Source organism: Microtus oregoni, unplaced genomic scaffold, assembly GCF_018167655.1.
Source record: "Microtus oregoni isolate MIOR12 unplaced genomic scaffold, Mior012 000001F_ref0000356, whole genome shotgun sequence".
NCBI lineage: Eukaryota > Metazoa > Chordata > Mammalia > Rodentia > Cricetidae > Microtus > Microtus oregoni.
In genome coordinates this window covers 18,720,219-18,787,500 of record NW_024543060.1, presented here as the reverse complement: position 1 = coordinate 18,787,500, position 67,282 = coordinate 18,720,219, and the positions used below count along the sequence as shown (strand labels likewise).

Sequence of the window (67,282 nt, the reverse complement as noted above, 5' to 3'; positions counted from 1 at the left end):
AGGCTTTCTCAGCTGCTGGAAGAGCTATGCTGCGTTCAGACAAAAGGAGCTCCGTTCGTGTGGAGCATAAGGAGACCAAGCATACAGAAGCATTCACAAGGCCGCCTGAAGGGTTGGAGACAGGCCTGCAGGGGGCTCGTGCTGGCTTCATAATGAGATTTGAAGATTCAGAAATGAAAGCAGAAGACACAGGCAGCAGAAGACATGGATCAGTTCTCCTCCCAGATGGACTAACGTTTGGATTGCTTGCCCCAGATGTGAGCACCCAGGATTAAAAACCCACATAGTTCTCCAGCAAGAGGACACTCACACAGAGGCGGGAGAGATCCCCAGGGGGTGGTATAAAGACACAGCTGTCATCGATTCACTCTGGGGACATAACTACAAAGGTGCAGTGTAACAGCCTGCTCGTTGGGGTTTATGTCCTGCCCAGTTCCCCACAGCCGGCAAGTCCCAAAGAAAATCACACAAAGGTTGCCATAAGTTATAAACTAATTGGCCCATTAGCTCAGGCTTCTTAATAGCTCTTGTAGCTTATATTAACCCATTATTCTTATCTATGTTAGCCACATGGCTCAGTACCTTTTTCAGCAGGGCAAGTCACATCCTGCTTGTTTGGTGATCGGGGCAGGACTGGGAGGAATGGGCTTCTTCCTTCTCAGAATTCTCCTGTTCTCCTCACTGGTGCCTCTACTTTCTGTCTGGTTGACCCGCCTATACTTCCTGCCTGGCCAATCAGCGTTTATTTAAAACATGATTGACAGAATACAGACAATTCTCCCACAGGAGTGCAGAAGCTGGGGACCAAGCAGTTTCAAGCATGAGATACAACTTGTCACAGGTCAGGGAGCCACCCCCAGTCCCCATGCTCACAAAACCCGTAGGGAATGCACATCAGATGGCTGAACCCAGACGCAGGGAAAAGACAGAAAACCGTTTCCGGGATCCTAAATATCATATGGTTTCCTTTCAGATAAGACTTCCCAAGAGTCCTTAGCACCCTCTCCTCTCAGCTAACCTTTGAGGAAAGCTCCTTCCCCTTCCCTGGCTGCACCTGGTTCCTGTCAGCTGTTCTCCGCAAAAGGATCTAAGGAAATGAGTCAGGCTTTGTAAGTTCTGGGTATATGTGTCTATTCCCCTAAAAAATAAGTCTCCAATGGCTACTTCCACCCGGATGACTCAATTGCTTCATATACATTCTTCTCTGCCACCACTCCACCCCCCATCCCCACACCCCTCCCATCTCCCCTCTTACTCCCCCCCCCCTCTCCCCACTCCTCACCCCCACCCCCGCCGCCTCAGGATAGGCACTAATTCTGCCCGTGCTCATGCTTCCCCTTGAAGGCCTGAAAAAAAAATCGCGTTTCCTCCAAGCTTCCCCAAAGCTGGATTCGCCCTCTTCCTCGCTCTCCCAGCTCCTCTGTTGTGTTTTACTTCCTACAACCCAAAGTCTATTTGAACTGTATTCGCTGTGTATCGAAGTTTCTCTCCTACTCTGGCTTCTCAGCCTTGGAGGGAGCTACAGTGGACTCACCCTGGTAGATTCCAGGGCCCGCCATGCTGAAGCCGCTCAGTCAGTGTTTGTGGAATTCATTAGATTAGGTGAGAAGCAGCCACACAAGGTGCACGGCTGCCGTGAGGAAAGGCAGGTGTTCTCAAAACGAGTGTGTTTATATGAGCTGCCTGGATTTCATAACCCAGTGTTATTGCGCGGGGATTTAGGGATGTCTGGTCTGGCAAGAGCCATAGTTATAAGCTTGACTATTCTCTGGCCACACCTGCCAGCAGTTCCGAGGGGCAGCTTCGTGCTTCTGCAAAGCATCCTGGCTTAGACATGGATTGGTGGAATGCTGGCATTGGCTCCTTGAAATAGCAACAAAGTGTCTGGTCCTCTGGGTTTCTCAATTTCTTCTTCCGCAAAATGCTAAGTATCGTTCCTATGCTTGCTGACTGTTAAACAAACAGTAGTATATGTGGAGTCTGGGGTACAGGTAGGCGCTTTTCAGTGTCTGGCACCAGATCAGCATGCAACCAAGTTGTTTACTAATTCATTCATGGGGGGAGCGTATTAACCAAGAAGTATACAACCTAGAGACAGAGGACCCAAGCCTTAAACAAGGCTGGATTTTGAGATGCAGGTTAGTGCTGTATATATGTATATATGCTGGAGACTCACAGACCACACCAACCAGAGGAGCAGGTAGGTTAACTACAGATCTTCACCTCTTTCTCCTTTCTGTAAAATCCAATCCTCCAGTCTCATCCCCAGATCTATAGAAGACTACCTGCTACAACCTCTCTCGCTCTCTGTCCTCATTCCCATGGGACTAATCAGATCCTGGTAGAATACCCAGATTCCTCCCTCAGGTGGACCCCTCAGCAATGCCACATCTAACCTACCCCCAGCCCTAATGTCAGCTCCCAACACCTAGAAACTCATCTAACCTGGAACCCCTAGTAGCCACCCTTGGCTGGATCCCAGAAGAATTTCCTATCAGGAAACACACAGCACCACAGCCTCCTAAAACCAAGGAACAAGAAAACCATCCAAAAAAGACAAGACCAGGTATTGGCACCTAGAATTACAATCATTCCAAACCCCAGAGGCCTTGATGCCGGCACGAAAACAATCAGCAATATTCAGGACAGTATGTTTCCACTGGTGTCCAGTAGCTCTACTATAGCAGACCCTGAGAAGTGCAACATAACTGAAGCCGAAGACAAGACCTTAAAATAGCATTTATGAATATGGTAGCGCTCCTTAAAGGGGAAATTAATAAATTAATCCCTTAAAGAAATCTATGAAAACATAAACAGTGGGAGGAAATGAAGAAAACAGTTAATACCCTAAAAGTAGAAACAGAATCAAAAAAGAAAAACAAAACTGAGAGAAACCGGGAAACCAAAAATTTAGGAACTTGTACCGAACCTCGGAGGCAAATGTTACCAATAGAATGCAAAAGATGGAAGAGAGGATCCTTGGTATTAAATATGGTGATAGAAGAAATGGATATCTTAGTCAAGGAAAATATTAAATCTAAAAAACAATTCATGGCACAAAACATCCAGGCAATCTGGAGCACTATGAAAAGACCAAATATAAGAAAAATAGGAATAGTTGAAGGAGAAAAAAATCAGGTCAAAATTACAGAAGAAAATCTCCTTAACCTAAAGAAGGAGATGCTTATCAAGGTTTAAAAAAAAGAAAAAGAAAAAAGCATACAGAAAACCAAATAGACTGGACCAGAAAAGAAAAAGAAATTTTCCTCAGCAATAATAAAACACTAAGTATACAGAAAAAGAGGAAAAAAATACTGAAAACTGCAAGGGGAAACAACCAAGTTATATATAAATGCAGAACAATGAGAGTAATACCTGATTCCTCAATGGAGACTCTAGAAACCTGAAAGGCCTGGCCAAATATTCTATAAACTCTAAGAGACCACAGATGCCAGCTCAGACTACCAGACCCAGAAAATCCTTCAGTCACCTTAGATGGAGAAGATTCCATATTAGAACCAAATTTAAGCAGTATCTATCAGCAAATACAGCCCTACAGAGGGTTCTAGAAAGAAAACTTCATTCTAAAGATATTAATCATGCCAAGAAAACACATGGAATAAATTATCCCTGACCAGTGAATCAAAAGAGAGAAAACACACAGAGAGACACACAAACAGTAGCAACAAAATAACAAGAATCAACAAACTCTGCTCGCTAATATCTCTCAACCTCAGTGCCTCAATAGAACGGCAGACTAAGAGAATGGATGTAAAAACAGGATCTATTCTTCTGCTGCACCCAACAAACACATCTTTACGTCAAGGATGGACATCACCATCACCTCAGCTTAAAAAAGATGAAAGAAGGTATTCCAAGCAAATGGGCTGAAGAAAACAAGCTGGTATAACCATTTTAATATCTGACAAGGGAGACTTGAAACCAAAACTAATCATAAGAGATAGGGAAAAACACTAGACACTCATCAAAGGAAAAATACACCAAGAGGAAAGACATTACAATTCTTAACATCTATGTAGCAAGTACAAGGGCAACAAGTTCAGAAAAGAAACACTACTACAGCTTAAATCCCATATTGACCTTCACACAGTGATAGTGGGAGGCTTCAGTATACCACTCTCAGGAACAGGTCATCTAGGCATAAATTAAACCAAGAAATGCTGGAGTTAACTAGCTTTATAAATCAAATGGACCTTACAGATACCCACAGAAATTTTCACCCAAACACAAAAGAATATACTTTCTTCTCAGCACCTCGTGAAACTTTCTCCAAAAGTGACCATATGCAAAGTAAATATCAATAGATTGAAATACAAAGAAATAACACAGTGCATCCTATCTGGGCACCATGGATTGAAGCTGGACTTCAAGAAGCTTCAGCATGGACACTAGGAAGAGTAGAGAGGGAGCAAACTGAAATTAAGGTGTCTTATATGAAAAGAATCTATTTTCTTTTTTTAAATTTATTTATTTATTTTGTTTACAGTGTTCTGTCTGCATGTATGCCTGCAGGTCAGAAGAGGGCACCAGATTTCATTACAGATGGTTGTGAGCCACCATGTGGTTGCTGGGAATTGAACTCAGGGCCTCTGGAAGAACAATCAATGCTCTTAACCTCTAAGCCATCTCTCTAGCCCCCCCCCCAAAAAAAAATCTATTTTCAATAAAAGGAAAACAAGAAATATCTATACATTAATAAAGCTAAAAAATGGGTATAGGACCTGAGTTCTAACCTAGTTTCCCTGGCACCCGAGAATGTAGAGAATAATCTGAACTTTGGCTACACAGGATCAAAGCCATGGCTCCTGCCACTATCTCCATGGGGTTGGTGAGAGAGATAAACCATATGAGGTTGTTGACCCTTAAGAAATATGGAAATCTTACATCACTCTGCCCTCAGACTCGAGTGAGCAAACCAGGAATAAGAGTTGGCTTTTGTTTTCACTCTTATGTGGGTCGAGCCTCCTAGATTCTAAGCAATAATGTCAGTTTTACTCCTAACTTTATACTCAAATTCTAAGTATAGCATCTGGCAAGTGGGAGGGGGCTCTAGTGAGTTAAAGGGGATTGAACGAACTGCCCAGTCTTTTTTGACCGAGAAACAGAAAGGCTGTGATGATCAGTAATGCTGATCTTATTCTATTGGCATGCACTGATTTCTAGTCAGATGTAGTGACCAGTGCAAGGCAGGAAGCATTCCAGCTATTGAATCTGTGACTACATTGTATCATGAATAAAAATAAATCAACATCTTTCTCTTCTTTCTCAGTCTACTTATTATCTCTGGGCAGTAATTGAGAATTGGGAGAAAATGCTATGTTCTTCTTTTCTTAAATGTTGACCAACAAGCTTATGATCTTGAATTCATAGTAATAATTAGCATTGATTAACTTGATTTGTAAACTTGGGCACAATGCTGCAGGGCTGGAATTCTGAAGATCTTCTTGACAGTGACAGAGAAAAATCAGAATCCATAACCACTGCGAGATGCCTCTGGATCAAGACCCAGACAGACTTCTGATGGCTACCCAACAATGACTCTCAGAGTAGACAGGAAAGAGAAAGTGACCACATCTCAATGCGATAGCCCTATGCAGGGACTTGGTATTTGTGTGGCAGCAATTCAAGATGTCTGCCATCTAAGCATCCCAAACTCTTTCATTTTTAGTTCCAGCCTTTATCTGAACAATGAAATGTGAGCCGCATTTTGAAGGGACTGCATTCCAGCTTGCACGCTCATCCACCCTCGGCCATGGCAATGAACCATATGGAGGGGCCCCTTCTTCAGTCTGCAGTCCAGAAAGATGATGATCTGGACCAGGGTCCTCAGCTGATACCACATGACAATGAGTCATTATGGAGAAATCCCTTCCATGGTTTAAGGGACTGAGACCTGGCAGCCAGCCATTGCTGTTCCTAACCCAAATGATGGAATGTGTTGGAGCTTTTAATGACTTGTGCTTTCCTCTATGAGGTTGGTCTTGGAAGGCAATTCTTTTTTTTTTTTTTTTTTTTTTTTTTTTGGTTTTTCGAGACAGGGTTTCTCTGTGGTTTTGGAGCCTGTCCTGGAACTAGCTCTTGTAGACCAGGCTGGTCTCGAACTCACAGAGATCCGCCTGCCTCTGCCTCCCGAGTGCTGGGATTAAAGGCGTGCGCCACCACCGCCCAGCTGGAAGGCAATTCTTAAGGGCTCTCGTGCATCCTACAAGCCTTGCAATCAAGACACCAACTACATTTGCTTCACCGTATCTTCTTAGGGACATCGATAGAGCTAACGGCCTGGAAAAATAGGATAAGTGGCTTCTTCCAGAGGAAATGCTAAACACACTTACTGACCGTTTTAAACTCAGTCTATGCTTGGGGTCCTTCTCATTTAATACAGTTCACTGTGTATGCAGGCATCCCTCTGGGCTATTTGCAAGGTAAATGTATGTAAATACGATGATGCCCATAGTCCACCTTGCCATGAGTAATAAAGTCCTTGTAGCTGCCCCCAAACGTGCCTGTACTCTGCCAGCATCTTTGAAACTACAACAGGCAAAAAAAAAAAAAAATTATATTTGGTTTTCAGTAAAAATCTTGGACCAGCCTGTTAGCACTGATGAAACTGAGCCTCACAGAGAGCACTGCTCAAGGTGACCCCGTTAATAATTAATAAATCCCATTTGCTCTATTATTCTAAATTGCTTGCCATGGATAAAAGTCCAATGCATTGTTTATTCAATCATGTATTGCTGAATTCATTCTTTTATTTAGTTGATGCTTATTAACTACTTTATCTCAAGCACTATGCTAAAGTGATGCTTTCTGGGATTCTTTACAAATGTCACCATGGAGTTCCCCCAAAATAAGCAGTTAGGATTCCTAAAGTGAGCTATTTAAGGTTATCTTAATCTTGGTAGATATTATACTTACTTTTTAATGGCCTTTACCCAACAAATAGATGACCTTGTAGTATAGCAGAGAGTCAGAGACTTCCTATAAATTAATATCCAGTGCACTCTTTGGTTATCAGTACAGTCATAGATCTGGCATCTTGGAGACTTCAGGAGCAAGCATAAAGACTGTGCAGAATCGACAGGATTTGGAGACTTAAAAACTACGTGCTTCTCACAAAGGGTGCTGAGACCCAAGCAGAGACTTCACTCAAGTTTTTTGGCTTTTCCTAAGCACTGCCACTGATAAAAGGGAAACAGAGGCTAAGTCTACCTAAATTGCAACAGAGGCATGCATTTCCCCACACTGCAAAAGCCTGGACACTTGGGGTCCCAAGAAAACCAAGCCAGACTCTACTAGTGTCCTGCCTTGAAGTCCTCATTCCCAGTGTGGTGGAGAGGGCTTGGGAATAACTGAAGTTGATTCTGCTTCTAACTGATTTTTTCCATGACCCTGGAGCAGGTTGTTTTGACCTTTCTGAGGCCTCATTTATTTTCTTCCATAAAAGTTCCCATCCTGGTTTATAAAATTCTCATAAAGATTAACAAATACGACCCTGTAGGTAAAGGACACTCCCTAGCACATAGTAGGCTCCCAATAAGTAGTTGCAACTTACATCATTACTGTCATCATGTTGCTTCAGCTGGATAAAATGAGCATCTCTTTAAACAAAAAGAAAATTAGAGATTAGGTGCAGAGCCACTGGCTGAAGGCCAACCAGGGAAGATAAAGCTTTATAATTGCCTCTCTTGGGAAAAGCAATAAATCCAAGCAGCTGTGCTGCTCCCACACTTGGGAGCCAGAGGAGAGCTGTGTCTGAGGACGCCTGTCTTGGAACAAAGCAGCATTTACCATATACAAAGTACCCTGGGACCGGGATGATAGACATAGCTGGGCAACCGCTGCTGTCCTGCCTAGGACAGGAATGTGTTCTCTATACAGACTAGACAAAGGGAGAGTTAGACAACCAAAGAGATCATTTTAATATGAAGCACGTCAGAAAGGGGGAAGAACGCGCTTCAGATGACCAGCAAAGGTGAGATTCCAGTGTGGCAAGGGGAGGAGCATTACAGGGCTTAATAGGGATATTAATGGATAGATAAACTTCAGTAGAGAGAGCCAGGGAAGCAACCAAGAAAGCAATGAGTCTGGCAAGTAGGCTCATTGAGAGAGCAGCAAGTAAAACAATTTGGCTGCAAATGGGATGATATAACCAGTGTCCACACTATGGATGGACGTTAGGGCTGCTTAACGGGCTTGCCAGGGGGGACAAAAACCTCTGAACAATATGGAAGGAAGTCTATGCTGGCAGCTACATGGACAACAGGCTGGAGGAAGAAGTTGGGACCAGGAAGGTCACAGAGGTGAGTATGCTTTACCTAGTGCATGCAGAAAGGCAGCCTAGCAAATTGTGGAGATGTTTCCCAGTTCCTAGGCGTCAGTGTGGAACTACCGGCTATCAGCAGCTGCTGGGTGAGGAAGAATCGTTCTTTTTGAAGATCTTCCCACTGGTATGTTTCCTATGCTTTGGTAGAAGGCTCCACACCCATGAACATGTGGGCAACACTAACTGAACTTAGTGGATTACCAAATATATTTTTATAAACAGACCATATATGTACATGTACATAAATATATACATATAGAGAGACACAGAGAGACACACACAGAGGGGTGAAGTAAAGATGCATACGTGTTGGGGAGATATGGAAGCAGCTGGAAGAGGGAAATGGGGATGGATATGACCATGTTTTATGTATACACATACATATTCCTCAAGAATCAAGAAAAATTATAGTTAAAAACTTATCTAGGAATATGTCATAAAAGATGAGTAAAGTCTCAGACAAGGATTCATATTCTAGGAAGTTTATAAAGGCACGAAAGGTAAAAGATCATGGAAAAGAATTGGGGGGAGGGAAGACGGGAGGGAACAAAATGAAAGGGAAGGGAAGGGAAAGGGAAAATAAGGAAAACATTAAAACTCAGCAATAGTAAAAGGTTAGATTATTCTATGTGTATGGAATACTTTTCTATATTCAAAATCCTATTCTTCAGATATTTCCTCAAGCTAAAGATGTGAAAACAGCATGTTCTTTAGCTCTGGGCACATTAAGGTTACACAACCTTGCCCCTAATCGCATTTTTAAAAACTGAGGGGAAGTTGTTCACAACAGAATGCTGAATCAAGAAGAAATGGTCTACTCAATTATATATATTTTAGAGTAGCACGCTAGCACAGTGAAAATGGCTTTACCCTCCAGTCTATGTCACTAGGGCTGTATCAGAGGGCCTCGAATTGAGGCAGATCTCATTTCCTTCTTCAGACACCTACAAACTCTCTCATTTACATCTGCAAGTTTGCATTAACGGTTCACGGAAGACTGCTTCCAGGTAAAGTACTAGAAACTCACACGTGTGTCGTCCCATTCAACCCTTGTAATAACTACAAAACAGAAACAATTATTGAACCAATTTTACAGCTGAGGAAACAGAGGCTTACAGAGGTTAATTGATCAACGTCACCTGGGTGGGAAAGGGCAGTGGTCAAAGCCAAAGTCAGATCCAGTGGCCCCAATCTCTCTAGACTCAATTATTGTATAAACTCTCCCATTTTAACTCACAATGTCCTTTTCCCTCTACCTTTTACTCTTGAGGGAGCACAGGATATTCAGTAGAGGAGAGCATGACCTTCAGGGCTAGGCTCTGATTTTCTGCAGTGCAATTTACCTTTTGATGACAAGGTCACTACAGTACCAATGATAATTTCTTTGCAGTCAAAGGCATATGCGTTACAAAAGGCCAAAGAAAACTACTTTCCATTGTTGGCAATTAGCTAATTAAGTAAATTATGTTAGATTGTCAACACTAAAGCCAGTCCTTAGAGTTTATAAATAGATTAAGAACAAGTAAGAATGTGTTTGGGGGGGGTTTCATTGTGTTGTTGTTTTTACTTTGGAATAGAATGAAATTATAGAGGTCAGCCCATTTCCCCAGGGACCCCTGACTATGTTTCTTCAGTAGGCAGAGTGACAGAGAAGCATAGCAGAGCTCACCTGGGCTTTTGATGCAGCTCCATCTCTTAAAGCTGTTGTAAGGGCCTTGGAGGAGCACTCACCCTTTATGGGTCTGTTTCCTTTTCTATAAAACAAAGGGGTCCATGTAATGTTTCTAACTCTGGTGATGTCTGTCCTATGACAGTCAATATGGAAGACAAACCTCGGTCTTACAGCATCTGACAAAGCTAGGAAGTGGGCTTCCAGGTTGAGGAATCCAACATTTTATACGACTGTTTTCCTGAGAAAGGAGGACCCCCACCACCACCATCTTTCCCAAGCCAGAAGCCCCTGCTATGCCCACAGACCACAGACAGCAGCCAAGGCAGTCCAAAATGAGTGTTTGCCTTACAAGGCCAAGTGGGATGGTGCAGGAAGGAGAACATGGCTCTCTTGGGGTGACCAGATCAATTTTTACTCATGATTCCCTTGGGGAACTGCTAAGAACACTGCGTTCTGATCTTCCTCCCACTTTCCAAAGGAGTCATAATCCTAAGGGTCACTAAACTCACATCTAAAATAAGAAGAAGTTACTTCCGGTGCACTTGGTGTGATTTTCCCCACCCACCCCACCCACCCCCCGGCAATGCACACACTGGGCTGATGGTACCTGGATCAATTTTCCTTCTCACCAGTTGATATTCTGCTTATAACACAATGCCCAGGAAAATCAAGACCAACACAGATGCTATGTGATTGGAAGGGGCTGAGATGAAGCTTTAATGGGGAAAGACCCTAGTACCTTCTTACCATTTAGGGGTAGCAGAACAAAGAAAAAGAAGCATGTTGAGAAATATGTGTTTAACTATGCAAATTCGTGTTGCATTTGTTTAACTCTGTGAAGATGTGTTGCATTTGTTTATGTTGTGGAATATCTATTGAACTCTGAAAAGATGTGTTGCGTGTATTTAATTATATATAGATGTGCTGCTGTTTTACCTTGCCTTCCTAAGGCACCTGATTGGTCTAATAGAAAGCTGAATGGCCAATAGTGAGGGAGGAGGTATAGGCAGAACTTCCATGCAGGGAGAGTAAATAAGAGGAAGAGTTTAGACTCAAGGAAGAAAGAAAAGGAGATGACAGAGAAACAGACACCAAGGACCAGAGACGAAGCAGGAAAGTAGGAAATACAAAAAGAAAGAGAGACGGGGGGCGGGGGGAGGAAGAAAGGAAAAAGAAGGAAAGAAAGGCAAATGTAGATGAATAGAAACAGATTAAATTAAGTTTAAAACGCTACTGAGACAATCCTATGCTACAGCTGAGCATTCATAATTAATAATAAGTCTCTGTGTCTTTATCTGGGAGCTGGGTGGCAGCCCAAAGGAAATGCCAGCTGTAGAACCAGGCCCTCCACAGTGTCTTTAAAGGTGAAACACCAATTACCTCCAGGATGGATCTGCAGAAACGTCAAAGAATAAAATAACCCCAAATTTCTGGCACACCCAACAGTCCTGTGCCTTAGCCAGCTTCCCTCTTCCAGGCAGCCACAGTACGACAACCACAGTGGAAGGAACTGTAGACTGACTCACGTATATGAGGCTGGAAGAGTTGGGCCGGACCTGCATGTTGCTCATAAAGAACATGAAAAGTGAGATGAAGTCAAAGATGGCTTCCTCACCAGAAGAGGGCACATTTCTCTCTCCAGCTTGCCTCCCCCTGCTCCATGCTCAGGCACCAGCTGATGACTAACCAGATAGCTCAGCCATGCTACCAAAATTTGGAACATAATTTGTCAGATTATCTTCATCTTCATAGCTACCCAACTTCAGAGCAAAGCGTTTTGGAAGCCTGATAAGGACAACATAGTTAGTAAATTGTGGGGATGAGAGACTTTGAGCTCAGGTTCTAGTGATCTGATGTACCCACCTCCCCAAGCTGATCTTTTTCTGTGGAGCTTCTCATGGTATCATACTGATGTGTTGTGTGTCTGTGTTATGGTGTGTGTCTCTGCATATGGGTATCTTCAGATCTGAGCACAAGTCCTTCAAGTAGGGCCAACTACCATCTCCTAAAGAGGAATCCAAGATGCATTGTCAGCCTTCAGTGCCTGCTGCAGTTAAGAGCAGGTGTGGCTAAGTACCTCTGCCATCAGATGCCCCCATCACTTATCCACATCTTCAGCATAATGCTTTCACAAAAGATCCACTCAAGCTCCTGGGCCATTTCCAAAGACTCCTTTCTCTCAGGGCACTGTAGCTTCGGTGCGGTGGTCCCTCCCAGCATCTAGGGCCTGGGGAGGAATCAGGCACTCCGGGGCTGGCTGTTCTACTGCATTACACCACTTTGTTTGCGGGGAGAGGGGGTGTATGCCGCCTTGTTTCTTTGAGACCAATCTTGGTCTTTTCACCAATGAAATCATGTTTCCACAAAGTAGAGGTCACGTGTCTCCCTGCTGCTTGCCCAAAGCAATAACAAAGAGAGTAAAGAGAAACAAACAAAACACAGAACAGATGACTTTTTCCTTTGAGGTTGGGACGGTTAGGGTGACTTTATAAACTAGCGTTAGTGCTAGAAAGCCCCTGAGAGTGAAAGTAGATCAGTATTTACTCCGCGAGCCGGGTGTGGAGATGCATGCATGCAAACCCGATACTCGGCAAACTAAGCTAGAAAGATGACGAGTTAGAAAGCAGCCTGGACGACATATTGAGAACTGATCTCAAACTGAAGCAGACAAATAAACAAACCACGTGGCAACACAGAAATCAGACTGCTCGCAGGAGCCGAGATGTCATGCCCCTAAAACAGGATGTAACTTAAGGAAGCAGGATCTGTATCCCTGCTTTTGACTCTAGCCTATAGCACACCAAGACAAATTGTGGTTGCTGTTATAGTTTTTAATATCTATATAATACAATAAAAAAAAACAACAACAAGAGTTTTCTTCCCCAGGGACGGAGCTGAAAGAATGGGAAATAGTACAAAATGCTTGGGGCTGTGTGTTTTTGTTTGTTTTCGTCTGCACCGTTTCCTCTGTACGCCTTGAACCGTCCTGATTTTCCTCATCTGCATTGAGCCCCCACCTCCCTCAATGGCTTTATGTGTTCCATGCTTTAAAATTTTCAAACAAGGTTTTGAAAACCAAATTATTATGAATAAATTATCTCTCCCAAAGATATTTCCAGTTTAACTGTGAATAGATCCCTAAGGCCAAGGAGTGGCTCTTGTCACCTCAATCTATACCAGGTGTGAAAACAGCCTATTCTTCCTCTCACAAGGTCCCTTCATAAGGGCAAGTACTGCCCCGTTTTTAAGTTTGCCAGAGGGTATGAGGGAATAATCTGACCCCCGTGTATACTGAATCCCTGGGATTAACTAACTCTAGGTTTTGTCAATACAAGGTTAATGAGCAGTTCATGCCAGGGATGCTTGACATGCCAGACACACCTCTGCAAACACCCCACAGCACTGGAGCCTACTCTTCGATCTCCATCTCCTGTTGACGAAATGATTTTTTTCCCCTGGAGGCAGTGACAATCATGCAGACCTGAGGTCAGCTGCTGGCCCCGTCTACAGCCGAATGACAGCAGACACCACCAGGAAGGGGTTTCTGGGATACTTCTTAATTGGGTGCACAGAATCCAGAGTCTACTAATGGCCATTCAAATACCAGCACCATTAGCCACTCCGCTGTTGAACAACCTACCAGATGTATAACAACCGTATTTACTGGTCTGTTTGCAACTGGTTGTACCTTCATTGGCCCTGTGCCCCATCTGTTCAAATAGCTGTTTTCCCATATGCTTAAATGAGAGAAATGTGGTACAGCCCATGGGCATGCTATCTCAGAGGCACACACAGAAGGGTCAGTACTCCATCAGGAAGGAAGGCAATGTCAAGGTCAGGTGACAATCCAATTTTTGTAAATAAATGAATAAATAATTGAAAAAATTAAGAAGAACAACCATGCTCTTGCTAGCAGAACCTTGTACTTTATTTTGCTATTGAGAGAGAAAAAGCTCCCCGGGTGTTTTTCATTCAACGGGACTAGACCAGTACCATTAGAAATTTTCTTCCCACACAAAGTCCCTGAGCATAGACTGCTAGAATTCCTCCTTCTCTTGGACAGTTCTGACTTCTCAGCTCTGGCTAGGAAACCTGGCGCCTGATTTCCAGTGAAGGGTTTTTTGTGGAAATAAAGTCAAAAAGGCACAGTGCACCCATGACTCACCTGGTTGGAGGTATATCCGGCGGAAAGCCTGGATGTTCCCCATTTGTGTTCTCACCTCAGGATTCTGAGAAAACTTCCACAAGCAGCTCTTGCCAGCTAAATGTTTCCATTGGCCAGGCAAGGGAAGAAATGGTAGAAAAGATGTGGGATACCCCAAATTCTGGAAGATTCTGAGTGATTTTAAATAAAGAAAATATTGTGCCAGGCGGTGGTGGCACATGCCTTTAATCCCAGCACTTGGGAGGCAGAGGCAGGAGGATCTCTGTGAGTTCAAGGCCAGCCTGGTCTACTAGAGCTAGTTCCAGGACAGGCTCTAAAGCTACAGAGAAACCTTGTCTCAAAAAAAAAAAGCAAGAAAGAAAGAAAGAAAAAAGAAAGAAAAAGAAAATATTGTTATCTGAAGGCAGAAAAGACTGGAGTATCTGGTCACCTCTAAGGATGGAGAGGGTGGCATAAGAATGTTGTGCTACATGGAAAAGCTTGTCTCTGATGAAGTCTAACAGAAGGCTATAAAGTTGTCAACACCAATTCCCCTTTCAAGGTTCACTCAGAATCATCACTATTGAAAAAGACCCTCCTCTCCTCGCTGTTGTTGGTATCAAACAAAGCAATCGCTGGAGTTCGATGATTAAATATATAAAAACATATATTTGTGTAATATAGATATTTAAATCCTTATTTATACACACATACACAGATGGCTTTGAGTTTAAATGGTTCAACTTTACGATGGTGCAAAAGCAATACAAATTCTGCAGAAATCGTACTTCGCATTTTGAATTTGGACCTTTTCCCAGGCCAGCTATATTCAGTACCATCCTCGTGAGATGTTGGGCAGGAGCAGCCAGATACAGCTTTAAGTCAGCCAGAAAATCATGAGGGGAGGCAATATTCCACAGTGTACCAAGTTGCTTGGCTGTGAGGTTGTTGAGTAAGCTGGAGCTATTCGATGCATTTTTTTATTTGATATTTTAAAATTAACAGTAAGCCTGCCTGAAACAAGCCCTGGCACAAATTGAGAAGCATCTAAAGTCAAGCATGCCCAGAAGATAAATTATAGGTGCTGAGAAGAACATTCACTCAAGGCAAAATGGGCGCATCAGGAATGACACAAGCAATGGCGACACCAACACCGATTCCAGCCTCTCCTGTCATCTTCACTGCAGCCCGGCGAGAGGACGGTTTCCAGCACAACGGGGACAAGGTTGGGCAGAGAGAAGGAGGGGAAAGAGGCAGCAACTGAAGCGAAGCATGTATGACATTGCCGTGAGTATACCTGTTAGCTTGTGTGTTCTTTGGAGATGATGTTCCGTGTGTACTTTCGACTTAGTCAACAAAATCCATCCATGTCAGATATAGAAAGGTAAAAGATTTTTCAGGGCCGAGGAGATGAGTGTCACAGAGCTGAGTGTCTGTGGCAGGCGAACTCTGGGATGCATTGTCTGGTACCAGTTCGGAGGGGTCCAAGGATGACAGCTGGGATGGCAGCAGATGCCAAGCTCTCGTGTTCTGGGCTGTAGCTGCAGCGTGACCCCAAAGTCAAATGTTAAACAGTAGTCTCTGGTTGCTTCACCTCTGCCTTCCGTATAATTTCCAAAGCAATTCTCTAAATCAAATCCATTCCTTATAATACCTACAGCGGTAAAGCAAACTGATGACTCAAAAGCCATTTCTTTTTTTTTTTTATTTTTTTTAAATTTATTTATTTATTAAGGATTTCTGCCTCCTCCCCGCAACCGCTTCCCATTTCCCTCCCCCTCCCCCGATCAAGTCCCCCTCCCTCATCTGCTCGAAGAGCAATCAGGGTTCTCTGACCTGTGGGAAGCCCAAGGACCGCCCACCTCTATCCAGGTCTAAGCATCCAAAAAAAAAAATAATAATAATAACCCACAAACCTTCAAAAGCCATTTCTTTCTGCTCTGTATGCAGTAAACTGTAGATTTCCCACCCTGCCTTGCAGATGGCTGTGGCCCTGGGCTAACAGATACAGACAGGAATGATGAACGTTGCTTTCAGATCAGAGCGAGTCAACCTTCCACGTAAGAGCCTTCATAGTCTTGTCCTATCTGACTGCGTTGTATAGACAGTCCCAGTGATCTTAGAAGCTAGCTGGAACAAGCCTGAGTCCTGGAGTCACTGCTTAGGAGAGAATCATTTTGGAAAACATGCAACTGGGACATAAAACAGAGAAGAAAGAAGTTAAAAGAAATACTAATGAGGATAAACTGGTGAAACGAACACCACAGAACTGAAGGAGAAAAAGCAGGCTGCTGTGCCAAACCATTTGTGGTGGTTTGAATGGAAAATGGTCCCTACAGGCTCATGTGTTTGAATACTTGGCCCCCAGATAATGGCACTGTATTGGAAGGTCATGAAACCTTTAGTAAGTGCTGCATAGTAGAGAAAGTGGGTCACCAGGGGGTAGGCCTTAGGGGTTCTCCTAGTTAGCTTCATCGGTCAAACTGACACAGTCTAGGGTTATCCGAGGGAATCTGGGAGATTGCTTCCATCAGATTGGCCCGTGTAGTATCTATGGGGAATTTTCCTCATTGCTAATTGATATTCGAGGGACCCTGCCCACCGTGGGCATCACCATCCCTATTTAATGAGCCCTGGGATGCATATGAGCTGGCCAAGCACTAAAGTGAAAGCATACCAGTAATCAATGTCCCTCCATGGTTTCTGCCTCAAGCTCCTGCCTTGTAGTTCTGCCTTGGCTTCCTTCGATGACTGCCTACCACTTGTAAACTGAAATAAACCCAGGTTGGTTTAGTCATGGTATTTATTGAAGCAACAGAAACCATACTGGAACAGGGATTATAGTTGGGTCCCAGTTTCTAGAGGCCTCTCCCTGCTTTTTGACCTGATGAGACACAAGCTAGTAGTGTTCAGGCACTATTGCCACCAGAGTCACTCCCAGGTCCTTGCTGTCATATTGCTGTACCTTCCCAAACCATGAACCAAAATTAACTTTTTCTCCCTTAAGCTATCTTGCCTAGGATTTGGTCATAGCTCCACTAAACTAATCAGGCTAGATTCATGAAGGTAGTGGAACTCAAGAAACTGTTTCTATCCTTATGATGAAACTTATCTGATAATAGCAACTAAGGTAAAAGTTAGAGCAAGTCACCAACAATTCTTATATAAAAACAATATTGAGGGTTGGGTGTGTAACTCAATTGTAGAGCGCCCGCTGCCTCGCATGTGTGAGGCCTCCAGATCAATCCCAGTAACTCAAGCACAGAGAAGGGATTGCTGGCTACAGTTCAAAAGCACATAGAGTTGGCTGACAAAAAGAAATTTACTCTTTATGTGGGGCAATGGGCATGCTAATTTAGCTCAAAAGCAGAGACCATTTCACAGTGCACCGCAATGGAAGAAAGGAAGGAAAAGGAATGAAGGGAGGGAGGAAGGAAGGAGAAAGGAAGGAAGAAGGAGGGAAGGAAGGAGGAAGGAAGGAAGGAAGGAAGGAAGGAAGGAAGGAAGGAAGGAAAGAAAGACATTTGGCAGCATGTGAACCCTGACCTATCCATCATTCCATCTTATCCTCAGTTACCTTTACATCCACTGAGATCCAAGGCTCCTGAAAGTCCCCAATCACACAGCTCTTCCTTTAATAATTCTCATGGGAACTGAGGTTTGCGAACTCATCCTTATAATGGGAGTCCTGCCTCTAGGAAATCATGGGGCGACGCACTACGAAAAGGATCCTCTCTTGTTGGACTGAAAGTCGTCCTTCTCCTCCATGGACCTCAGTTCCGAGAGTGGTTTCCCCTGAATGAGCTCCAGGAACAGATGCAAATTTCGGAGACAAATGGGTACATCCCATGCGGCCAATGTGGAGCCTGGCAATGAGATGACAACTTAAATAGTGTGCCTTCCCCATGAGCCAGGCCAGCTGGTCTGTTTGACTGGTTGGGACTATGCCTTAGAAATGTGCTTGCCTTTTAGTTTCTCGTATGTTGTAATTCGCCCTTTTGTTTTATGTTATAGTCAGGAACACAGGAGGCTAATCACTCTTCATGGTACGACATCTGTTTGAGAAGAGGATAGGCTCAGACCCAGATCCAAACTACGTCATCCTGAAGGTCGCCATGCACTGTCCCCTGTCCCTCTTTTGTGGGGCTTTCCCTTTGCAGCGGTTCACAGCTTAAAGAAAAGGCCCACCACCGCGGTTAGTAATTTAACAAATCCTTAAAGGGTAGCTATAATTAACTAAGGTGACATGCAAAATAATACCCACCCCTGGGCTGAAGACGGATATCCCTGTTGATGAGAGCAAGGCAAGTGGAAAACATATGCATCTATTTTAAGCTGATCCACAGAGCATGATGAAGCCAGCCTTCAGCTAAATGAAAAAGAAAATGGCAATGGGCTTGGTTGCTACTGCTCTTGTTGGTCTGTCTTTTCGAGTCAAAGCACAGGAAGTATCAAGTCTAAGGACCAATCTTGGATGCAAGGACAAAGAGAGAATGTTCTTTGTAACTTTTCCAGGGCAAAATGTACCTGCTCAAAAGGAAACTGCTTGCAACAGTTATCACAGATAGAAATGTAACCTCTAGTTGAACTTAGCTTTTTACCTTGTCAACACAATGAGTACTCCAAAGTGAGAGAAACAGAAGTAACTGTTTGTGAAGGACAGAGCACAGACCAGAGAAGAGTTTATATGCCTAGCATCATTTAATTCACCTAAAAGGACTCTGATCTGGGTGTTCATGCAGCATGGTCATATAGAAAATGACACTGAGTCTCAGGAACGTGAAAGACATCTGCCCACAGCCATAAGGCTAATAAACCAGTAGAAGAATCAAACCAGCCTTGTTTGCCTCTGCACTCAGAAACACGCCAGATGTCATGAATTAGCATCAAATCTCACTTGAGTAAGAGATGCTCAAGACATGAGAGAGGAGGAGAGTTGAGGAAAAGCCTCTGCATGCCTGGGAGCAAGGGAATTTTCATGCCTTATAGGTACAGCTAAGAACTAGAACCCTTTCTCTTGGCTGCTCCAAGGCACTAGGGTACATTTAGGGTCCCCACAGGCCCCTATGCAGCCCCAAGAAAAATGAGGGAAAAATGAAAGAAGGCTCACGAGCTCTGATAAAGCCCTAGGGTAACTCAAACCCATCAGTTCTCAACAGGAGCCGGCTCAAAAGGCTACTCTCTGTGTTCTTCCATCTCAGCGACCTTCTGCCACTGTGCCAGTGTCAGTGTACCACACCAATTAGTGGTAGGGAGGCTGAAATGTGGGACTGTAAAAGGATTTGAGACGCATTTTTAAAGTATGAGAGAAATGTTTTCTTTCCCAATTATGGTGCACATATAAACTATATGGCAGTAACGCTATTTAAGTATGTACGCATCATACAGAAAGCTCTGAAATGATGGCTTAATCAATAAGTGTTTGCCATGCAAGCCTGGAGACCTCAGTTTGATTCCTAGCACTCATGGAAAAAGGTAAGTGTGGTGGGGCACTCTCGTCACCACAGAACTGGAAAGGCAAAGACAGGAAGATCCCTGGGGCTTGCTGGCCAGCCAGCCTAGACTAATCAGCAAGTGGAAGACCCTGTCTCAAACAACAAAGTGAACAACTCCTGATGAACAATGCCCAAAGACCTCTGGCCTCCACGTATACATGCATGCCCATCTACGCGCGTGCAAGCACCTGCACACACAGGGACACCTGAAATAGAAATCCCAAGGTCATGTATACAAATACATGATTCAAACAGACAATGGCTGATAAAGCGTGGACTAAAATTTCTGTTGTGGAACTGCACTGCATAAACCCCTGAGTGCAAACCCCTCCATCATGCAGCCTTCCCCACGGAGAGATTTTCTGCAGGCAGCCCTTGCAAGCTGACACACCATGGCCAGTAGGAAAGAAAGTCTGAAGGGAATTTTCAGGCAAACACTTCTGTAGCAGTTTGAATGAGAAGCTGATTGCTAGGGTTACCTTGGCTCCCTGCCTCCTTTCCAGAATCTTCAGAGGTCATTCTGTGTACTTAATAGAAACACTCATCTGGAAAATTGCTTTAAGCCAGATTAAATATAATGTCACTGTTTTTAACCTATATTTCAGATGACATGTGTGTCTTTATCTTCATATCCTGCTGCAATTGGAAAGCCATACCTGTATCTATGATGAGCCCTGGACAGACAGGAAAAAAAAAAGTCTTGTTAAAAATACCAAAGAGTAGAGCTTCTGGTTGGTGAAAATAGCTTGGCACGTATTTAAAGTGAGAATGTAGTAAGAATAAATAGCCTAGTTTCTCTGTCTTTCCACTTGGGTCACGTGTTCTCATGCACCTCTTTGGTAAAGGTTTCTCTTTTTGATGAAGCCTCTTAGTCCTTTTGTTTTCTCTCCAATACCTACTATTGGAGAAGGATCTGGAGGTTTTCAGACCAATGTTAAGAGCACAATTGTGAAAGGAAAATAAGTCACCCAAATATAGGCTATCATGGAAAGTAACTGGTCAGCCATGCAAATTAAAATGCGCATAAGGTCACATCCCTGAAGACGATGGAATGGACTCGGATGATAAGAGCTGTCAGAAAAAAAAAAAAAACTTTTAAGGGGAAATGAACAAGGGAGACCCATCCACCTTTGGCTCTTCTAAAAGGTATTGATATTTTTTTTTATTGGCATGCATGCAGACGTTTGGGAGAAATACATTGTCCTTACTGCATAGCAGCATGTGGTCACTGCCTTAAGTTGGGTGTTTGTCTGTCTGTCTTTTTAAAATTAAAAACAGAAATTAAGACAAAGTCTTTGGTTCAATACACACTTTAATCATTTATTTTAAAAATTAGGAGTACAGCGTTTAAAAATTAGGATTTGAACATCAATTCAAAATAGCCAGGACCATATGAAGGAGCCATCTGAAGCAGCTGGAACATCTGTACCCACCGGGCTCTCAATCACTGCACTGATTAACCAGATACTTCAAGGAGTTTTTCTATAGCACTTTGTAGAAAAACAAAATTTCAGTTCCTTACAAATTCCAGACTTAAAGATAGAAGTGATCCAACTTACTCCAAGGTCTTTATCATATAACTAGAAATGCCACCCTTTTGCCACTGTCAACTGAATTTATTTTACAGTCTTCATGCTATGCAAACCAAAATTGCATAGTAAGACAAAGTAAAGTTAATTTTATCTTATATCTATCCTGTAGAAAGCTAGTCAATGGTTAAGAAAAACACATAGGCAGTAGATTAAGGCAACTGATTCTAACTTTGCTTCTAATATTATGGCTGCCTTGGGAGCTGAATTACGAGGTAAAGGGTTCTACTGTGTTATGTAGGTGAAGAGTGGGGGAAAACAAGAGCCAAATCTATCATTTGAAAACCCCTCCAGGACTGGTTAACTTCATGTACAAAAGGTTTCTTCCTTAATCCAGAAAACTCAAAATGTCTAACAGACATCATGTAAGGCGCCACATTTACCTATCCTGGAAGCACAGAGCAGGTCCCAGGAGATAATGAAAAAAATCCAAAGATAGGTATTTGGCCCCTTGTTCACCTTCCGATGTTAATCTATCTAGTTAAGGCCCAGTTTCCTTTCCCCCGTGGACAAGTCCATGGGCTACATGATAGATGATTATGCAAATTTTCCTCTAGAAAGAATCCCCAGAGTGCATACTGAGTTCCCCTTAAGTTCCTTAATTTCCAGATTTCACCTCACTGGAGACTTCACTAAACAGTTAGTACCCCTAACCTCTGACAGCTTCACCCAGAAGGACCTTATTGCAGTTGTGAAATTCATCCAAAGAGGACGATAGTTCCCAAGAGAAGTCAAATTGAGAGAAATACGCTAAGTCTCTATTGTGCTAGAACTATATCTCTACTAAACAGCACTCCAAAGAAATACACTCCAGGATTTCCTTTTGCAGATGTCTAAATATGTGGAGAAGGTGGTTTTCAACCAACTTTTATTTCTCCTTCACCCTAACACCTAGACAGGTTGCCTGGACTCTCGTGAGAAGACAAGATCATAATTCAGAAGATAACCATCATTGTAGACATAAAGTTTTTGGTCAAAGGGATGATAATTAATGCTCTGAATTCTTTCCTGCATCTTTCTCATTGGAATGGCCAGATTGCCTTCCCGCCCTGTGTTTGTGTCATAGTAGTAAAAAATCTCTTCTGTTTTGGTGTTCAAAGTGCGGGTAGCATAGAGAACTCCACAGACCATGAAGGCATTAGAAACAGATGGTTTGTACTGCTTGGTAACCCATGTGTTTAGCACCTCAAGAGAGGTATCATTGAGTTTACTGATGACTATGTTCCCAGTGCTGGCCTCGGTGGCATAGATCACCCACAGTGCTTGCTCATCCACAGCTAAGTCAATGTCTTGCCAATTCACATTAGCATACGAGAAGCGGTTATTGTAAGCAGCCATAGGGAGAGGTTGATTAACAGTAACCACGTTGGTAGTCAGGTTAATTTTGGCAATGTTCCTCCCATTATACCAATTTACATACATGTTGTTATTGTATGCAACCAGACCACCCCCTTGGCCGTAGACCATGCGATAGTTTCGAGAATATGAATAGATTAACAAATTATCCAGTGAGTCATAAAGTCTGTAATATTCTAGAACCCTCTCATCTGTTCTCAGAGGAGCCACCCAATAGAGAGTTTGCTCTGGATGCTGCGGAGAGTAATCTCGACCCCAAGCACCATATTTATAACTGAACCCTTGCCAGTTGAGCTGAACCATGGAGGGAGCACTGATGTTCACCACACCACCGTGACTGCAGCTTCCTAAAAGAGGAGGAAAAAAAAAAGAAGACTTTCTTAGAGAAAATGCACGCTTAAACAATTTAACATCCAAAGAACCAAAATCAACCCTCACCATTTTCTCCATCACGGCTCAACCTCAGTGGTAGCTCTGAAGGAGAAGAGCACCCTTTGTTTCCGCCTCACTGAGACCACTGCCAGATCTAGAGAATTGCCTCATGTTTTCATCAGTAAGCTTTCAAACTAGAAAATATGGCTTTATGTAAATATTTTAAATTTTGAGATCCCAGAGAGAAAGAGTTGATATTCCATATATTTTCTTCTCCCAGAAAGCATTTTGCAAGTATCTTCATTTTTGGAGCAAAACTGAGACAGTAATACCATTCTAGAAACATGTCCTTTCCTCATAAAGCCAAAGGTGCTACTTCGCAGGGTCAGCCCTAGGAAAATCTGGGATTAATGAACGACCCTGGGGGAGTCTCCTTGCCTTCCCTGGGACCCCAAGTATAAATCCACAGCAGGTACCAATGCTGCTCTGAGCTAATCTCAGAAAAGGAAGTAATAAAAACAGCATCTGTGAGGTCAGACAAATAGTCCTTTAATGATAGGATTCTCAAGCTTCTCAGCCTTGAGGAACTACAGTCATTTTGCGATGGACTTGCCTAATCTGTTCCCAGAACACACCCGTTCACATCAATCTTGCCTCAGAGCTTTGAGGGGAGTCCTGTTCTTCAAACTCCCTATGCTACAGCACCATAGGAGGGCAGGCAAGTGTTTCTTCCTTCCCATTCTGACACAGACATTGTCAAAATGTGTACAATCAAGTGGGACCAGATGTGTTCATCCATTGAATCTTCTTCATTGCATGTAACCCATGGCTAAACGACTCAAACTGGGCAACTGGCCCTTTGATTGCATATCCTCTGAAATGCCTGCCAAACCAAAAGGGTTTGTAAACTAGAAAAAAAAATCTAAAAAATAAAAATAAAATTTTTCTAGCATTTTATGGCATCTATCCAAAGAACTGAACACATATTCTCTGGTATTACAACAAATATCCTCCTTTAAAAAAAATAGTAAACTACTATATTGGATAACAAAGAAAAATCCAACTTCAAGCACATTTGAGATTATTTTTCCTTGTTACTCGGATTGTGGAAAAGGAAGGAAATAAGGAAGGGAGGGAGGGAGGGAAGGAGGGAGGGAGGGAGGGAGGGAGGGAGGGAGGGAGGGAAAAAGAAAGAGGCAGAATATGAACATTATCTCTGGCTCTAAGTGCCTGGACAAAATCAAGGAGCCATGGAGGGCACAAGCCTAAACTAGAGGCAAAAGTGAGCTCCACAGAACTGCCTGAGATTGATCTGGGAAGTAAGGGAAGCCAAGCGACTGGCTGGGTCCCCTCCTTGCTAAATGCTTTACCCTCTCCCTTCCTTACTCAAGGACTGTTGGGAGGTGAAACCATTACTAGAAATCCTGCTTTTATTTTTCCAATCTGCTGGGACTTTTCAGTCCCAGAATTAAATACATGCTCTTTAAATGCTCTCATAAATCCACAGTCGGTGGGAAAGTCAGCCAACCATACAACAGGTAGAGAAATAAAACCACACTACACCCAACCTCAAATAATTTTGCATATCATTAAACAGAACACAGTCACAGGTTATTTTAATAATGCATGCACCATTTCATAAATAAAAAAAGCAACGTGTGTTCAGCCAAGAGACTGCTCTCTGCTAAAGAAATAATAAATAAAATTATAAATTATTATTTCTTCCCCTAAAAGTGATCTCTCAGATGAATGCTTGTTTGCCTTTGTTTATGAAACAATGCATGAATTATTAAAATAAAGTTAGCAGTGTGTTCGGTTTAATGATAACAAAAACTGGAACGGTTTCCATATGCTAAAACTGGATTTTCCGGTTAAAATCCCTAGCAGAAAGCTAATTTATGCAGCTACATTTCACTATGAGGAAATGAAAGTCACTTCTCTTGTTTCAGGTTGGAAGACTTTAGGGCTGCCTGCTTCATTGAACCTGACTTTCCTGCAAAAAAAAAAAAAAATATCCCAAACCAATAGTAACACAATATTTCAGACAAGCTGATGGAGCACATAACTTATCCTCACATTAGCAGGGGGTTAAGGATAGACTCCTTTGTCTTCGATGCGAAATCTTTAGACAAGAAGGAACCAAAATACGCGGTTAATACTGCTAGCATTATGCCACTGGCCCCAGCATTAAAACAATAATGCTACTTCAAATGCAGTACTAACAGTGTTCCTACTGATAATAACGAAGGTTTATCTTTTCTTATGCTGACCAGAAACAGAAGTATTAAAATCAAACGACACTCTAAACTTCTTTTCCCTTTCTCTGTTATCCATCTTGTTACGTTCCTTCTATCTTCTACCTCCTTTGGATATTTCTAGTGCTCTGGACCTGGTCAAAATGAAGCAGAAATAGGGAAAACACACACACACACACACACACACACACAAAGCATTATTGTCAGCATCGCAGACTGTGGCTCCAGTACAGTGGTGACAAGTGACAAGTCAGGCAAAGGGCTGTGGTGGGGTAGTGGGTTTCTCCAATGGCTGCAACCACCCAGACTGACAGCCATCTGTGTGCCCACTGCTCAGCAGAGTGACCCCGTCCTCCCATCCCTTTTATAAGGGTCTCGCCCCCACCCATCTTTATTTCATGCCCTGCCCAGCCCCTGCCTTCATGTCAAGGTCTTAAACATATTCCATTTCTTCCCCATTTCCCATCCCAACTTCCCCAGCACCCTTGGGCAACAACCAGTTATCCAGCCCACAGTTCAAGAACTTTCAGGCACCAGTGAATCATTTCACATCTGCTGGTGGGAGAGAACAGAGCACCAAATTTTCAGGAGCCAGGGTGTCCTTATGGCAACTCCATAAGCAAGGAAGCAAAGGTAACTAGAAGTTAATCAGTTGAGTTCCTTGCTGGAACTACCTTGTCATTCCGGAAATCACAGGGACACCCCTTTTGTTAGAGCAGCTACAGACATACACCAGCCTGGCACAGAGATGGTGTTACCAGATAGGTTCCAGTCCAAATCCTGACTCTACTCTTCGGTTACTGTTTATCGTGGAGCTAGTAGCTTAGACATCCCAGACTCCGTTTCTTTATGTTAAATGAGCAATGCCTACCCCACAGGACTGTTGGAAAGAACAGAGACAGGCTTGTAAATACAACTCAATCAATAGAGACCACCATCGCAATCACAGCATACAGTTCTGGTTTACATGGTTGTTTCCTGGGTTATGGCATCAGGGTATTTCTTCACCCATTCTGGTAGTCTCTAGCAATCTAGCAGACAGAGGGATGATCTCACAAGGGAATAAAGAAATAAAGGACTAAGCAAATCATTAAATCCAGCCCTCATTGGCAAAACATCAGAGACCCAAGCGACACGTCTGATTTATTTATAGAATGCGGGGCAGGGGATTCTCTATGCAAAGATACTTTCTTCATCATGAAATCCATTAGCTCCTTCCCTGGCAGTCTCATAGTGTGGCTCTGTTCACTTTTTAAGCTAATGGAGTGGATTTTTTTAATGCCAAAATGGTATACCTTCAGAGAACACTTAATTATGGGTCTGTCAGTGCAGATTCTCACCTGGACAACTAAGCTGTCTGTGGACCAAGGCTAGAAAAAATATGATCAACTTGTAAGAATTAGGCAATTAAGCCAGGTTGTAGTGGCTCATACTTTTTAGCCCACTACTAGGAAGCCTTAGGATATGGGCTTGGTGTGCATATCAGGCCACCCTGGACTGCAAAGTGTAATCCTGTCTCCAGAACATCCAAAACAACCAAAGAATTAGGCAAGCAGAATGACTGTAGTCAAACAAATGGATTCCAAATCATTGGTTGTGTTCTCAGCACTCTGTGTATCTCTGAGCTTAGGAGTTTAGCGTGTCCCCCATGTCTTAGGAGTTTAGCGTGTCCCCTATGTCTTAGGAGTTTAGCGTGTCCCCCATGTCTTAGGAGTTTAGCGTGTCCCCCATGTCTTTCATGTCCTCTTCAATTGCCCACCCCTTTACAGAATACTTTCTATGTACCTGTCAAGTCTAACTTCCTCAATCAAAACAGTGACCCCTGGGAATTCTCATCATGTGTTTTCCAGTATGCTTCTGCCATTTAGATTCAGAGGAAAAAAAAAAAAACAGGCTGGAGTCAATTGTTTGAGGGAGGGGGAGTTAATAAACTTTAAGTTAGAAAGCCATGCAAAATGAAGCAGGAAGAGAATTTTGCAGGAATATGCATATACACGCATTCATACACATATATGCACATACATAGTACACACAAACATGCATAGCATTTTATTAAAGACAAAATATATTGCATCTAAGTTCAAGCTGACTACTAGACTAGCGAAGTGCAGCTGCAAGGGTGGAGCCCAGAGGGTGCAGGATTATTTTAGAGCTGAGACTCACATACGGTCTTTTTTTTTTTTTTGGTTCTCTGCAACTCTGCAGTGCAAAAAGGCAGACAGGCCAGATTTTAAAGTCCCATAATAGTGAGGAACTTTAATTAAAGCCTCCACAGGCTCACAACTTGGTGGTGCCTGGGAATTTTCCAGTTCTGTATTATCAAGCAATCCAAACATAAAGAGAGCAAGTGAAAGAAATTGATTTAAAAACATGACAGAAATCAGTTTAATATAAACATCATAAATATAATATGAACAAAGCTGGAGGAGGGCCAAGTGGTTTGGCGGGGCTCCAGACGCAGCCAAGGTTGTGAGAAAGTGGGTGGGAGTCTGGGTTCAGTTTGCTTAAACCACACAGCTGGGCTGAGAGAGTCCACACCAGTCTAAATGTGAAGGCCTGGGGGAAAGGTTTGCAAATACTGCAAAAGAAAATAACTCAAAAGACTCGCTCGCTTTCTTCCCTAAATACTGAGCAATGGCTTTTCCTCCCCACCATCACTGTTAGGTGACTGCCACCTGACACTCAGGTTATCAGGAGGTCCTGAGATGACCACAGATCACAGACACATGACAACGTAAACTCTGTCACTGAGGGCCGGTGTGCCCTCAATAAAAAAGCAACATGCTTCAGACTCAGGCCCATCCATTAAAATAACACAGAACTAAGTAAGACGGCCCTGAATACTCCTTCTTGCTTTAAAATGTGCTGGATTTCCAAATGGAGACTGAAGACCCGTGCCAGGAAAAATCCATTTGCTGGGGGCTCCTTGCTCATCCTGGCCAGCACTTGGGACATTGCTCTGACTCTTGCCTCAGAAGGCTGCCACGGTCCATCAGGAACAGCTCCCACTTTGAGCGTGATTATAACACCACCTATCCGGACCAATTCAGCTTGAGTCTGTCTCTGAAGACAGACCATGATCTTTGGCCTAGACACCCTCTGTCAGTCATATTAGGACAGACCTCTGACTATAACTGCAGAGACCATGTCCCCTGAACAAGACCAAGAGGCTTATAACTACAGCTCGAGCCAGACTGAAGCCTTAAAGAGATGAGGTTCCCAGTTAGTTCCTTGGGCAGCTGAGGATTGGGAACCTGAAATGACCCTATCCTAGAGCAATACTGACGAATATCTTGCATATCATCATAGAATCTTCATCTGGTGATGGATAGAGATAGAGACAGAGACCCACACAGGAGCACTGGACTGAGCTCCCAAGGTCCCAAGGAGGAGCAGAAGGATGGAGAACATGAGCAAAGAATTCGGGACCCCGAGGCGTGCATCCACCCACTGAGACAGTGGAGCTGATCTACGGGGAGCTCACCAAGGCCAGCTGGACTGTGACCGAGTAAGCATGGGATAAAACCGGACTCTCTGAACATGGCGAACAATGAGGGCTGATGAGACACCAAGGACAATGGCAGGGGGTTTTGATCCTACTTAATGTGCTGGCTTTGTGGGAGCCTAGCCAGTTTGGATGTTCACCTTCCTAGATATGGACGGAGGGGGGAGGACCTAGGACTTAACACAGGGCAGGGAACCCGGACTGCTCTGTGGACTGGAGAGGGAGGGAGAGAGGAGTGGGGGGAGGGGGAGAAGGGTGGGAGGAGGGGGAGAAGGGTGGGAGGAGGGGGAGAAGGGTGGGAGGAGGGGAAGGGAAATGGGAGGCTGGGAGGAGGTGGAAACTTGTTTTTTGTTTATGTTTTTTTTCTTCTTTTCGCAATAAAAAAAAAAATAAAAAATAAAAAAAAAGAAATCAGTTACATTGGTGAGATCCTAAAATATACAGTCCCAAGGAAAAGACTGGTGAATATTGGAATTTATTTTAAAAAAAAAATAAGAAGGCTTCCCAATTTGATGACAACCCACAGTTCCCATTCAGAGGAGATGCTCAAGACCATAAGAGAAGTTTCTTTGGTGTGGAATCTCTAAAGGTTGTGGCTGAATTCTGTGACTGAGAGGCTGGAGGGAGGTACTTCAGTGCAGCAGGATTTAGCCCTATCTCTGTTCACAGCCAGGCTTTCACTTCAATTATCATGATTACTAATAATATCCATTGCCGGTGTATGGGTGCTGATTACAGAGCCCCGAGCTTCCCAAGCACTGCCTCATTAATCCCCATAGCAACCCTATAAGGTGCGTGCAGTTATTCTCCCATTTTACAAATAAGAGGAAGGATCTTTTCTCTGCAGCCACATAGCTGGTGAAGTCAGGGATTCCCAAGCTATTCTCTCCAAGCCACCGCTCCGCTGTTTCCATTCAGGGATGAATTCAAGCACCTGCTATTCCTCCCCTAACACACACTGTTCTGTAGTTAACTTGGGGGACAGTGAGATGCCATCCTACTAGATGGGTAGGTAGCAAGACATGTCCATGGTGCATGATACCACCATCCTATAATTCTCAGTGAGTCCTAGCACTCAGATTGCAGCGGGTACCCAGTATGCACTTCAGGGAGGAATAAAGGTGAAGTGCAGTGTGAAAGAGAGGGCAGGAAAAAGGAATGGCAGGAAAACAAAGGCGAACACCCAGCCTATAACATAAATGAGCCAATCAGCCCTTCCCATCTACCGGAGGGCAATGCCACAGAAAGGCAGATCCTATGTGCTCTGCCATCCCTGGTCCCATAACTTTTCTCGCCTTCAGACGGGTTTTACCTGATAGGTAAATGCATTGGGAATGTGTGTAACTAGTGGATTTTGCTCTTAAGAACTCACTTTTCTTCTGTGAACCCCAGCATATGATAACAGAACTAGTCGAAGGTGGGAAGATCCCAAATGTGGAAGAGTGAACTCAGAACTCCTCCATCACTACAATCTCAACTCTTTCCCCCACCCAACGCAAGGCTCATTCTGGGGTCTCACTCAAGTGGTAAAAACATACATAGCAGGCTTACCAGGAGCAGGAGGAGGGGGCGTGGCAGGTACAAGCTCAGTTTTAGAGGCCTCACATTCTTTTAGTTTGTTCTTCAGAGCCAAGATTTGCCGGCGAATGCTAAGGACATTGTTTTGGTCGAGCGTCTCCAGCTTCTCTACCAGGAGAGTCATATTCCTTATCTAAGAAAATAAAGAAATTCAGAGTGACTTTATATTATTGTGCAATTTCTTTCATAAACATTCTGGGGCTGAATTTGTCATTTAGTGAAACATTGCTACAGAATACACCAGAGATTCTTCTGAATGGTTTCATTTGGAAGAATACATTTTATGGTTTAGACTGAATGCCTGTCACATCTCAGGCAATGTGTGTGACAAGAAGAAAATGGCAAAGATTTTAACAGCTTTAATAATAGAGCACAGGCTCACTCTAGGCATTCACAAGTGTCCATTAAAGTTCATTTCTAACAACCTTACCCTATAAACTCGTGTTTACTCATGTTGTATTGTAATTAAGTTTCTAATGAATGGTGAAAGCTCGAGAAAATGTAAATCCTAAAATATGGAACTAGAATTCTCAATTATAGCCCATGTCATGACTGTGCTGGTAAATTCTGGTTGATGTTAAATTACCCAACCATGACATTAATATGGCAATCTTATCCATAGATCTTTAAAGACTTTGCAGAAACATATTCACAAGCAATCTATTTTTTTTTGCTTAATTCGTGCATGTTTTTATTTTTCAATTCATCCTTTGAGAATTTTGCACAGTATATTTTTATAATATTCTTCCCCCCTCCCCACTCATTCAACTTCATGCTCTTTCTCTCTCTTTAAAGAATAAAAGAAAAAGGAAAAAGCAACTTAAAAACATGGAGTCCAATTTGTGTTGGTAATCCACTCCTGAGCATGGGACTGTTCTGGAGTATGGTTGATGTGCCTAGTGTCATTCAGTTAAAGAAAGCTTTAACTGAATATTCCTCTCTCCGCAGCTATAATTTACAAGCAGCTTCTTAGCTAGAGGTGAGACATTGTGCCCACTCCCCCTCTGTCATGCTTAGATTTTTAAACAGTTTTCGATTGCACAGGTCTTCTGCATGCTGTCAGTCTCCGTGAGCTCATATGAGCAGCTCTACCTTATTTCTGGAAACTTCTTATTTCCTTAAAACTGTCTGCCACCTCTGCCTCCTTACAATCTTTCCACCCCCTCTTTCTCCACAGATCCCTGAGCAGTGAGGGCACTGGTGTGGCAAACACATCTCATTCAGACCTGAACACCCCAAAGTCTTTCAGTTTCTGCACATTGTCCAGCTGTCAGCCTCTGTGTTGATTCCCATCTATTTCAAGAAGAAGCTTCTCTGCTGAGTGTTGAGTGATGCACTGGTCTAGGGTGTAGCAATATGTCATCAGGAGTTGTTTCATTGCTATGATGGACACACTGCCACGCCATATTTCAGAATGTACTGCAGGGCCACAGTAATAAGAAAACAGTATGGCATTGGCGTAAATACAGACTTATTGAGCAATGTAATAGAGCTGAAGACCGGATATAACGCCACACAAGAGACAACTGATTTTTGACGAGCAGAAAATGCCCACTGAAGGAAAGATAACATCTTCAACAAATTGTGATGGTCAAACTGAATAGCTGCATGTGGAAGACTAAAAGTTGATTGATATCTATCACCTTTGTACAAAACAATTTCAAACAGATCTATATAAGGCCTGATATACAAGTAATTTAAGTATGTGGAGAACAATTCTAAGAGAAATTAGTGATCATTCAAAAAAAGGAAGGTATCCACAATCAGGCAAATTATATTTCTAGTCTCATGAGAAAAAAATTCAAGACAGAGAAGGCACCTGATTTAACATGGCCAATTCTGATTTATTTCGTCACTTTCTAAAGAATGCAAAGGTCTTTCAGTTCTGGGGCAGAATTCTTAGTGTCCAGCATCTGCTTCTCAATCAACACATTCCCAATACACTCAACTCATTAACAACTATAGACATTTACCCAAAACAGAACACAGATGTGCCTTATGGTCCTGAGACAGGAGCAGAATTAGGGGTGAGGAAAGAGAGCACCCCACGTCATAGCACTCGTTCAGTCCCTGAACAAAAGACACAGATATACTAAGAAGTGAGTCATTCCTTACCTCCACTTCCAGCTGGTCAATGATTTCTGAGCTTCCCACAAAGTTCTCCTTCAGCTGTATGACCAGTTTGTGCATCTCCTTCACTTCTAGTTTGATAAGCTCGAAGTCCAGTTGTGTGTAACCAATACTGTCCTTCTCCATGACCTCTACTCGGACAGTCAGGTTCAGGAGCTTCTTCTCATACACACTGATGAGCTGGACATACTCCTTCACCTGGAGGGGAGGCGAAAATCTTACGTCAACTCACAGAGTGATGGCGAAGAGCCTTCCTCCACTACGCAATGTGTGGAGATCATTCGATCCTCGTCATCGTTGCAAAGGAGTGTATCAAAATATAGCTACCCTTTTTTATCCAAATGCCAACTAAAAGTGGAGTGTTACTGTGGCTTGGGGCCACCCTTACCTACACTGGAAATAGCATGTATGTATACTTTACTCCGCTTTTAAAGTCTGCGGATGCTAGTTCACTGGAATGAACTGCTTGGGGTCATCTATCTTCTCAGATCATTTGCTCTAAATCAGAGTCTCTCGGCCTCAGTGCTATTGACATTTTAAGCAAGTCTCTTTCTTTGGGGAGGGGTTATACAGTGAATTGTAGGGTATTTAGTTATGACAACTAAAAATATCTCAAGATATTATTAAACATTCTCTGGAGACAAATCACTGCCTCTACCATCCTTTTGTTTAGAGCCATTACTCTCCCTAAATCTCCGTTGTCCTAGAAGAAGAGAAATACATTGAATAGATTCCTCTCCTCATGAATTATGTGCCAAGAAGGATGAGGCCCTATGCCTTTTACAAAGAGGCATAAGGACCCAACTTACTATACAATGTGTGCGCGTAGGTACAACTATAAAGCACACATTTCGTTAAGTGAGTTCACATTTATTCCAAGAACTGATTATTGCAATCAGACCTTTAAATTGCACATTTGTTGCATATATTTGAATGTCTGATCATTAAGTGAAAATACTTCCAAAAATTCCCTTGGTGGTTGAGTGTATAATTGGAATCTCCGAAAGGATATTTCAATAAACAGTCGGCGACACATTTTTGTATCTGATCTCTAAAAGAAATGTCATGGCTTTTTCAAAGACCTGCTCATTAAAAAGTTGCTGCTTTCAGTTTCTCTCTTAAATGTGAGCATAAGTAATTCTTCTCCCCAAACTGCCCTAATGTCAAGAGCCTGGATGGATCTGGACAGATGTTGACCTGTGGTCTTTCTAATGACAAAGGCTGTCCTAACTCCTGTCACTGTAGCCCTTCCACTTAACCCCACTATGCAAATTAGAATAGACGCATGGGCCGCAGACCTTCAGAGCGAGGGCATCAGCAGAAGAGAATTCTAACGAACGTTGGAACCGCAGCCCTTGGCACCGCTACTGTATCTCCTCGGGCAAGCGGTGTTCGTTGCCATCAGACGCCCCATTACTTGGAGGCTGATAGGGATTGTGATATTTTAGTGGATATAGGTTTAAAAAAAAAAACGAGTACAGGAGGTGCATATAGCAAGCCCCCAACCCTCAAAAAAAATGAACACAGACATAAGGTACTCAGGTTCCATTTTCATTTTTAAAAATTGGCCATAAAGCCTTGCCTCTGGTGAAATCATAGCAATAATGCACAATCCGTTACAGAAATGGAGCTTTGAGGAATGAGTGTGCTTCTTGGCATTTGCCCTTGCCAGCTCTTGGAACAAATGAGACACCCTCCGCTTTCCTGGAACACTTCGGCGGCGCCTTATAGCTACTGTTCTGTGCAAATGAGTGATGTGACCGTCGTCCCTGCTAAACAAAATGAGGTCCCCCTCACTCTCACAGAACACCAAGGCATGGCCTGGAAGTTTGTGGCCTGTGGGAATTTGCGCTGGGTCTGCCCCAAGATCAGTTACAAAACAAAAGGTCTCTCTCTAAATCCGGCGTGAAACTTTGAAGGGTGATCCTTTCTGCTGACATTTGGAGGAAAGCTGGGTGGTTTTCAGGAAAAACTGGAATCATCCACAGTTACGGTGGGCAGGGGAAAACTGGAAGATGGGCCAGAAAGGCTTCTCATGTGAAATATACAGTTGTGCAGATTCTGTGCCCAGAGATAACACAGACAGCTCGGAGATCTTAAGGCTTGCCCTCGGTAGATTCAGCTCGGGCATGGCAGACTAGCATACCCAAGTGCAGGCCCACACCACTGGCATTTGGTACCTTCAGCACATTCTTTCTTCCTGGATGGAATACTTGTTCTAAACAGAAAGAGGAGACTCAAGCAGGGAGTTTATCTCCAGGGAATGCTCAGTAATATCTAGAGAGACTTTTGGTTGCCCCATGCTCCAGGCATTTGGAGGCCAGGGATGCTGTTCAAACATGCTGGCTAGAATTAGGGTCTAAGATGGAGCGGACACGCAGCTGCAACAGCATCTTTGTCCCAATGTCACCACTGCAACAGTGTGAGGCTGAGGCATTACCATGCTCGCCTTCACATCAGCAGGGCGGCACTTACAGCTTCCACATTATTCTCTTTGGTATGTACTTAGCCATGTCATGGATTTTAAAAAAAAAAAATAATCAAAGTTTGTTTGGAGTTTGGTTTTGGGTGACTGCTGTTATTTCTTCCAAAAAAAAAAAAAGGTGGTCTTGTCATAAATAAGGATATAATGTGTCAGGTATTCAGCTAAATAATTAGTCTGGTTCATAGTTCTGTCATTTCCTTAAAACCCAAGATTATAACTATAGCCAGATTACTTGAAATAAGTAAATAGACTTTGAAACATATGGTTATTTTCAACATACCCTTAAAAGCAAATGCAATTAGGTTAATTGACCCTGAAAATATCAAAACATGCAGTATTTGGTACAAGAACTGCCTGGGCTCAAATACAACTTCAGTACCCAGTGGGCAAATCACTTAATTTCTCTAAGCTTTACTCCACTTCCCACACCACGGGTAATGACATCAAGACTGCAAGATTATTGTAGAGACTGGAGATGAGGTACATTAAGGGCCTCGCTAATGGACGCTCTAGACATTCTAGAAATTAATAGAGAAATGGTTATTTCAGTGTTTTTCAATCTGACCCTTTCATTTTCTTTTATTCCACTGCACAAAGCCTTGCTCAGTCAATATTGTTTGTTCATGGGTTGCTCAAATAGCTCCCAGGCTTCCTAAGCCTTCTCATGCATGGCACAACTATTAGCAATGCGTCCTATTAAATAACTTTCCCTAAAGACCAAGAACCTTGGGAGAAAGAGGTGAAAAAAGCAACTTGAGCTGTCTTTTGTGGCATCTCCTTCCTAAGTATGATCACACAGGATGTCTCAGAAGCAAGGGGAAAGTCTAAAAGGCTTCCAGTGTTTCCTGCAGAGGCAGCTTCCTGACTTCCTGTGTACGGACAGATAAGGAATTAATGGAAGGCAGTCTCAGCCTTTCACCTGCTCAGAAAGGGCACTTGCCCAGGTCCCTAGATAAATGGTGATTTCTAAGACAGCCTGGGGACAGCTATAATAATTCACCCAGAAATCCAGAAGCCCTCAGCTAAAGAGATAACGTGGGATTTGGAGGCATAAGTGACCTACTCCCTATATGAGTCTTCTCATCAGAGTAGTGACAGCCTGGACAGAGGAAAAAGATCCAGCTTGATTCTGAAGACTCAAATCTCTGACCTTCCTATAGCAGCCAAGAGAAGGATGACCTCAGGAAGGTCCCTTTGTCTGTTTAAACCGTGAGTTTTCTGTCATGAAAGTGGAAGTGAGGGGAAGCAGCCTACGTCCTTTAAAGGCGTGTTTGAAAGAACAGGAATACTAAAAGCATTTGGACAAAAACAAATGAAGGCTGTCACTATTATCACTGGTGTCATCTGCCCTGACAACTCAGCCATGCAAACCTCAGCTGATGGTAAACTCCTTTGCTAGGCCTTCATTTCCTTTCTTTATTTTTTCTTTCGTTGGGGGGAGGGACAAACTACTTATACTTTCAGAACTGAAAATTTTCCCACCCACTCTGCCCCCTTCTCTCTGCAAATTATTAGCGAAGCAGAGGTCACCTCTCCCACCCCCATGAACAGCATTGGAACTAAATGCCCCACTCACAAACCTGGCAAGCCATGTGCTTTCTCTGGGGCAGCTTGAGGTTTCAAATTGCCCTTCATGCTCCTGCCAGCAAAAATGATTCGCAAATCAGTGGTTTCCACGATTTCAAAGCAAATGACTCCAACTGAAAGAGACCTTTACCTAGGATTTTCCTCTACTTGTTATGTTTTTATGCATAACTTCTTATCTCTACTTGATTATGCGGGAATAAGGCTATGAATATTAATGGCTGGAATTTATAATTTAGTGCTATGCCTTTTCTGCTGATTAATTCAAGGACATTTTATTCCTTAAGAAGCCAGGTTCCTGGAGTAATCAAACACATTTTCACTGGCCACCCATTTTAACTTAGAATATTTATCTACCAATTCAGATTGAAAGCAGGGTCTCAGGCTCACCATATATTTTTTGTCTGAAAGGATAACTATATTGGAGGTTGAGGTGGCTATGCTTAAATTGCTCAGGAAAACTTTTTTGGAAGGCTGCCGTAAAGTCAGAACTCCTTGTAAATTAATGGGGTTGTATTAAATAATGCATAATGTGATTATATTCTAGCCTGGACTTCACCTGGGCATAAAACAGGAGCCTTTCTAATTGATTTGTAGCTTGGCTAAAAAGCTGGAAGGGGTTGAAATTGGAATGGCAAGTCACATGCCGCCTCCAGCAGGCTGAGAGAAAGACAACTCCTTTAGAATGAATTCCTCTGGCTACGCAGAGCAGAGACCAGAAGGTTCAAGCCAGGGTTTTCCCCAAGCCGGAAGACCCATTAATCTTCATTCAAATTGCCAAAGAAGCCTTCAATTTTGAGTCTCATGGGAGACACATGGAATGGAATGCTCCTGCTCTAACAATCAAAAATAACACCAAGCGAGAGTGGGGAGGAATTTATACAGATTTAAATATATGTATCATTAAATTAGGGAAAGAAAGTAAAAGAGGGAAGAAAAATGGAGAAGAGGAAACAGAATATTTGAAGAAGAAAAGAAAGAGGAAGAGGAAAGAGCTATCTAAAGGTGAGAGAAAACCAATACAACAGAACAATAAAAAGAATCAAAAAGTAAGAGAAAGATTCAAAAGGATGAACAAGAGGAAGGATTATGCCAAAGTGAACAGGAAACCAATAGAAACAAGAATGAACAAGAATTGAAGAAAAGAGTGACAGGGAAAGAAAATAAAACTGAAGTGGGTGAAGGAGAGGGGAGAGGAAACTAGTCAAAGCCGGAAGGATACATGAGAGCCAACGAAAAGAAACCACAAAGCAATCCAAGAAGCAGGGCCAGAGGGTCTCCAGCTTTCCCACTGTGTGGGGACTAGTGTCCTGCACTGACTTCTTCCACAGTGTGCCAAGCCTCCATCCCACTCTTGTTGGGTTCTTACCCTCTACTAAGAGGAGCTCAGAGATTTACTACAAATCAAGGTTCTGTTTGAAAAGAAAATACTTACCTTAGAAAACTCTCTCTCAAACTTCTGAGAAAGGTTGTGAGCCGTGAACTCTAAGCGCTCCACTCTGTCAGCGGGAAAGGTGGTGTCCGGCAGGGAAACAGAACACTGGCAGGTTCCATGCTTATCCACAGAGCCCAGGAAACTGGAAAATGGCTGTAAATAATAAACAGTGAATGTCAGTGATAGGCAACAGGAATGACAGAAACTGGGTTGGCAAAACAGTGGCTGGAAGCAACAAGTATAGTCCCACACATTAATAAACAGTGTCACAGAGACAAGCCAACCCCATCTCCACCTGTTGGCTAAGCCTCTGTCAGCAGCTTACATCCAAAGCAAGATTCTCCGTGCTTGAGGAGTCTTAAAGAAATCACCGTTATCTCTGTGCAAAGAAAGGGAACTGAAAAGGGGCCAAGAGGACTAAGTTTGAGAGACTCCTAAATTTGAACATCTTTCTGTTCCTCCATTTGCTGGATGTGACACTCCCTTAAGTCTGTTTCCTCCTCTATGAAATTCAGATACTCTGACTGAAGAAGGCAAATGATGAGTGCTGAGTTTCTGCCATGTGACAGGTGATTGGGTACGGTCACTTTATCCTTCCTTCTACTAGTCTTCACAAGTGCACACACACGTGCACATACATGCACACAGGGCATGCATGCATACACACACACACACACACACACACACACACTTTTACTCCAATCCCAGCCCAGTTCGTCCCAATTAGAATAAGGAAACCGTGAAGGTTTGTGGACCGTGGTAAAGATTCCAGTGAGAATTCAAATCCTCTCTTCAGCTGGGAAATTACAAAAACTCACATTTCTCCAAATGGAAACAAGCCATCTACTTGCTCAAAAATTGAGCGGTGTATGAGTTTAGAGGTTTCTTGCAAATTTCTCAAATAGAAGTTCTCCAGCTTACTACTTGCAAGGGGAAAAAGTCATTTTAAAATATTTGAAGTTTCTGTAAGATATTCAGGCTCACACTTCGATGCCACTGCATATTTTAAAATGACAGGTTTGAAAGATTCTGTTTTTCTTTTGTCCCCTTTGAACTACCCCAAGGGGATCCTGGCACAATTAACATTTTTCATTACTACTATTGCCTTGCAGAGTGAGCCTTGTCAGCCAACTGGCTGTGCCTTTTAATGATCTCATCTGAAGGCCAGCCCAGAGCTCACCTATGGAGCAGCAGCCTGAAGGGACTCTGTGACACTGAGGAGGAGAGGGTTTTCGGAGTCTGGAGAGACTCCAGCCTCATCTCAAAGTTCACATCAGCTGGCTGCCGCTGAGTGTAGCTGCTCCACACACAAGCCCCCTCCACTGATCTCCATGACCCCTGAACAAACTTGGCCCAGATGCTCCTGTAATTACAATTTAGTCCGGCAGTGACCTCTGGGCTCTTGCAAAAGGTGGTGGTTGTGGATGTTTTTTTAAATGAATCTAAGCTTCTCTAAGATTATAAGAATGAACTGTGTGTGTGTGTGTGTGTGTGTGTGTGTGTGTGTGTGTGTGTAAGACTCAGAAGCCAGAGGACAACCCTAACTGTCATTCCTTGGGCAACGTTTGCCTTTTTTTTTTCTTTGAGACAGTCTCTCATTGGCCTGGACTCACCAAGTAGGCTAGGATGCTGGCCAGTGAGCCTCAGAGATCCTTCTCATCCTGCTCCCCAGCGCTGTGACAATGACCCCACACTACCACACTTGGCTTTTAAACTGGGAGTCCTGGGGAACTAAACTCAAGGCCTTGTGTTTGCAAGTACTTTATCCACTATGCTGCCTTCCCAGCCCTCCGTGCCAGGAGAAGTCTTGATAATGTCCTTTCTCGTCCAATCAGATCCCTCCATCTGTAGGAATTAGGGAGTGAGGGGTAGGAGCCAGCAGGTTTATGTTGCACATGCAAGCAAGAGGTTAGAGTGGAGATGCAAAGGGTCTTTGCGAAGAGTGAATAAGGACTTGACAATATACACCAGGAACCTGTCGGAGACGTGGTTAGAAAGTTGTATTCTGCTAAACTGAGATCTACTACTCCATCTAAGATAGAAAGATTCTAGTACAGGCATGCCAAGATTTTTTTACAGGCTTTTAAAGAAATACCTTATCATAATAACCATCTAGTAAAGAAAAACTCTTGCACTGCATTGAAAAGGGGAGGTTAATTAGCATCACAAGACATGGGGGACCATTCCTGGGGTTCTCAGAGAGGCTCTGTCAATTCCGGAAACAGCAGATATCACCAAGAAGTCTCTAGACAACCTACTAGGAACCACTAGCTAACAACTTTCAGTCCTGAAGTTCACCTGAAAGACAAGCAAATAATTATGAGCCCTGCTGCCAGCCATTCCACGGGCTTCTATTGAACATCTCTGTCCCAGTTCTCTAGACTCCATCCTGCTTATCATCAGCCCAGCGTGCTCAGCTGACATCAAAACGGTCCATAAGTTTGATCAGTGTCTCCCATTAGAGATATTTCTGCTCCTGGAATTCAAAGACAATGAAGCTAATGGTGATGAGTCTCTCTGCGGTGAATGCTTAAAGTACATGAATGAAATGTGGGCAATGAGACACAAAGACAAGTGCTTGTCCCCTTTGGCCTTTGGAGGGATGTGTAGTCAGTCCCCTTGTGGAGGGCAAGGAGAACCCGGCGTGCCCCACAAAAGTGACTATACTGTTAAGTTCTCACCCGGTATAATGTTCAATTAACATTTACTAAGGTCTACAATACCCGGTGTTCTGAAATTAGAAGCTGATTAAAACCAATTCTGGCCCAATCAGACTCGCTTTCTTTCTGAATGCCCTAGGGGCTTTTCCAGCAGCCTCAGACTCTGATGACAAGAGCACACAGACCAGTGTGGCTCCAACTTTGCTGTGACCATGAGAAGCCTTCCCAAGATCTGTGAAAGGAAGAGGCCGATTCTTTGGAGGCGTGCAGGGTGTTCTGAGCCCACCAGCAGACAGTGGGACTCACATTTGTGATTTAAGGTCGCAATTGGCTCTAATTAGCAGCCAAGTCTAAGCACCCACAAAGATTCACGACATAAAATCATGGTACTCGGAGTTCCGAAAGTACAGAAAATGATACGTTTGGAACTTGCTCAATGACAGTTATAAAAGGGTTTTCCACTTCTTCCCAATAAGCTCATCAAGCTGACAGCCAGCCCTCGAAAATTAGGTTGATAGTGGAATTGACACCTGGTGCACTGTAAAAAAAGAAGTTGGAATTGTGATGCTGACTCTCACTCACCACAAGCAGCTAAGCAAATGATGAAAGAAATCGAACCTTCTAAGGACAATTTAACTGCTAGTTCTTACTTACTTTTAAATATTTGTCTTCTTACCAGAGAGTGGGCACTTTAAATTCCTCTGTCCCTTCACCGGTATTTTATTGTCTAATACTCCAACTGCTGACTTTTGATTGGTTGTGAAGCTTTATAACAAATTGATATCGTTAACCTCATTTTGCCAAAAAAAAAAAAAACAGAAAAAGGTAACCAATCCTAATTGCTCCCAGAAATTGTTTAGTACCCCCAAGATAAGAGTCGATATGGGATTTCTGACACTGGAGGGGTTGGTGTGTGATGGTGACTCTCTGAACTTTCTCCTTTTAAAAGCAATTTTCTCCTATACCCCAGAGATACGGAAAGCAGCATACAAAGAGATGATTTTCGCAACAGGTGTCTCTGAAATGAGTTAAACCAGAATGGAACAACTACACTAGCAGGAGCAGGCAAAACTGGGGTGATGAGTCCTCTCAGTTTCATAACTTCAAGCCAATGACCTCCCCATAGTAAACCTCAGATTCAACCTTTCTACAATGGGCGTTAAAGAAGCTGTGTATGTATTAACCTAGTCTCGGCATTCGTTAGGCACACACAGGATATCTCTGATGTCACTGATCACATGTTCATTGTCTGCACATTTTAATGATGCTAATGTGATACTCAGAAAGAAGGCTCCCCCACCCCTTTGCCTATTTATCCTTCCACTCAAGTTCATGCAAGTGGCTGGCTAGGGGATCTTGAAATGATTTCTGGTAGCTCTACAGGGGGAACTCCGGATGGAGTTAGGAGCCCTCAAGCAAAGTCACACTGCCACAAGGCTAGCCTGGGAGGAACACTTCTGCAGAAAGGGCCCGAGGTGAAGTGGGCACCTGTTTCCTGTCCTGCATCCTTCAGCTTCTCCATGCCTCTTTTTTTTCTCTTAAAGGAAAGCCAAAGAGGCCCCATCCCCCAAAGAATCAGACAACCTGTGCACTCTACACAGGGAGCCTCTCCAGGTCCATCCCTGGAGTACATGGAGCCTTTGTCGGCTCATTTCAGGATGGCAGTTGTTGGCACTGGAGATAGCCCCAGCCATTCCTCATAGAAAAAGAGATTGAAAAAAGTTAGCAGTCCCTTGGGACATTTCCATATGTAATGGCATTTCCCTAAGACTAATAATTGCTCTCCTTGTAGCCCATGTTCTCTGTGTGTGCGGACATGTGTATGTGCTTGTGTGAGCGTGTGCCCATGCACGTGGGCGGGGAGGTAGTGGATGTCTTTCTCTACTGCCTGCTACCCTATTTTTCTTGAGTTAAGACCCGTCACTGAACCTGGAGCTCACCGATTGGCTGGAATGCTTGGCAAGTAAGACTCCTGTCCTTGCCCCCTCCAATCAGTAACGGAGTTGCAGATGGTTGCTGCCTCCTCTAACCCGTGATGGGGCTGCAGACGGGTGCTGCTGGCCTGGCTTCTCACGCAAGTGGCAGAGACACAGACACAGGTCCTCATGCTACTACAGAAAGCATTTTACTGACCTTACCGTGTCCTTAGACCCATGACCCATCTTCCTTATAAATGAGGTGCAGAGGAACTGAGAGGGCTCCCGCTGCCGCATGAAGACTCACTACGTCGGAGTTTATTATTTACCCCCAAAAGGCTCCTTCTAGGCAGCAAATCAGGTGAATAGATTTTGCTGGAGTGGCTTCTCGTGGGATTTCATTCCTAAAAGCTCCCATCTCAGGCTACATATTAGAATCAACTGGACTTTGCAAACGTCTGAGTTGTAAACAGCTGTGCCGGCTAGCACCAAGGCATCTGGATGTTAGGATTCTCCTCACTACCCATCCTACTGGTTGACCCGGGTGGAGAACCTCTTTAGAACATGCCTTTCCCCGCAAATGCATTAGCTAGAAAAGTGGGATGTTGTCTCTCCTGCTAACAATTTAATTACTTCGCCCGGGTTTTAATTCATTTCCCAGGCATCTACAGTGAACAGAAAGGGTCATAAATCCTTGAAAGTGCTCAGGTCTAGTCATCCATGAAATTGTATTCAGGCCCCCAAAAAGCGAGAGGAAGGAAACTGAACATAGCTCACCCAGACTCAGAAACTTCCTCACCTGTGACACTGTACCACCTTCTGCCCAAGATGTGGCTCCAGGAAGTGTAGCCTGGGGCGTTATAGGAATCAACTTCAGGGAAGAGGTGAAGGCTGGGGTCTCTGAAGTCTTGGAGGCAGCACCAAGGCAGAGCAAAAGGACCAGCAGAAAGTCAAGTCGGTAACTCATCTTGTCTTCTTTCCTAAGATGCTGGCTGCTTCCCACAGCCCAGGGCTTCTTATAGTGCCCAGTGGGGATTTCCCGATGGCTAATGTGTGGAGAAAAAGGAAGCAGCCAGGGAACATGTGACCCACCCTAGGAGGGCCAGAACATCTGCAACCTGAACCCTATCCACACCTTGTCACCAAACCCCACTCTGTGACCTGCCCTAAGATACAGATCGCCACCCCCCCCACCCCCCACCCCCACCCCCCCACTCCCCCACCCCTTACCCCCCACCCCCCCCTCCCCCCACAACAAATACTAACTCACACAAATTTCCTCAAACCAGTATCTGGTTTTCAACTTGATATTTCCTTGAAGGAAATGGAATCAAAGTAGTCTTTGTGGATGAGACAATTTGGAGGCTCCAAGAAAATAAAGCAACCCTTGGCCTTCTGCCTAGAAATGACTTCTGAGTGTTAACTCCCATTCCAGAGAGAGAGAGAGAGAGAGAGAGAGAGAGAGAGAGAGAGAGGAGAAAGGAGAGAAGTGAGAGAGTGTGGGCTCACTTTAGAGACTGCCTCTCCTCTAAGATATCTGAAGCCTTTCTCTCCAGAACCTGCTGCCCAGAGCCATCTGACCTGCCCCTTGCCTTGTATGTTCTTGTACCAAGTTCTTTCAACAACACAAGAATTGGTTCTCCAGAAGTCCACAAAGGAGTTTGCACTCTGTCCTTCTAAAGGAAAAGGGTATTGCTGCTAGCACAACCATAGTGGCCCAGTGTTTCTCTGACTTCCATTGCCCCCTGCTCTGTGTGGGCTTAGCTGGGTAATCGGAACTCGCGGATCGCTCTTCACGCTAGTAAAGACTGCTAGGATGCCTTCTCTGCCAGCCAGCTGACCTGGCCCTGAGCTTCCAGCTACCTTTGCATTTCTCCAGCGTCACACACAACTTTGTGCCCTCGGCTTTGCTCCCTGCTGAAGGAAAGATGTACTGCTTTCTCCTGTGCGCTCTCTCTCTCTCTCTCTCTTTCTCTCTCTCTCTCTCTCTCTCTCTCTCTCTCTCTCTCTCTCTCAGAATTCAGCAGAATGGGGGTGAACACTCAGAAGTCATTTCTAGGCAGAAGGCCTAGAGTAGTTTTCTTTTGTTTCTTGAAGCCTCCATACTGTCTCATCCACAAAGACCACTTTGATTCCATTTCCTTCAGGACAGTATCAAGTTAGAAACCAGATAGAGGTTTGAGGAAACTTGCATGAGTTAAAATTTGTCGTGGTGGTGAGGGGGCACTTGTATCTCCGGGCAGCTCACTAGATGTATTAAATGTAATAAATGTATTAAAACTTAGTTCTCTCGCTCAGGAGCTGGTGGCCTTGGGCATGTCATTTAGCCTCTCTGTAGTTCTAACAATTCCTAACAATTTAGGAATTGTTAGAACTCACCAGAATGGTACTTTATGTTTTAAAGTGCTCTACAAATGTCAAGGTTCTTCTGGTTTGGGGTTTAATTCCCCAAAGCCTAGATCATTATGTAAGGTTATTGAGTTTATAACAGGAAAACCAGGTAGAACCTATACTCTGCCTAATTTTATCCCAGGAGGATTCGGAAGACCTGGTTTATGGGGCTCTTTCATAGCTTACTCTCACAAGCGTCACGGACTCTCCAAATCAACACGGTGCTGATGTGAGCTATCAACTCTTAAACCCTTGGTACACGGTTCACATTGTCAGGGGTAGGGGGTCAGCAAGGAGAATACAAGCAGGAGAATCGAAAGCAGAGAGAAGAAAGAGGAAAGAAGGAAAGGGCAAAATAAAAGCAAGTCTAATTCTTTTAAGTATTAAAAAGCCCCGCAAAGCCCCTTGGACCGTTCCCCTGGTCCAGAGTGCCACACTGTCCCTGACTCAGAAGGACTGAATGACCAATCCACTCAAACCAGTATCCACGGGTCCAGAGTCTACATTGCCTCATCACACAGGCTGATGATGCTGTCTCCATCCACTATCCACATTGGAACACACTTGTCGGGTCCCCTGCGGGTATCTGCAACCAACGTACACCTATTCCACAGGACACTGGATTGGAAGCAGCTGGGGAGACATAGAAAGGAGAGGGACTCACCACCAGATGCTTTCCGGAAACATCAACCAGCTAGCATCCATTCAGTGGAAATCTATGGTAAAGAACAGGGTCAGAGACAGATGGCCCACGCTTAGCTGTTCAAAGAATAAGAAATGTATTTTTAAGCTCATATCTCTTATTGTTCCCTATACACAATTTCATGTTAAAAGTTCAATAAGCAACACATTAGTTTTAACATAAGTAGGCCCTGTGCATACTTGGGATATATTTATAATAAAATAAATGTTGCCAGTTTAATATTCAAATTGAACTAGATAGCCTATATTTTTTTTTCTGGAGCTATTGAAGCAGGATGTGGACTGTGAAATTCATTATTCCCTTTTGGAAGTAATTCAACCTTGGCCTTTTTGACAAAGTGGTCTAGTCTCTTCAGTGCTTTGCCCAAGACAGAGAAAGCATAGGACATTTGTGAGAGAGAAAACCAGTGCCCTGAATTCACTATACTCAGATTGAATGCTATCAATATGGGTGCAGGGAGGAGAGCCTTCCTCTACCTCCCACCTCAAATCCCCTCTTCCTCCTGACGCCACCACAACAAAGGGTGAAATCTGCTCTCCTTTGCTGGTAGCCTCTGCCTGTGCCTATAATGAGTCTTCCTTATCCCTTTTCCAAAACATATATTGGCTCCCTTGTCAGGAAAAAAAAAAAAATCTCATTAACAATGGTTGCCTGTTGTCATGGTTACCTTTGAAAGCTTCTATAGTGAATCCTCTGGAAAACCCCTTACCAGAGGGGTTGTAGCCTACAGAACAGGGGCAGCAGTTCTCCCCAGCAGAGGGGTGACTTAGCCAAGAGAACCAGCACCCCACTGTGCTTAGAAGCCGCTTTGCTCCTGGATGCCTCCATGTTTTCAAACTTACTTGGTAACCTCAAATACACAAAAGCACCTGCGATGCCTCCACAATGTAACAATAGTTTGATCAGTTCCTCTGAAAACGCCGTTGTTGTAAGAAACAACAGGCCTCTTGTTATTTGACAGCCACCACCACCCCCCCCCCCCCAAAAAAATACAAGAAAACTAGCAGGACGGCAAAGTGAGCATTGCTTTATTTATAAAAATGGAGCCCAACCTGGACTTCCCTTACAGTGTGAGGTCACTGAAATTCACAGCAGTAACACAGTGTACCTCACTAACAGCTTGGAAGTTGCTATTTATTATGCACTCGGTGGGTAACTCATCAAAGCTGTACTTTCTGCGCAGGTGCAACATACGAGAAAGACCTGAATTGATATCACCTTAATTTAATTCTCCCGTCATAAAAAACTTAACAAAATAACAAAAAAAAAAAAAATACCAAACACACCGTCAGATGATTTCAGAAAAGAATGCCTATACAGCGCCATGCATACAAAGACAGCAGAGACGAGGTTTGTACTACAGATTGACATAGATTACATCCCTAGAAATCATCCAATATTTTAGCAATATCAATAACCAAGTGTAAAAGCACAAATGATTTGACAGCATTTACTCATTATTCTTTAAGAGAAAGGGGAATTTCACATCCTCCACTGAGATATTTCAGACTAATGAGATACAATGATGTTCAAGAGAAATTCTTCAGCCAAGAAAACGACTCTGTCGCCTCACTAAGGAGACATCACATTTCCGTACCCTGGGATGGGCTCTGCCCAGAGATCTGGACCCAAGGATCTGAAGTTCATCTTGCCACCTTCAGACTGCCTTGAGATACTTCTTCACTTCTAAAGTTCGACATACATTTTCAATACTGCGAACTGTTTTTTCCTCAAAGACCAGGTAAATTGGCTTCTCCAACCAGAAGTACAATGTTTTCGATTTGCCCCATTGCCAAAGGTCTGCTTGTCACACATCCAAGCCAGCTGAGTCCTTAGCAAGACCTGCTTTCTTCATAGCTGATGGCACATGCCTAACCATACATACTTCTCGCTGTGAGAAAAATACAAATTCTTGCTGGGTCCACGGGATGTTAACCACCAAGAGATGCAGAGTTTAGCCACTTTAGCTTCAAAAGACTTAGTCAAATATCCATTGCTATAACAAAATACTTGGGATTGTCATGTTGAAAAGGGTCGTGATTTCAAGCATGTCAGTCCACAGTCACTAGGCACTGTTGCTTTGGGACTTGTTGGAAGGCAACACATTGTGGCAGGATCCTACAAGAGAGGAAGCTGCTCAACTCCCTTGCCGCAAGAGAGCAATAGAGGAGACAGTTGTCTCACAGTACTCTTTGAGGATACACCTGCAATAAAGTTTCCATTGGGCTTCATCTTTTAAGGTTTCAAGCACCTTCCAATAACTGCAAGCTGAAGAAAGAACATTGAACACCTAGACTTCTGGAAGACCTTCCACATCTGAACTAGAAGGGGTGCCTTTAGCTTTTCTGTCTCCATCATTTCCCCAGCAAAATCTTCTCAAGAGCTGTGCTATGGACCGAATGTTTATGTTCCCCCAAACTCTTATGTTCAAATTCTAACCCCAATTATAATGATATTAGGAAGCGGATATTGGAGAGGTAAGTCAATCATAAGCACAAAGCCTTCATGGTGAGAGTAATACCATTATTTAGAAAGAAAAATGGTCCAGAGAGTTCGTAATCCCTCTTTCCACCATGTAAAAATGCATCAAAACCTTGAAGAACACAGAAGAGGCCTCCACACCAATCTGACCTGATATTAACCAAGTGCAAGAGGCCTCTAGATGTGAGGCCTTGTGTGACTGGGAGGCCTCCTGCTCCCGAAGGTGATCTGAGTGTGCTGAGGTGAATCTATTTCATTCTGCAAGGCAAGTTCCTGCAGGAGGAAAAAAAATCCCCAAATGCAACTTGAAATGTTGTCTAATCTCAGTCAAAATGAGGAGTGAAGGTCTGTTGTTAATATGCCACTAACTCTGCAGCACTCAGGTTTATCTGGTAAAACTCAGACAGTCTACAAATACTAACCCCAATCGAGTTGTCAAAATCCTGCATTTGATTTGCTTAGAAGCAAGACAATGTGGTGAAAAGGGAAAATTGCAAAATAGCATCTCAGTCCTGGGCCTCACAAAAGGGTAACCACTAGCAGTATATGGTGTTTGAACACCTGAACATGCTAGCAAAATGGGGACATAAAATATACGTATTGAATTTCAAGTATCCAGCATGAAAAAGGACTAAAATTACCTTATTAATATTTGTACATTGACCTATACTGAAATGATAAGTTTGATACACCGGGTGAAATAAAATGTTTTATTAAAATCTGTTTCCTCTATCTCTACTTTTTACTCAGCTGTTAAGAACTTGTTGTCGCTTGTGTGGTTCACATTGCATTTCCACAGCAGTGCTACTCAAGGCAAACCTTGACACACCATGATGGACAGGATACTGGAGGCAACCAGAGAGCCAAAATTGTACCAGTGTCCTCCCCACAGAAAGTTAGCTAACCAACCGGGTTGCTGTCACTGGGCTTCAAACGAAAACTTCTTCATTAGTGTTAAACGCTATGGGAGTTATCTCTAAAGAGACTCAAGGTGACACCAGATGTTTTCCTTTGTCTCAAAAAGCCTATCGTCAGAGAAAAGGGGAAAACATGCCAATGATATGTGAGAACAAGTAAATGTATCAGGTTAAGAATTATTTCTCCAAACACAATCACACACAATTCATTTGTTTCCCTGAAGATTAAGAGATTTCACATACATGTCTATGCTTGGGGCTCCTTTGGGAAGGAAAGGAAGAACTCTGTGGACCCCAGACAGGATGCTCCTCTTGGTCACGGTGAGCTAAGCTATGTAACTTCAGCCTTTCTGGCTGGCACACACGCAGACAGGCACAGTTGCTGCTGGCCTGCGCTTGATTTCTTCCCTTGGTGTAGCGAAATGTCTGCCTTTGGGTATTCAATCATTACTTTAAAATTTGAACTAGATATTTTTCTTTTATAAAAAAAAAAGAATGTAATAATCTGTGTATGCATTTCTCCCTCTACCCTTAGGAGAACAGCATATTGTGAAAACATACTTCCAGGTATAACAGGGTCTATAACCAAACTTCAGATTTGTAAATTCTGGGAAACCATACCACCAGGAAGTCGGTTTTAAAGCTGTTATTTAAATGGAGCAAAAGTTAATGAATCATTAAATGAAGCAATGTTCAAACATGTGCAGGAAATTTTTACAAATAAATTTCACGAAACTATCTAAGAACTCTGCCTCCTCTCTGGCTGTGTTGGAGGATATTGGCTCCTCCATCCCAGTCCTCACCACGCACTCTTCAGCTCACCTGGTCAACATTTACTGAGATGACTTGGCTCCGGCAGGACACAAAGCAAAATCAAAACTGTAAACCTTCTATCCCAAAATGATTAAGAAATTTAGGTCAGTGGCAGCGATGCCTTAAACCAAGTGAGAGCCCTCGGGATGTGGAGCCCTGGGTGACTTGGAGGCCTCCTGCCCATGAAGGGAATCTGAATGGACTGAGGTGAATCTAATTCATTCTGGAAGGATTAAGAAAGTTCCTATAGGAGTAAAAAAATCTCCAAATTCGACTTGAAACATTTTCTAATCCATATCATCAAAACCCAGACTGAGTGCAACAGGCAGAAGGGGACATAGAACTGGCACCCATGCCCATCAAGCAACAATGGACAACTCACTGTTAGGACCTCAATGACCCAGAAATTCTGTGATGTCGGGCCCGAGGCTCCTTTGGTTTAATCACACTGCAAAAATTTTTGCATTTCAGTTGCTTTATAATGCTATTACATACTTTCATATTTTCTTGGTGTATGCAAATCTTGCTGCTGTACTGAGAATGGCTGCGGCTTTGATGTCATCATGAAAATTTTATAAGATTATTTTTAAATAAGTGCATTTGTACAACACTAACCTGAATTTTTAAGCATATTGCTTTGTTCCAACTCGCTTGTGATTATATTAACCATTACCAAATACAAATAGTCTACATCCCACCTTGACCCGACACCTTGTCTCCTCTCTCTGGGACAAATGCTTCCACTTTTATGGGCCTCTGCTTGGCTATGTTTCATTTTATATGTATATGGGTTTTGAATTTTATTGAGTTCCCAGTCCCTTCATTCATAAAATGGAAAAAAAGAATAAGAATATGCAGATCTGATTTTTAAAAAATCATTTACTTACAAATATTTGGTGAGTATTCTATACACCAGAGGTTATTCTAGGTTCTGGGGGATAGAGTAACGGAACTAAAGAGCTCTGCTTTCATGGATCTGGTATGCTGTAGGAAATCCTACCTGCCCACTTGGGTGTGGCCTCTTATACTATAAATGCTAATGTAAAGCGTGAATTCCTCTCTCTTCTGGCTGCTGGATTCAGTTCCTGTTCCCCGTTCATGCAGAGGACTGTGATCTGTGACTCTACCCCTAAATCAATAACCCTTTATTATACTCAGTTCCGAGTTAGTGTGGGATTTCTTTTAAGCATCCATCTTCACTGGTAGGCGTGTTAAGGAAGTAAAATAAATACCAAAGGAAATGAAGAAAACCGGGGAAGGAGGTAGGGAAAGCAGTAAGCAGGGGCTGTATGTCAATGTAGACTGGTCAGGGAACATCTTCACAAGTAGGAAATACTGGAGTGGTGGTAGGGAGGAAAAAAGGCAGAAAGACATGGGGCTGTCTGAAGAAATGTACTCCCAAAACTGTAAGCGCAACACCCGTTGAGAGGCGTGTCCCTGGGCTGATTGACACAGCAAGGTCACGAAATAAGATGGAAGAGAGTGGTCTGAGATCAGCAGCCATCTTTTACGCCATTGTGGGGATTTGGGTCCTTGATCTGGGTATGTGGAAGCTGTTCCAGCAGAGAAGCAAGTCCAATTAACATTTTGGCTGGATCTGCTCCATTGAGATCAGAGAGTCTTGAGCAGAAAGCAAAGTGGGAAACTGGGGTGGGGCCCCCTGAGCTAATAATCCTGGCAAGGAATGATTGGATTTCAGACCAGGCACCGGGTGATCAGCTCTGGAGACAACCCTGGGACGTGGTCATAGTCTAGCTGGGACACTTGATGAAAACTGTAGTCTGGGTGGGGAAGATTCAGGGAGACTCTGAGGTACTTGCACTCAGCAAACAGGAGGAAGTTGGCAGTTGAAATGGAGGCCACAAAAGGAGCATGTTCAGAGAGGAGGGCCAGAGGCTCTGTTTGGGAGTGTGAAGTTGGACACGGCACTTAGATATCCAAGCACAGGTAATATGTAAGTGTTGCCTATGGTTCTGGAAATAAGAGACTTATGCCCATGATAAAGATTGAAGAATTTTTAACATATCAGTGATAAAAAAAAACTCAATGAATGTAGTAATGAGTATCAGTAGCCAAGAAAAGACACATAATATCTCAAATCTGGGAAGATTCAAGAGTAAACATCCAGACAGGGCAGAGCTCTCTGCTTAGGGCACTGAAAAGAGTTGCCCATGAGGTCAGAAGAAAACCAGGCAGGTGTGACGTCCTTGGAGCCAAATGAGGAAAAGATTTCAAGGAGGAGAGAGCAATCAGCTGTGTCAAATGACTCAGCTGGGTCAAGTAAGCTGCGAAGACGAAGAATTGACACCTGAAGGGGTTGCGTGTCGGTCATAGTGACCTTCTCGAGCCCAGTGCCAACAGAGTCTGATGGACCTAGAAACATAATGAGGGCCTTAATAGTGAAAGAAGCCATGGACATCAAGAATAGGCAACTCTGAGAAGACGTTTGTTTTAAAAAGAGCACCAGCTAAAAGGACCAAGTGAGATACTGTATAAAAGAATTGGAATTTATGAGCACTACATAAATACTGGGTACGATTTTAAGAACTAAAACCTATCGTGTACTAAAAACATGGCTTTAAAATGTCAGCTTGGCTAAAGAATTATTGTATTCGATTAGAGCTTTATTACCCTCCAAATGCCATGTCCTTACTACACCTGTGCCTATTCAAAGCAACCACTAAATCCTCAAGAAATCAGAATTCCGGTGACAATTAGGCAGGGTCTGTTAAGTTTCCCCACCCCACTTAGTTATACACTCAGCCCACAAAGGGCAGGATGAAGAAAAAGGGAGACTTCTATACACAAAGGAAAGCTATGATCAATCTCCCTGAGGAGGAAAAATGGGGACGGTCCTTTGTTCCTGAGGTTTGTTAAAGATTCGTGGGGAGATTCTGAAGCTAATCAGTTCATCATGTTTGATTTCGTGTTCAAACACAAGGAGGAATTCCCAGCACCAAAGCGTCCTTCTGTGCTGCTTGGAAGAACAAACACCCCAGTGGCAACAGAGGATGTGGTAACTGTTCAGAATAGAGTTTGTTCGGTTCTGCTCCAGAGTCCGTGTTAAACTTTGGCGGAAATGTGAACACGGGTGTACAGTGTGCCTGCAAGAAGGAATCCTCCCTCTTAAAACAGGGCGCTCTATCCAAGGTTACTCCATTCCTGAGGCTCCACAGACCCCCTAGCAGCCAGACTGTGCAACTGAGAGAGCTGTGGGATTGCACAAGGAGCAGAGGACTTGAGCTGAGGCTGAGAGAGGAAAACAGGCATCACAGATCCGTCCACTGATCTGTTCATTCAGCAGACGTGGCTGACGGTATGTTCCAGGCCAGCAGAGATCCAGAAAACTAATGTGACCCACAAATGCAAGCTGCACATGTCTTAAACTTCCAAGTGGCCACATAAAACAGGTGATTAAAGTCACTAATACGTCTTATTTAAAACCACATATCCTAAGACGTATTTCAACAAGTTGCCAAAATTCAAGCGCAAAAATAAGGATATTCAATGACTTTATTTTCACTACCAAGTCTTTGAGATCCAGGATAGGTTTTATGCTTCCTGCTGGTCTCAGCTTAGCGGTACCATAGCAAGTGTCCTGCTGGTCTTGGTTTAGCGGTGCCATAGCAAGTGTCCAGAAGTCATCACTGGCTAGTGGTGACTGGAGCACTCAGTGCAGCTCTAGGCACACACGACTTGCAAAGCAAGAAACGTGTAGACTTTGAGGGATAAAGAGGACGCAGGGAGGACTGAGTGCCACAGCTCTGCACATTGATTGCTTGTGGCCACCTGTAACAGTCTCTGTCCACAGCAAAGAGAAATTTCCTTAGTAAGGAGTAAGGACTATGATTACAGGTACAAGTGTCTATGTGCATACACATGAGAACTGCACCTAAGACTCCAGGGTCATGGCAGGAGAGGAAAGCAGAAGAGGAACAGGGAGTGCCAATGAGATTCTATCCTCTAGAATGTCAGCAACTACATCCATAACGTCTCGCCAACACGACTGCCTAAAAATGACCTGAAACATGACCTGAGCAAGAGCAACAATACACACGCTAGTGTGGATGGAGGTAAGGTAACCAGGCCTCCAGGGAAGAACACATCAATTCATTATCCAATACCAAATTATCAACATAATACAAGTAACATCATACAGACGCAACAGGTTCTATATGTATATGAAAGGGGGGAGGAAGGGGAGAAATGATATAATGATATTACTCTCAGAGAATGAAAGTAATATTTTTAAAAAGAGGACTCAGATAAGGAAACAGACCATTAGGAGCCAGTTTAAGTCAAATTAACATGTCAGTGGAATGAATGTAAGAAAGTAGCACCCACCAACTCTGAGCAAGTAGGAGTCAGAAAGGTACTTGAGGAAGTGAAGCCTTAGCCCCCGCCCCCAGGAAGTGACAATCATAAGAACTGGGATACGGAAAGAGGGACAGGAAAGCGATGAGGACAAAGGGACAGCGTCTGCAGTATCTGAGAAAGAAAACAGCCTGCTCTGGGACCTTTGCTTGCTTGTTATTGTTAGACCATAGGGTCTAAAGAAGACTGAAAACCAAGACCTCAGAGTGAAGAGAAACCAAACCATGAAGGGTTTTGCAAGCCATGGAGAAGAGAGGAGGCTACCTCTGGATGGTGATGAGAGTTCTTACGGAATTTTGAGTAGGGCTTCTCAATTGCCCGTTTTCTAAACCTTTCTGCTTAAATGGGGGAACAAAGAAACTGCAGAAGGATGAGGGGCTTTAGGACCACCTACTGGCTGGCAGCAGAGCTAAGAGCTCCAATCATGACCCTGATCCCACGAGGTCCTCCCATTGCCCACCTAGAACACAGGTATGTCAGAACAGAAAAGGGAGGGGGTGTGCCATTGTTCCACACATCGGATGTGGGTCACAGAGTGAATCACAGGAGGAGATGAAGCAAGAAGATTAAGAACTAACCCCCTGCAGAAGAAAAGGGAGCATGGCAATTGTCCAGAACAGAAATCAGTGGCCAAGGACCAGCACTGCTCACCTGCCTGAACCCAGGCAAGCATGAGAAGAGAAGCCTCAGCTCTGGTAAGGAAAGAAGGTGCAGAGGTGATTATGGCCAACAGCCTTGGGAGTCCTTGGCTAGAACTCAGGCCATCTTGGAAAGTAAGGATGATACAAATATCCCCAAGAAGGTTCTAATCTTAAAACACTAACCATTGACAGAGAGTGATTGAAATAAATCAGGAATTGGCTCCTGGTTCCAGGAAAAGTTAATGGTCAGGAGCCAGAATGCAAACTCACACCCTCCAGCCATTCCCCAACCACAGACACCAGTGATAAAGGGGACCAAGGAAGCAGAACACACAAGTGTCCGCTTTGTCCCTCTTATCAAGTTTCTTGGAACCAGGCCTGAGGCCATAAACCAAATATATACTTAGTGCCTAATGTACAGTAGGCACAAGCCGCTATCTGAAGCGTTTATTAGTTTTCCCATTGCCCTGTAACAAAGAGATACTATACAAGATATTGGCTTACCGCTTTGGAGGTCAGACGTTCCACACCTGTCTCTCTGAGTTTAAAAAATCAAGATGTGGTCACACCTGTATTCCCTTCTGAAGTCTCTGGACAGGGAAACCTGTTGTCTTGCGTTTCCCAGCTTCTAGAGGCCAACTGCCTTCCTTAGCTTGTGACTCTGTCTCCTGCCTGTGTGGAGGGGTCTATGGTATTACTCTGACACCAACTCCTCTGCTTTTCTTTCTGCGTTCAGAGACCTTTATGATTGATTACATCAAGCACAGGAACGTAATTTGGGATCGCCTCATCTCAAAGTCAGGGGTTCAGTTGGCCTTCATACCACCTTCAGTGTTCCTTTCATTTTTTTGTATAATATCACATGTTCTAAGGAATAGGACCCATATCATAACATAGGAACTATGTAGATTATAAGGACAGTAGAGTTGAAGAACAAATGTCACTTTCTGCTGGGGTCAACGGAAAGACCTGGCAGGATAATGGGTTGTGTCACGTGCATCGGGTACAAGATAAACAAGACACGGGTTGTTTCCCACAGAAACCGTGGCCTCTGCAGAGATGAGGAGTCATGGATGGATCACAGAAGGGTCTGGCTGCCACACCCACTGATGAAACTTTGTATCTTGGTCTCTGAGGAGCAATGAAAATGAGCCCCAAAGTATATCAGGTGACGATGCAGGAACAACCATGGGGAAGAGAATGACAAGGGATGAGAGAAAAGAGTGCTTTTAACAATACAAAGGTAGACAGAGGGAGGGAGGGTAGGGTCTCTGGACAGGGGAAGAGCACAGAGCATGTGCCTCTGCCAGCAGAACAGAGGGGACTGGTGAAAGGTGGCTTGGAAAAGCTGAGCAAAGAGACACACAATGACAGGAGGGAGACGGCACAAAGCAAGGGACATGTTTCGGCTGGCTCCCAGTGAGAAATGGTCCAGCTGGCAGAGGAAACACAGGCTGGCCTGGAATATTGTCAGGGCTGGAAGTCCAAGGGGAACTAGTATCTGTGATCACGAGTAGTGTTGAACAGGACTGGAGCACTGAGGCCAGCACCTGGGGGAATAGCCCGCTTAGGGTCTGGGGCAGATAGCCCTGGCACGGACACATCCTGCCTTATCAGGAACATAGTGATTATCTACCACACCTACTTATCAGCTACTAGATTCCCAAAGCCGTAGCTCAGAACAAAGCGGTCTCTGAGTTGCTATGACAGGTGGGTCCAGTTGTTGATTACCAAAACCCGGGAGTCTGCCAAGGAGCTAGAATTCAAGCAAAGTTATTCCTCTACAGGCTAAATTGGTAGTATGACTCTCCCTTATTGGAGGGGCTTCCAAAAGGACTGGAAGGAGGCTGAAGCCAGCTGGCTCAGAGGCCACAGCTCTCCTGCAAACCCTGAGCCCACAGGATCAAGTAGGGCCCCTTCCCAGTTTCCCCACAGAGCCACAGCTGCAGATCTGCAACATCTCTTGGGTAACTGGGTATGGAGCAATGCCCCATGTGTAAGAAACCAACAGCTCCTATTCTTTACAAGAATCAGTGGAAGGAAAGGACAGACCTACTCAGGATACCCACCAGCATGGTCTTTCTCCACATAAAATATGGGGAAAGAAACACATCGTGCTAGCATAGTTTATTATGTTAGAGAGAGAGAGAGAGAGAGAGAGAGAGAGAGAGAGAGAGAGAGAAATGAAAAATGTTTAAAGGGTAAAGCAAGTATCTGGTGCTACAAGCCAGAATAGAAGGGGCAATGTGGTTTCACGGTCTGGACTTGTTACATGAAAAGGCTGGTGATGACTTCGCTGATGAGTGTGCATTCTTCCTGCATGTAATTTCTACTAGTATTCAAAGAGTCCCCTTTTTAGAATGTAGGATGTTGAGGCTATGAGATAGCCCCGTTAGTAAGTCACAGTAATTCTTGCAATCCCAGCAATGGGAAGGTAGACATAGACTTATCTCTGGGCCTTGCTACCCAGCCAGCCTAGCTGAATCAACAAGCATCAGATCAGTGAAAGACCTTGTCTCAAATGAACACAAAAACAAAAGGAAAGGTTATGGCATCTATGGGTAACTCCCAAGGTTGTCTTCTAGCCTACACACACACACACACACACACACACACACACACATTCACACACATTCACACACACACACACTCAGAGAGAGACAGACAGACAGAGAAAGAGAGAGCTCCTGTAGAAAAGGGCCTCTCTGCTTAAGTGTGAGAGACTAGAGCTGGAATAGACGAGAGGAAGGAATACAGGGGGGAGAGAATGACCTTGACTGACCTTAAAACCCCTATGAAAACTACACTTAGCTTTTCTCCAAAAGAAGGAATCAGTCAACAGAAGAAATTATCAATCAACCAAGCTCCCAGAGAATACTCAAAGCAGGAGGCACACCTCATGGCTCACTGCCTGTTATCTGAAAAAGACCCTACAGTCAGAAGGGTGCTTAATCTCTTCAAAAATCGTGTTTATATGCCAACATAGATAGATATAATGCCCATTTGCGTGGTCAAAGATGTTGCTGTAAGATTCTTCCTAGATAAGATTAGAACTTCTGGTCACTTAACAGACTCCTCTTCGTCATGAAGGTAAGTATTATCGACACAACTGAAATCATTCAAAGCAAAACCTGGCCCCTCCTCCCCCCCCCAAAAAAGAACTCTGCATCTAGATTGTGCAATGTTTGGACCCGAGATTATAACACCAAATTATATGAGTTGGAAGCCCCCACTATCAAGACTATTCTAGCAACAGTAACAGTAGCAAATTTCTTTAGTAGATATAATAATAAATGATAGATAGATAGATAGATAGATAGATAGATAGATAGATAGATAGATAGAAATGGATAGTATGGGGAGGGGGTAGATGTGAGTGTGTGGGTGTGTGAGTGTATGAGTGTGTGTGTGTGAGAGAGGTTGTGTGTATGTGTGTGTGTGCATTATCAGGACATGGTGGTGTACACTTGTTATCCCAGAAAGAAGTAAAAAGATTAGGAATTTAAAGCCAGCCTCAGCTACACAATATGCTTGAGGACAGCCTGGGCTACATGAAACCACATTTTGGGGAGGAGAAATATGTGTGTGTGTGTGTGTGTGTGTGTGTGAGTGTGTGTGTGTGTGCATAGTATATATAAAAATATGTATTATAGTGTATATATTTTACATGCACACATACTTTCTCTCTCTCTCTCTCTCTCTCTCTCTCTCTCTCTCTCTCTCTCTCTCTCTCTCTCTCTCTCTCGTTGCTCTTTTGCTGGAGAAGCCCGAGTGGCACATGTCCAGTAAGCTGTTTCAGGAGCCCAGAGCATCTTCCTCTGACCTCCTCTGAGAGCAGATAAAGCAGCACAGTACTTCAGTTTGGGGGCTGAGGCCTCAGCTCAGGAGTTCTCACGTAAGATAAAAGAAATCCCCTGTCAGTGCAGGGGTCTAAGAGCCGTCTTTGTCTTTACTCTCAGGTCCGCTAAGCCGCACACACTGACATCTGTCTATAAAAACAACAAGTACTGGAAGAAAGAAATATCGATAGAAACCGGCTAGGGGTCCTTACACACGTTTTTCAGGGTCCCTAGAAACAAAGTCAACAGCCGCATTTCTGAAAGTGTGTTCAAGTCACCTAGGTCACTCTGACCCACTCAGAGGCAGCACAAGGAGTGGACAAAACAAACAAGAATGTTTGCTGCTGCTTTAATCTTCTCCAAACACTGAAATATTGAGATGTTTTATCTTCTCTTGCACACGGAGGAGATTAAAAAGCTATGATAAATGGCACGCACTCCAGGAGGGAATGTCATACATAGGACAATACATAATTTCCTGCTTCTTCTGCCGTTTGGGATAATTGTCCTGGTAACGTGAAAACAAGGGGAATATTAATTTAAGATTAAAGCACAATTATAAGTTCTGTCATACTGTTAATTTCTTTTTAAATGTTCCTCTGAATAATTCTACCTTTGCAAGATGGAATAAGTACACAATTAAAAACTGCATTAAATAAATGAAAAACTAATTAATGGATAAAAAGATCTCCGGAAATACAATGGGCAATGCAAATCCTATATGATAATCTGAACAGGCTAGGTCTCTATCCAGCAGATGTCTGAAAGAACAGTGTATAGGCACTGAGGCCTTTCCCTTTGCATGTAAACCTGGGAGGGTTGTGGTTTCCACTCATATGTTGACCAGAGGAACTTTAGGAACCTACACTCAGTCAAACATGATGGACCAACTGAACACCACCCAACTTCTCCAACCTTATCAACATTGCCTTCCCCACAATGCCTAAAATCCTGGCTTCCCTTTGTCCTCCAGTCAGAAGTTCCACCAGGGTGACTCTACCATTGTTTAGGATTCCCATTCAAAGGTGCAAAGGGTGGTTATCATTAACACTTTGGTCTGAATCTCTCCGATTCAATTGCTTTCTTCCCAACACTCCATTGAGGCAAGCATCTTTGGCAGAGAGGACTGCGGGAGAGGAATGATCATTTTGCAGCTAAAGGTAATAGCAGGCAGAGAACAGTAGAGAGTCTGGATGTAGCTCAGTGCCTAAGGCTCCACCAGGCGCTCATCACCCAGTGACCAGGCAAAGAAGTGGGGTACACAGACACAATGAAGACTACTCAGCCATTAAGGGAATGGAGCGGGGCTCTTTGTGACAACACAGATGTAACTCATCGTGCTCACTGAAATAAGCCACACACAGAAAGACCAGTGTCGCTGGGCCCTAGCGTCTTCTTCCCAGAGTGTGTCACTGGCGTGGCATTGAGGAAGATGTTAGAGCCCAGCAACATCCAGCACTGCATGCTCTCACTACCACTTGGAGTACATCTAGAATGTTGACCTTATATGCTAGAGAGAAGAATGGTTTCTGGAGGCTGGGGAGAGAGAGCCGAGGATGGATCAATGGGTACTAGGGTCCATTGGAAGGACAAATACTAATCATGTATATCTCGAATACAAGAAGATTTTGAATGTTTTCACCATAAAGAAATAATGTGTCGGAGGAGACAGGTGTGTTTAAATATTATACAAAGTATGTATATATTGTATATATTGCAATAAATAAATATATACAGTTTGACACTTTTAGGTATTAGTGAAAATATAAATAATATATTATAAAGAATATAAATTAAGTAATCTGAAAAAATTCCATATAAAGCCCTATTACATACTCACAAAGGTACAGTACACTTTAAGGATGGGCCAAGCACAAGAAGGGAATGAGAAAATGGAATCTGAAGGCTACAGTCTAGCCTGTTGTTAAAATGGCTGTGCGGACTCTGCATGGACCATTGTATTTTCGAGCAGTTGAACTGAAGGCTGGTGCTGCTGTACCAAATGGAAGTCTGCATGATTAAATACAATGAACAGGTGAGAAGTTGAGACTCCTAAGAACGTTGTTAGGAACTCAAGACCACGTAGTACCGCGGTAAACAGAAGAGAAGAAAATTAGGGCAATTACCACCTGCCCCCAGACCTGTGTTCTTTTAGCTAGCCCGTAGTTCCTCACAGCAACCCCAGGGTCAACTCTGGTTGTTCCCCACGTTTAAAATTAGCAAGTCTAGGCCTGCATGCTTAAGGGAGAAGCAGTAGAACTCAGTAGTACCAGGTGTGGAGCCACTGGGCATGCTCAGTGCCTGCATAAACCGGGCCCCATGTACTGCGTGCTGGCGTGACAGATGAGGCTGAAGAATGGCAGGCAACCAACCCTGTGGAAACCAGGAAGAAAAAAAAAAAAACACTAAAGCCGCCAGACACATGAGAGTCAAGCTGAAATTCTTGCCTCCAGACTCTCAAGGGACATTCTGACCTTGATGTGAGCCCAGCATTGAAGCCTTGTTTTCTTTGCAAAGCAGCTTGCTCCAACAGCTATTGATAGGAGCTACAACGAACAGTGCTGATGCTGGGGGCAAATCTACCCACAGAAAATCCCGAGGTTATTAGAATTATCACTGATAATGAAACAACTCACTTCAGCAGGTGCCAGGTCAAGAATTGTGGTGCGAAGCTCAGGAAGTGGTCTGAGACTCGCACCAAGCAAGATTCTCACGAAGCGGGTGGCGGCAGACCTCACAGAGCTCCGGAACACCTGCTCAGGAACACCTGCTCAGGAACACCTGCTCAGGAACACCTGCTCAGGAACACCTGCCTTCCACCAGCCAAGGAAAACCGAGGAGCAATCTCCCACGCCCCCCCACCCCATCCTTTGATGAGAACCACTAGCCTGCTGGCAGATAGCCCAAGTTTTCCCAGTTGGTTCCTAAGAGTCCCGTGGGGTCCTAAGAGATGCCCTGACACCTGCTGTGCCTGCCCTGATTCGGTGGATGCTTGACCTCTATCAGCTTCCCTGATGCTTGGACAAGCTGGGGACTGAACACCGCAAGTCTCCCAGACCTTCTGAAGATAAGAAAGGATCCCCAACATCACCTGTTTGTTCCTCATCAAACCCCATCCTTATCTCACCCCGCCATGTGTTCATCCTCCGGGTTTCTTTCCTCTTCTAGACTATTCTAGCAAGCTCACAGTCCCTGCTACACCTCACTGTCAGCATTTCTGCCTTGCAGAGGAATGTGGCAATGTCTGTCCTTCCCTCCTATTTATTGTCTCCAGTGTGCTGTGGGCACTGGGGGTACTGGGTATAAGGAGGTGAGCAAATAAATGCCATCCTGCCCTTACATTTTCTCCCTAGGTTCAAATGCCTTTGAAGGCAGAGCCCTGGCTGTACTGTCTCTGAAATTCTAGTCTCTAGTGAGGTGCCTGGGACAGGGTACTATCATGCGGCAATATCAAAGCTAAGGAGTACATAATCACAGTCACGGCGGGTTTATTGCTATCTTCGAGTACTTAGCACCGGTGGCCAAAAGAGAATCAATAGGTTTTCCATCGCAGATAATATATTTACACCTTAATGAAAACCATTGACCATTGATCCTATAAAACTCCTTGCCTAACCCTTCTCCCCACACCCTACAGCATCCAGGAATCTAAAACTTACAGGCAAAGGCAAGTTTTAACCCACAGAGGTTTCCTATGGCTCAATGTTGTTGTGAAAAATCCAAATTTTATGAAGTGTACGCTTCAGTTTGTCACTGGCCTCACCAACTGTTCCTTCCTCACCTTTCCCCAATCAGGAAGGTTATGCACTACCTGGCTACTCTTACTCTAGGCACATTTAGATTTGTTTATTCAGAGCTGGTACACAACAGTTTGAAAGTTGTTTGAGATCCTTGAAGTCAGTGAGGGGTAAATGGGACTGTCGTTATTCTGCTTCATAGCTGAGCAGTCTAAAGGTCGGGCAGCTGGTTTGAGGTGTCAATCTAAAGCTGGGGGCAGCTGGTTTGGGGGTTCACTTGGTTTTGGGTGTCAACTTCCCCGCTAGAGTTTTAAGTCCAGGTGGGTGTTGATCTCCAGTGAGTGCCGCCACAGTGGTGATGGCTGCTGGGGTTCTGGCTCCTCTGGAGGCCTCTTAGCTCCTCTCCAGGCATATCAGAGTCCTGCAGGTGCAACCCCCAGGGTCCCTTGGCTCCTTGCACACAATCTTAAATGGATTATATGCTGGGTAAATGCCATGACTTCTATCCACCTAGTCAGCAGTTATTTCCTGGAGCCTTCCTCTTCCCACCTGGGTAAAATCACAGTGCCTGGGAATCTAATGTTAACAGGCTAAGAGACTCACTGTCTGCTGTTGACAGGTGGTACCCCCTGTACTCCCTCTGTAAATGAGGGGAGAGTCGAAGTCTAGTTGTCCATCAGGATATGCCTCTCACATGGAAGAGGACCCAAGCCCTTTTGAAAGCATCTGTCACAAACAGAGGCATGAAATTATTGCCCAGGAACATGGGGAAATATACGAGATCTCAGCTAGATTTATCAAAGCAGAATAAAGCACTGAGAATTGCCCGAAGATGAGGTACAAGGAGCAAATCTAGAAGGCAAAGATGAACACAATACAAGCTCCAGCAAACACAGCAGGCCTGTTGTATCAGCTCCATTCTCCTCAGCGGGGTTTCTGCTCCTCCTATTCCAGAACATCATGATCCAGCACAGAAGATGACTCCAAAGCAAGCCGGTGAATATAGTTCCACTGGAGTCTTAGAGATGAGTGGGGCTCGGCAAAGCCCTCCAGTGCTTTCCTATGTGAGCTTTGCGTTTTAGGAAGCTGAGATATTTTAAGTGAACAGAATGAATCCCTACCCAGAGGCTCTCTCTAGCATCAATCCAGCAGGAAGTGGGAGGGAGATGTCTTTGTTGCTATTGTGAGAACACCTGGAGAGACGTGAAGGAAAAAAATGGAAGACAAATACAGAAGACCTGGGCTTCTCAGAACAATTAAATTATCTCGCATATTGGGCTTTTATTAAGCTTTCATTTAGAGAAAATATTGCTTCCCTTTTAAGTACAAGACAATTAAAATCATTATTTGAATATCTCTAAGACAAGATATTTTAAGTTCTAAGTACGACAAATTCTTTGATTCCTTAAGCCGGCATGAGATGGCTCAGGGAGAGAAAGTGCCTGGCTCCATGCCTGACAACTTGAGTTCAGTCCCCAGGACCAACATAGAACAGCCACTGCAAGTCCTCCTCTGGAGTCCATATGCACAGCCACACAGAATAATAATGAACAAAAAAAAATGTGATTTAAATTTTTCATTTAAATATTTGATTTCAAAGATTGGGCCCCACCCATCCTTGTCATATGGAAATCCCTCCTCAAGTCTCACCAAAATGCCCTGATAATTACTGAAGACATGACCCTAAAAGCTAACTTTAGGCTTTCACCTTGCCTGGTTAGCCAGTCCCACCCACCTCTAAGCCAGCATTCCAGAAGCCTAATCCTCACCTCTCAATCAAAGGCACTGAAATCTCCTAAGGGCTCAGACGAATGGTCCAGAGTCTTGTTGGGCTTCCCTCTTCTCTCCTTGCTCTCCACATTACTTCCATTAATAAATTCCACCGGTTCTGTCTTGGGAACACATCTGTAACCTGACCTTCTCAGCCTCCCTGCTTAACAACCTTTATGAACTCTGGTTTGGACCACAGGAAAAGTTCCTACCTCATTTTGCTTGCGTTTCCAGCTCTTCTCCCCAAGTTGCTACAGTAGGGATTTTAAAGTATAAACTGAGAGGGACCACTCAGACAGTTCAGCGAGGGATGACCTTTGCCTGGCAATTTGGGTTCAATTCCCAGAACATGATGGAAGGGAAAGGGGAGAATGTCTCCCTAAAGCTTTTCTCACTGACTTTCAACGTGCACATTGTGGCACACACAAGCCTATACACAAAGAGAATAACAAGTAAATAAAGTACGTAAGCAATTAAGTAAATTGGAAGTATTTACTAAGCAGGTTTTCTGTGCTCAGAATCCATTCCTCTCATCCAAACTCTTGCGCGTGTGTTGCAGAGTTTGCTGTGAGCAGCTAAGAGGAACAGAGACCGAGGGGTCCCATCATCCACCCTGACTTCATCTTCTTTTAACCACCTCAGACTCATTTCTTCCACTGACCTCACCTGAAATTGCCTTCTCTATTCATGTATTTAGCAAATACCTACTGGGCAATGGGTAACAGGCATTCAGGATGGAGTTCAGGTCCTAGGAAAATAGCAGTGAACAAAACAGATTTTAAAAGAATAGACAAAACCGCCTTTGTAGAGGTCATATTCTGGTGAGGGTGAGGAGAGCATATTACTCCCTTGATGGTTGCTTGTCTTTCTTCATTCCTTGGGGGCAAGGACTTTCACCATCTTGATCAGTTTCCCCCTCCTCAGAACTACGGCTAATTGCTGGTGACCAATCAATACTTATTTAATGAATTAATAGGTGGGAGACTCTTGAGTCAGGACTATTCTGTGTTCCTCCCAGAATATCAACTCTCACTCTGCTCTGTACAAAGGGCTAACCACCATGGAGAAAGTCATTACCACCTTCTCATCTGTCTTCACCCCACATTGGGAAACCTGGGGTCCAAATGTTTCCCGCTTCTGAGCTAGAAAGATTAGGTAAGAAAGAAAGTTACTCTTCCCAGCATTGGGTACACCATCTGTCTTGGTGTTGGGTGGAAACTTCTGTTTCAAGTATCTTGCTGCCTGGTCCCAGCCTTGATATCCCCATCTATTCTCACCAGTCCCTAGGCCAAGAATCCTAGAGGAAGCTCTTTTGGCTTTGATCAGGGTGGCATCTTCTCTCTTTTTTCAATGTCTTCAGAAAGTGAGCTGATTAAGCTGTTTCCATCATCAAATCCTGAAGCCTTTTTCAATGCTTTTGAAGAGTGGAGGCACCCCACTCAATCTCTGGCAGATGAGGGGAGTATTCATTCTTACAGGATGGGTTAAGAAGCTCACTTTGGAAATGGTGCTTAGCATCTCCTTCAGCCAGAGTCTCAAACACCTCATAGGCAACATCTAATTAATCTCGCTGAGTCCCTAAGATGGAGGAAGACATGTTTGTTGTTATTATTATCCTCTTTCAGTAGCAGAGGAAGCATAGAGAATCAGCATTTTCCTCTGCAATGTGGATATAGCCAAACTGCACAGCTGCTGTCTCCGCAGAAAGCCCCGAGTATTGGACCTGGTTGCATCACCCTGGGAAGCTGGAAGAGAGGAAAAGACAGAAAACAGAAATCTAAAGACCCCCCCCACACACACACACACACACTGCATCTGTGACAGGACAAGGTGTCAGAGAAAGCCTATGTGTGCTGTGCAGCTCTCGGGACGCTGCCTTCTTGCTCTGTCCTTGCATGTGTCGTGTGCTTTCTTTAAGATGTAACAAGCTTGCACACTGAAAGATTCCTTTTTATCTCCCTGGGAAGTTGGATATCGGGAGACTGTGTTTTGAAATACATATATTGACAACCAATTACATAGCTCTCTCTCTGTGGTGCCTTTGCCTTTGTCAGGTGGCTTCCCAGTCCCGACTGTGATCTGCTCATAGCTGCTTCTTTTTCCCTGGGAAGTCTCTTTCCCTCTCAGTGCGTCTCAGCAGCTTACTCTCCCCAAGGAGAAAGGATGCTGACTGAGCCTGGTAGGAGGCAGAAAGGGAGAATCATGAAAATGAGGAGGGTGGGTAACCCCCAAAAGTCAATTACATCCAAATTTCTGCATCTGGAAACACACATTCCGCTGCTTGCCTATTCTCTGCCTACATCAAGTTACTTCTCAAATGTCCCTCGAAGGATATGCTGAGGCTACCTTGAGTTCTGCCCATCTAGAGTCCTATATTCTGGACATGAAAAAAACTCATTCCAGTGTGGATAGAGGTCTCTAAGACTTAGTGTCCAATAAGCAATGATTCAAACTGGGCTCTCTGATGTGTCCTAACCCAAAGATGTTGGTGGAGGGGCAGCCTCCCTCCTACACAAATATTCTTAATGAAGACTTCAAAATCTGTCAACTCCAAAACCCTGTGCAGGTAAAACTGTACAGACACATAAATGTATCTATTATTAAAGTGCTCTGGATTTTCATATTGTCCTGTTCATTTATAATATTAAGAAGTACATACCCAACTGAATGCCTGCTAGGGACAATTTTTCCCCCAACAATTAGACAAGAAAATCAGACAAGAAGGGCAAGCAAGCCCTCCTCTGATCCTTAACTCAGACAGCTGGTGTGCATGAGAACTTCCCAGGTGCAAGAGGGGGTTTGGAGCCCGCCCCCCATTTATAAACTTCCCAACCCCTCCTCACAGCGTGCAAAAACCTAATATGACTCAGCCCATTCTACAGTTGATAAAGTCAAGACATCTTCAAGCAAAACGCAGACCTGGACCTGACACCAGAGAGCCTGGCTGTGGAATCTCTACTCTTGACGACAGCATCCTCACAACTGAAGGCTCCTCCCTCTACCTCCTCTTCCCCAGATAGCCTGTACCCCACATCCTCTACGCACCACAGAGACCAGGCTTTTGGCAAACCTTCCCCAGAAACCAGGCACGAGATG

At 43.8% G+C, this 67,282-nt stretch overlaps 1 protein-coding gene across 1 annotated transcript; it reads right to left on the bottom strand.

Moving 5' to 3' along the window:
* Positions 1–20,949: 20,949 nt before the first annotated feature.
* Positions 20,950–43,487, bottom strand: Olfm4 (olfactomedin 4). Its single transcript, XM_041673215.1, has 5 exons — positions 43,320–43,487; positions 37,945–38,097; positions 32,426–32,638; positions 30,284–30,443; positions 20,950–22,947 (listed from the first exon to the last, which is right to left on the bottom strand). The coding sequence occupies exons 1-5, from the start codon at positions 43,485–43,487 to the stop codon at positions 22,136–22,138; spliced, it is 1,506 nt and encodes a 501-aa protein (XP_041529149.1). The 3' UTR covers positions 20,950–22,135.
* Positions 43,488–67,282: the final 23,795 nt, after the last annotated feature.

Bases quoted from the DNA above. Each gene is read 5' to 3' on its own strand.
- Olfm4 (XM_041673215.1), bottom strand. From the start codon at position 43,487: ATGAGTTACCGACTTGACTTTCTGCTGGTCCTTTTGCTCTGCCTTGGT. The intron at 38,098-43,319 runs GTGAGGAAGTTT...TATTATTTACAG, and splicing joins AAGGTGGTACAGTGTCACAG to CCATTTTCCAGTTTCCTGGG. The intron at 30,444-32,425 runs GTAAGGAATGAC...TTATTTTCTTAG, and splicing joins TTGACCAGCTGGAAGTGGAG to ATAAGGAATATGACTCTCCT.